Consider the following 66,489-nt stretch of genomic DNA (forward strand, 5'->3'; position numbering starts at 1 on the left):
CTTATAAGGTCTGCATTATTAAAGATGTGATTGCTTAAAATAATGACTGTGGGTCTCCAGCTTTCAATGTTGTCTGCCCATACTGAATTATCAGTTTTTAATATTCTTTTAATAGATGATTTTAATATGCATTATTCTGTACTTTTAATTGTTTTAATGCACTCTAACTTTATTTGAAGTTAATATGTTGAATAGCTTCATGTAAAAATAATAAACTAATTCCGTGATATGGACTGCTTGTGAGAAATGATTTTGTACATGTAACTCTATACATATCACAGACAGGAATGCTGATTGCTCTAGGGTTCCTATTCATATAGAGAAAGTTCTACACATTTAACAGTGAAGATGTGACTATCAGTGGTGAGACCCAGAAACCAAGTCAGTCTGAAATGTCTTGACTGGCGGGTAGGAGAATCTATGTTCAAGTGAATACTCATGTGCTTCCTTGAATCCAGAAAGAGTGAAGGGACACAGATTGAAGATAATAAAAATATGACATGTTTTAATGTACCTCAGTGCTTGTTGTTCTTAATGCAAAAGATTAAAAGGCAATTATTTTGGAAACTGTTGATAAAAATATGATACTGCAATTTATTTAATTATAAATTTATTTTATAATTTTTGTGACTGATGGTCTTAAATTTCTGACTCACTGAAGGGAAAATGTCTACTGGTAGGAAGAACAAAATGTTATTTGTTTCTTATTCCTGTTTATTAGTGCTTGGGCATTCTAGGATGAAGAAGGAAGAGCTTGGCTGAAAGCTCAGGAAGGTAGCCATACCCTTGGATTATCCCAGTAGGACACTGTTTCTCAATCATGGCAACTTTAAGATGTTTGGGCTTCAACTCCGATAGCTGGTTGGGGAATTGTGGGAATTGAAGCCCATGCATCTTAAAAATGCCAAGGTTGGGAAATACTGCACTAGGATGCACATCATTGAATGTGCATCCATACATTAGATTTTTTTTCTCTCTTTGCACTAATGGACCTTTCTTTAAAATACTCTTAATTATAGTACACTTTTCAGCAGGATGAAATAAGGTCATGGATGGACTCATTTCTGCTATCATGATTAAGCAATTTGAAGTAAGAAATCCTTGGGGATTTTTTGCAAATACCCCAGAAATATTTCACTGATTCAGCTCCATTTTCTGCAAAGTTTTCAGTAAAAACACTGTTGATGCTAATGTGGAAAATATTAGTTGCTTTTGTCATGAGAGAAATGTCCTTAAAGAAGCAGTGGCTTAGTTATGAGATGACTAGGAGAGTGTATGTCAACCCCTTGGAAGGGTTTTTTCAATAGCACTGCCAGAATCCTCAGTAAAGGGATTATTGCCTTCCAGAATTTTTTTTCTTTCCCTTGGCAGAATTTGAAGAAATTTGGTAGCCTTTTGGAAGGTATTGGTGCCAGAGTTTCTAACAGAACAGATTAATGGAGTTGGAAGGGACCTTGGATATCTTCTAGTCCAACTCCCTGTTTAAACATAAGGCCCCATACCATTTCAGACAAGTGCCTGTCTTCTTACACCCACAACTTCTAAAGACAAACTGTTCCACTGGTTAATTGTTTTAACTGCCAGGAAATTCTTTCTTATTTATAGGTTGGTCTTCTCCTTGATTAATTTCCATCCATTGCTTCTTGTTCTGCCTTCTGATGTTTCAGAAAATAAGTTGAACTGCTCTTTTTTGTTTTTCTTTCTTTGTATTCTAGCTATTGATGGATGACAGTCTCTAATATGTCTTACCACTGGCCATTTTCCCTACTGGTGTTAGGAGTTGGAATTTAGCAATATCTGAAGGACCACATGTTCCCAAATCAGCTTTAAAATAATCAGTGGATATAAAAGCAATGAATATGTATTTTGTTTATAACAACCTGGATATTTGGGTTGCTTGTTGTCACAACATATCCATGGAACAATATTTAAGAATATTGTTGAAGGTCAATGGAGAAGAGAATAAGAAATATGGGTTAAAAGAAGGATGTGTAGCAAGTTTATTTACCCATGGCAGAAAAATACATTGGATTGCTGCTTAGTGGAATTTGGAAATTTCATCTAGTGGTCCATACAGTGAGCTGAGTACTAGTGAGGAAAATAGGCAGGAAACACAAGTCACATGACATATATTAAATTCACGTCATGTCAATGTCTATTCATTCCCAGACTCAATCAAAGTGCTGTCTTTTGATTGCTGAAATCCATAATATGTGACTGACCAGGTTCTTTGAGAATAAATTGTCTTAATATGGAAATGTCTGAAAGTTAAGATATACAATGTTAGAAAGGTATCTGGATAGCAATAATTGTATTTTACTTTTATTATGTTTACTTCCCTACTCGAGTTGTAAAGACAGCTGATACATAATTAAATGTAATTTGGTTCTAAACATAGAACATAGAATCATAGGGCTGGAAAGAATCTTGGAGGTCTTCAAATTCAATGCCCTGCTCAAGGCAGGAGACCTTATACCAGGGGTGTCAAATTCATGTCCTCACAGCATCATCATGTGACATATTGGGACATTTTCCTCCTTTTCTAAACTGGGCGTGAGTGTGGCCAACATGTGACACATCCGACCCACGGGCTGGGAGTTTGACAGCCCTGCCTTATACCATCCGGATCAAATGGTTATCTAGTCCATGTTTGAAAACCTCCAGTGATGGAGGATACACAACTCCAGGAGGCGAGGTCTTCAATTGTTTAATTGTTCTCACTGTCAGAAAATTTGTCTTTACTTCTAGGTTGGGTCTCTTTTTAACAAGCTTCCACCCATTACTTCTTGTCCTGCCCTTTGGTGCTTTGGGGAATAAAGCAATCCCCTTTTCTTTGTGACAGCCCCTTAAGTACTGGAAGACAATTATCATGTCCTTCCTAATCCTTCTCGTGAAGGATTAGGTGAATATATGGTAAAAACATTACTATATCAGAGAACTATTTTTATTAACTGATGTAATTAATCAGATGTGCTTTGTAACAACCAAATGCCTTGTCTTTGAAAAATAGACAAGCTTTTTGTGTGTGTGTGAAGGCTATTGATTGAGCCATAGGCCACATTTGGCTGATCACAGACCCACAGATCTACTGCCTTTAAGAAATTAAGATACTGTATATGAACAATCCCAGTGTTCTTCTGTTTGTGCATCTTGTTGCTCATTCTTGAGTCAAAGAACCAGTGAGTAAGCAAATAACAAATATCTTTTCAATTGACTACATTATTGTATACACAAATTGTGTAGAGTACAGATATGTATGCATTTGAAAAAATTCTACCTAATATATATATATATTTGTGTGATGTGAAAATCACATACAGCCTTCTGTAGTGTTCAATAAATAATAAGAAAATAAGAAATAATAATACAGTTTTTAATTTGTAATGAATCTAAACTTAGCAAACTGAGTAAAGAAGTCAGGGTCTGGAAAGTATAGTGAAATTCAGTCCATTTTTTAAAGAAATATACTTATTTTAAGAAAGCAATATTAAAAGTAAACATTGTTTACTTTTTTTCTACCAACCTATTACTACTGGAAAGTCTAAAGTTCAAAATAGTGACATATTTTTAATAGGGAAAGGATAGATCCTGGTCCAAGCCTTTCTATCAGTTTCTGCTATATTTAGAAAGTATGAACCTCAAAAACGATAAAAGTTTTCTTTGAGCCGAGCTCAAATCCAAATGACTTCATAAACATATCAGTTGATTTTATTTGGCAGCCATACAAATACCATACAAGTGGTTTGCCACTGTTTTCTTCTGAGATATTTACCGAATACTCAAACCTCACCTAAAGCTCTGGGAATTATGGAGGTGCCTCATCCAAGTACTAATCATGTCCAGTCCTGCTTTCGATCAAAGGGAGATTGACCTTTCCACTTTAGGATGTTGCCAGATTTTCAGAATTGTCTAGACCACATGGAATCTAGGAGGCATTCACTCTGGATAGAAGAAAGAAGACTAGTTCAGGGGAAAAAATGTGTAGGGTAAATGTAGCCTAGGCCTTTCTCCTTCAGAAGAACATACACAGTTGGGCTACCATTTGCAAAAAAAGTAAAAGAAGAGAAGTCTGACAAAGCATTGAAATACATAAAGGAGAGCCATATTTATCATGTTTATTTGTTTAATTTACAGGTCCTCTCATATACATGACTCTGGCCAGCTAACAATTAAAAACAGAATGAAAACATAATGAAAAACAACCATGGATGCCTTACCTTCTCACATTATCTCTTTTGATATTAATGTAGTTCCACTTCATAGAGAAAATAATTATTTATTTATTTAAAATAAATTCTCAGCCAGTTTTCTAGACGCTCGCAGATTTGTAGATACAAGCCAACTAACTTTAAGGTTTGAAGTAGTTTAATTTACAAGCAGCGAACATCCCATTTGGCAAGAATGGCCAATATCCGATCTAGGTTAGCGCTGGGAGCGTCTGCCTTCCAGTGCTGTTTATAGTGCAACCATGCCCACCTAATCACGGCTAACTCCTGCGTTCCGCCCTGTTCTAATTATCCCCTTTGTTTATCTTCCCCAATTTATCATAGCCCTATCCTTCCTACTCCTCTCTCATCTGCTCTCTCCGCTCTCTTTTATCTAGCCCTGGCCCCTCTCTAATCCCCAAGTCCCCCCCCTCTGTTTGCAAGAGGGGAAAGCTCTCTGTCATGAGCTGAATCACCCCCAAAGGGCCTGGTGCTGCCGATCGCCAAACAGGGGACTCCCGTTGTTACAACAACAACATCTCCTTCTGGGGATTCCCCACGTGTTCACTGCCTGTCAGCTGATGGTGTGGCTCAGGGCAGCAGGGAGGATCGGATCCTGTCATCACCCTCAATGCTGGCGGGCTCCGAGGTTAATATCGTCACGTTCGGAGCCTGACATAAATAATCTATTTTAAAAACAAAAACAAAGAGAAAGGAAGCTTTGTGATATGGGTAGGGAATGGCAAAAGGGTGTCCCCTGGAAGAAGTGAGTCTTGAAAGGCCCCAGATTCTAGAGTTGAGGATAATTCATTGGCTTAAAGGGCTATTCTTGGATCAGTCACAAGATTCTTGAAACAACAACACAATCAGCAACTATTAACCAGTGGAGATCAAGACAACCTGGCAACTTAGTATGAAATTATTATCCAGGGCAGCAGCAAGTTTTAGAGGGAAGATGATTGCTAGGTTCTTCAGCATTTCTGAGCAAGGACTGTCATTAGATTGAAGAAAACTGGTGATCATCTGTTCTGAAGAACTTAAGACAGCTTAGGCTCTTGTAGGATTCATTGTTTTTTTTTAAAAAAAAAACTTGGGACATACATCGAGGTATACAGTATTGTAAATGCCTAAAGTAAAGGATTTATTGCATTGGCATTCCTTATTTTCTGTGATTTCACCTTTCAAAATTTTATAGTCATCATCATCACCATCCATTTCCATGCTTCTTTAACAGCTATCATTTAAGTTTTAAACTATTTCCAATATAATTTATTACCCAAAACTGATGGAACAGAGCCACTGATGATCATTTCACATGTATCACAGAAAGTAACAAAGAGCTTTTATTCCCACAAAATGAGACTAGGCAATTGCCTTGGAAATGACCAGACGAGACAATATTTCTCTTTCTAATATTTTTCTGCCTTGAGAAACATGGTGTGAAATTAATTTCCTTTTCTTATTCGTTCAAAAATAGCTCTTAATTGCCTTAAAAAAGCTGTACAATTTGGAATAAATCAAATTGAGCTTTGCTTTCATCATTCTTGGAGAGAATGTATACTTATAAGTTGTCCTTTGAGTTGCATAGATCTCAGTGTGGTTAACATGCAGGTGGAGTTGGACTACTCTGTCTGCTTTGAGTCTGGATCAGCTTCATGTGGCTTTATTCATAATTCTGCTCAGTATCATTTCCCCATAAATCTTAATTCATTTCTAAAAAAAGAAAAAAGTAAACATGTTTTAACATCTTTCTGAATTTATTTTCTGAGAAAATACAAAACAAATGAAAGAAGATATTTTGAAATATTTCTATTTAAATCAGATTTTGGTCACCATGATGTAAAAAAGATGTTAAGACTCTAGAAAGAGTGCAGAGAAGAGCAACACAGATGATTAGGGAACTGGGAGCTAAAACATATGAAGAACAGTTGCAGGAACTGGCTATGTCTAGTCTAATGCAAAGAAGGACTAGGGGAGACATGATAGCAGTCTTCCAATATCTCAGGGGCTGCCTCAAAGAAGAGGGAGTCAAGCTATTCTCCAAAGCACCTGAGGGCAGGACAAGAAGAAATGGGTGGAAACTAATCAAGGAGAGAAGCAACTTAGAACTAAAGAGAAATTTCCTGACAGAACAATTAATCAGTGGAACAACTTGCCTCGAGAAGTTGTGAATGCTCCAACACTGGAAGTTTTTTAAAAGATGTTGGATAACAATTTGTCTGAAGTGGTGTAGGGTTTCCTGCCTAGGCAGGGGGTTGGACTAGAAGACCTCCAAGGTCCCTTCCAACTCTAAAACTATGATTATTATAGATCACTATATTTCACAAATTTTCTGGTCATAGATTTAACAATACCAGACATCACAGCTAATTTGGATGTCCTAAATGAAACTCCTGATATAAAATACATTAAGATACTTGAAGATTTTTCTTACTTTTCCCCCCTCTTATGCCATTCTAGTTTTCTGCTTTCTTTTTTTTAGAAAAAAATTCCAATATTTCTTAATAAATAAGTTGTTCTTTTCATTCTCATCCAATTCTAGCATTTCCTTGACTAACAGAGAAAAAAGTTCTAAGATTAGGTCAGCCTGCCATAATAACTATTAAGCTCAGCCAGATTGTTGACATATTTCTTGGACTATGCAGTAGCAATGAGTTTTAAAAAGCAGAAGCAGAAAAACTTATTAGAATTTGTTTTTGTTTTTTATCCCTCTGATAGTTTGAATACGCTTTTCTGTTTCAGCCTGATGGTCATCATTTGTTATGGCCAAAATTCCAAACTAAGTTTTTTAGAACTCTTAGTTGTAATATACTTATTATTTCTTAGGCTGGATTTGCTCACACACTTATTCTAATGCAGTAAGAGCAACTGCTGAAAGATATTGGAAATGGCAAAATTTAGTAATAAATTACATGTAATCACACACCTGTCTGCAACCTGTCTTGTTGCTGTTTAATTGTACATGTCATGTATCCTTTCACATCCCTCTTTCTTCGTTCTCTCTCTTCTTCTGATTTTCTTTTTCACTGATGATAAAACAGAAGTTCAATAGGATTAAATTCAGGAAACAGATTCCAATTAAGAGGTTGGAAAAAATCTTGCCCAATAAGGTTTCAGAGGATGAAATAAATAGCTGAAGATGTTTTGTTTAAGCTGGAGTTGTTTAAGGAAAAGCTGAATGAATTTTAATGTGGCTTTAAGATGAATAAAGATATAGGAATTCTTCACAAACTATATTTCATCTCAGATTATCTGATGCTCCCACACACGCATTTAAAAAAATAAAGTATAAAAATGGTCTGGCATGTTAGAGGCACATGTTTTACTGTACTTTCTCTCCCACTCTCATTCCATCCCTCCATTTTTTAATCTGTTTGACCACCTTTTGCTAAGTATTCAAATAGATTAGTTCATGAAAAATTGGACAGCATAAGTAATTTATTATACAGAATAAATGAATGCTATAATAAATGAATATGTCTATTGAGATTCTCAGCCATCCAGGTCATGGTTGTTGCAAAGGTGCTTTTTTTCAAGAGGCAACTGGACTTTCTGGTTTTTCTTTGAAAACATTTTGCTTCTCATCCAAGAAGCTTCTTTAGCTCTGACTGGATAGTGGAGAATGGAAGGATTTATATACCTTGCAGACAGCTGGCCATTTGCATCCTTTCAGAGAGCTGGTGAGGCCATTTGGAGGTTTATCTGTGTTCTCAAGGTCATCTGAGTAGTGCAAATGAATGTGGAGCCTTCTTTGTCCAAAATGTGGGCATCCCTTCTTGGGGATGACCACTGCTTTGAAAGAGGGCCAAACAGACCATCTATATCAAAATTGAACAGCCCACTCTCAACAGAGGGGGAGGGATACAACACCAACTATCTCCAGTCTACAACACAGTCCTTTCAATAGTTCCAAGAAGGCTTCACACCCATTTGCACTACTCAGGTAACCCTGAGGATACAGATAAACCATCAAATGGTCTCAACAGCTCTCTCAAAGAATGTAAATGACCAGCTGTCTGCAAGGAATATAAATCCTTCTATTCCCCAGTCAGAGTTGAGGAAGCTTCTGGGATGAGAAGCGAAACGTCTTCAAAGAAAAACAAGGAAGCCCAGTCGCCTCCTGAATTAGCATCTTTGGGATGATAACTTTATAATTACATGTAATCATTTCCCATGGTAATCCATGGTTTATTTCTGAGGAAAGTAAGTGTTTGCCATTTCTGTCCAGAAATTAGTAATTCAACTGGCTCAATAATATAAGAGATGATATCAACAAACTTTCTTTGTTGATTTGTTAAACCATAAAGAATGCGTGAGAACCATCCAGACATCTATTGTTATAAACAACTGGTAATGCTACATTCAGTAAATGTTTTTAGCATATTTCCATGGATATACAAGGATAAAAATCTCAGTCTTTTATATTCTATATATTTGTAGTTTTATTTATTATTGTTTTTAGCAACTCTTGTAAATGCTAGTAACCTTACTAAAGAATTATGATACTGTACTAGACCACAGTTATAGAACTTCAAAGGAAGCTTCAAATAACTTCATTTCTCAGACTTAGAATTTCCTGGGTGTATATATATTCCACCTTCAGCCATTACAGAGATATGCAACCTGGTATTCTCCAGATGTTGTAGAATTTCATCCCTATAATCTCTGGCCACTGGCTATCCTAAACATATTTATGGAAACTGTAGTTCAGTACATTTAGAAGTTTGAGAAAATGCCTCTCCTTGCAGGCATTGGTAATGTGGATTAACTCTCAAAAGATTAAACACTTATGATTATCCAAATATTTTTTTAATTTAAATTTTTCAATTAAGAAAAAATTATTCAGAAGAACAGAAATTGACTTTGACTTTTCAGCCTGCAAGTAATTGTGGAAAGTTTATCAAACTTATCCTCTCTTATAGCTGCATTAAAAAAAACCAAAATGTTTAACAAGATTTCTTGCAGTTCTTTTGGATGACCTTTTAGGTAATTGTAACCACATTTAAGTCCCTCTGAATTCAATCATATTTAATATTTAATTTAATCATATTTAACTCTGGTTAAAATTAAAGGTTTAATTCTTTTTCTAAAAAACACCAAACACTTCAGTAGGCAAGTCAGTTACAAACATTACCTAATCTGAAAATTCCAACGACTAAAATAAGAAATAAAATAGTAGAACTGCTGGTTAGTTTATGAAATGAATTCTATTAGTGTTCCTTTGAAAACAAATTAAGATGAATGAAAATATTTTGATTTAGGCTCAATAAAATTTGCAGACAAAAGATTCACAATAATCTGAAAAATCAAAAGTTACTATTTTTCTTCCAAATTATTATTTCTTCTTAGTTGGAAAGTTTAAGGACAAATGCATCCATTCTTAGAAGAGCACGGTTTATATTAGGCAAGGGTTTGTTAGTACTGTACAAAGTAACAAAGATTGGTATTGATGTGGTTTCATCCAAAAAGGGTTTGCCTCATTTGGATGTCTCCTAAGGTTTTTCTGAATTGTTGGATATATAATGTAACAGTAACTGGTTATATAATGTAACTGGATATATAATGTAACAGTAACTGGTGAAATCAAAGTTATATGCAAAGCTTTAATGGGCACCAAATCGCCTAGTGGTCTTTTAGTGGGATTATGGACTTAGTTATTCTTGCGTATCCACCACAAACATCTCTTTCATGGCTTCTTACTTTTAAATGCTTATTGCTTGGCAGTGGCAGATGAGAAACGATGCCAATTCAATCCAACAATTATTCATTCCAAACTCTGGCCACATGGAATGAATGGAATGTTTCCTGGTAACTTGGCCTTAAAAACTTGTTGCCATCCCTGATTAAGCACTGGAGAAATAGCCTAAACCATTCCATCTAACTGAGTCACATTAAAAGAGGAAACTAGACATTTCTTTCTAATAATGTATTTTCTAATGGGAGAAACAACCCTATGCATGATCTTCATTTTAAATCTAATTCCCATCATGGGAATAGCTGTTTTTATGCTGCCCCATAGAGCAGCACACCTATTTTAAGATGCAGGCGAGGGATGGAGGTGAAAAGGGTGAGTAATGTGTAGGAGCCAATTATTCTGAAACCATTTGTCTGAAATGGAATAGGGTTTCTTCCTTGAAAGGGGGTTGGACTAGAAGACCTCCAAGGTCCCTTCCAACTCTGTTATTCTGTTAGAATGGCAATGTTACTTTCCATTTCTATACTTTCCTCATCCAGTTTGGTAAATACAACACAGCCAGATAATGACAACCATAAGAGACAACCAGATAATGACTGTTTCCTCGGGAAGGAAGTCTAGAAATGGAAAGTCATATTGCCATTCAAAACCACACAATTATGGGAAGTGGATGCATCTTTTATAACTAGGTATAAAAATTAAAAAGGGAAGGTAGTAGAGGAAGATTATTTATTGAAGAAAAGTTTGTAGAAGTTGTTTCAAGTGCTGGTGTTATGTAAGAAAGCTCAAGGAAGAATAAGATACACATAAACTTTTCTGTCGCTTGCAAAACAAATAAACAAAATAAATAAATAAATAGATAGATAAAAACCTGATAATGTAAAAAGAGAGATCAGAAATTGACTTAATAAGTGTATTCTATTGAATGAATCCATTCGTTACCGATTACTGAACTAATTGTTATTTTGTTTTGTTTTATCTTAACAGTATATTGGATGCTTTGGGAGTTAAGGTAAAAATTAGCATAAAACCACTTGATTATTGCAGGCCAAAGCGGGTCAAAGAGGGTGGGTGGCCTTTCAGGAAAATGTTTGCAGAACAGATCAACTGAAGAATATTCAAGCACATGAGCCAAGGCAGATATTCTATGAAAAGGAAAACAAAGAATCTCCTTGAGTGAAAGATTTTTTGCAATTGCTGGACAAAACAATGATCTGAGCATTATTTAATATGCATGTTAATATAAAGCAGAATGTGGACTTGACTAACTTCCATGTTCTTAAAGGAGGATTATATAATAAGATGTTTTGTAATAATTACTGGAGAGAAAAAAAAATCATCAGATCAAAATATTAAATCCTTAATTGGGCTTCAGTTGAATAACTTTATTGATCAAAGACAGCAGACGTGAAACTCTGATGCCAATCCTTCAGTGGCATTTTTCTTTGGCAAATTTTATGGCTGCCCATTTCACAAACAAGTGACTCTGGGTGGCAGACAGCATAGCTAGAAAACAATAAATATATCCAAACAGCAATTGTTATTAAAAAAAAAAACTTTTAAGACTATATTAAACAAAAAGCACAAAGCTAAAATAGAAGAAATATTGGGTGGACAGAAAATCTTTTGAGGGAACCACCTCACTATTCCACCAGTTCTTTGGATTCCTCCCCAGGCTTGATGGCAGTATTTGAAGGACTTCTGGAAAATCAAAAGGGATGAAGCCAGCTTTGCTTTGGGAAGAGGGAGGATATTTTCAGTGAAAGATGAATTTAGGAGAAACTGCATTATTGCCTAAAAGCTGTGATCTGTGGTCTAATTGCAAATTAGCATTTCCAAAAGATTTCCCACATGTACTTCTGTAGAAAAGGCCATACCCTATTTCAGGGGTGTCAAATTTGCGTTGTCATGGTAGTGTCACGTGACCTATTGGGACTTTCCCCCCTTTCAGTAAACTGGGCGGGGGCGTGGCCAGCACGTGATGCATCTGGACCACGGGCTGGGAGTTTAACAGCCCTGCCCTATTTGAAGTGCTATTTCAGGTTAGTGTTCACCTGAAGGCACTTTCCATGTAAAGGTCAGCCTAATGAAATTATGAGGATATTCCTCATTACAGGTGGTCTTCTTAATTGTGTGAAGCCTGCTTTACAGATAGTCCTCAACTTATGACCACAATGGAGCCCCATTGCTAAACAAAGCAGTTGTTCACTGAGTTGTGCTCCATTTATGAGCTTTTTTACCCATGTTGTTAAGCAAATCACTACAATCGTTATATGAATCATGTGGTTGTTAAGTGAAACAGGCTTCCCCTATTGACTTTGCTTGTCACAGGCCAGCTGGGAAGATTACAAATTGTGATCACTTCACACCAGAGTAGTGCCATTGTCATAAATACATGCCAGTTACCAATTTTGATCATGTAACCATGGGGATGTGGCAACGATCATAAGTATGAAAAATGATCATAAGCCACTTTCTTCAGTGCTGTTGTAAGTCGAAGACTACCTCTCATTATATCTAAATTAAATTAAGCCTTTCAAAAGATTATCAATCTGAAAAGAATTAATATATTAAAATCTATAATGTGTGCAATTTGATTATGCCACATAACTGGCTACAAAAATGAACTTGGGACTTGCATTAAAGGATGTAGGCAATTTCCAGAAAGATAATCTGGCCTTTTTGTCATTAGAAGATGGAGGGGCACATTCTGCAAAGTGATACACAGGTATAAATAGCACTTTTTCCTATCCTCTAAGAAGCCTCCTGACCAAAGACACTTTGTACTGCTGTTTAGATCTTTTCCAATATTTGTCAGGGAGTTTGAGGAACTAAGAAAATGTTGCTATTGTTCTTCTTCTCATCTTCAAGGACTTGTGCCATGTACCATCGTAAAGACCAGCATACTAGTCTCCTGCCTAAATATTATAGAGCTATAGTGCATCAGAATATAACTTCTGAAAAATGAGAAAGATGACAAAAAACAGAAAAACAAGAAAGTCCAGTTGTCTCCTGAAAAAGCACCTTTGGGACAACCATGACCTGGATGATTGAAAATGTCTACAGACTTTTAGCTATACAATTTGGAATGAATACACTTTGAATAAGGGACACGGTGGCTCAGTGGCTAAGATGCTGAGCTTGTCAATCAGAAAGGTTGGCAGTTCGGTGGTTGGGTGGTTCGAATCCCTAGCGCTGTGTAACGCAGTGAGCTCCCGTTACTTGTCCCAGCTTCTGCCAAGCTAGCAGTTTGGAAGCATGTAAAAATGCAAGTAGAAAAATAGGGACCACTTGTGGTGGGAAGGCAACAGTGTTCCATGCACCTTCGGCATTTAGTTGTGTTGGCCACATAACCCCAGAGACGTCTTCAGACAGCACTGGCTCTTTGGCTTTATAACGGAGATGAGCACCGCCCCCTAGAGCCGGAAATGACTAGCACGTATGTGTGAGGGGAACCTTTACCTTTTACCCTTTGAATGGTGTGGGAATAGGAATGGATTTCCAGAGAAAAATTGGAGACTACAGGAACCAGAGCACTACTCAGGTGACCCTGAGAACACAGATAAACCTTCAAATGCTTCAACAATCTTCTAAAAGGATGCAAATGACCAGCTGTCTGAAAAAAATATAAATCCTTCCATTCCCTACTATCCTGTCAGAGCTGAAGAAGTTTCAGTTTGGATGAGAAGTGAAATATCTTCAAAGAAAAAAAACAAGAAAGTCCAGTTCCCTCCTGAAAAAATACCTTTGGGACATGACATGAAGATCATTTTCTAATCTTTCTGAAGCATTACCTCTTCAGTGTTTCATGAGCACGTGTAACCTCATGATGCGCGTTGACTTCAGGAACCACAGTTTGAGTAACTCTTTATCCTTTCTTCTCTTTGTTTTCATAGTGTTTTCACAAGACACCCTAATTCTCAGATGCCTCAAATGGAGCAACTGCAGTCTACTTGAGCTCTTTACTCACTCCTATGAAGTCAACTAATATACCAATATACCCATATCAATTAAAAACTCACTGGTTTTGTCAGGTGGTTTGGTTTTATATCCCCTTTTTAATGTTTAACCTTGTATATTTCACTTATATTAGGGAATGCTCTAAATATGCAAAAACACAAATTGATTTTACAGTTGCCTCAGTCCACTGCCAAGTAGTTGCTTAGTCACTTGAGATAGTTATCAGAGGGGATAATGATTTATATATTTACTTATCTTATGCCATATACGTATGGCCAAATCTGAAGTTGGCTTTGTGTTTCATTGTCAGCTTTCTGTCCAGTTTAAATTTGAATGGTATTTTGTTGACAGTGAGTCAGAGTTTAAAAAATGGAGCATATATTCAAATCAGCTACTTGAATTGCCAACATTAATTAAAGAGAAAACTCTAAAGTAGGTTGGAGCCAAATACTTAATGATTAACCATTATAACAGCCCAAGATTCTCCTTTGGCAGAAAACATATCCATTAAATTTTCTGGTAAATACCAAACGGAGCAAAAATTACCACAACTAAATGCTGGCAAGCTGCTCTTTACCTCAAAACATGAAAGGAATGTCAGATGGAACTCTCTAAACCATCAGAATCATGAACTTTGTGCTACATAGATATGTAAATGAAATTCACTGGAACTTTGAACAAATGTTTATACTTGCAAAGTTAAGAAAGTGAGCAAGGTCCTTAACCTGCAGGTTAAGATGGTAAAGCGATCACTTGAAAATGATAACTGTTTAATGTACATTTATCTCTATTCCCAGACCTCTGCAAGCACAAATTACTTTAGCATTCTTTGGCATACATCATTTCACTTATTTTGAGGGATGATCTTATTGAAGTGTCAAAACAATTTGAAGTCAATGGAACAGAATGTCCCATGAAGAATACTCGGGTTCAGCAACCCTGATGGCAATTCCTTTGCATTGGCTTTACTTTGAAGGTAACAAAAGATGACTTGATCAGCTCACCCAAACAAAAAACTAGAGCACAAATAATTGCTTGATAGGCAGACTGTCCCTGACCATCTGCAATGGTGCTTTAGACACCTGGCAAGTAGCCCTGGTATGAACAACAAACCTTGGAATTTGAAGTTCATACTTGAAATATTTTTTCATAAAAGATTATGTTCATATTATCAGAATCTTGTATTCAGGTAAATAAGTCAATGTTTAAGCTTTTTCTCACCCTGCATCCTTAAGTTACTTCTCTTCTCTGCATTAACTAATTAGAAATGAGATGACTGATGAAACCCCTTTCTAGATTTCAGCTTATTACTCCAGTTTGGCACAGTGATGGCCTGATGCTCTCCTTTTATCACAGCTCTGACTGGTGGATTCTCCTGCTTCCATTTTCCTCACTGATATATTAAAATAACAGCAACAGAACAGGTTGTTTTACCATTTTCCTGTGTCTGGGCTATTAGAGTTTTAGTTAGTTTCACCAGGTTAAAAAAACCTCCATCAGTGAAAAGAAATTAAACTAAACCCAGGTTTTCTCTGTTTCTCCATGTTTAAAAAAAAAGGACCGAAGAGGGGGGGTAATTGTAGCATTTCTGCCATAGTGCGCAATAGTTGACAGGAGTGGAGGAAATTGCCCATAATGGAATGAAGTATATAGAAGGTGAAAACTACCTGAAATCTTTTGTCCCCGCTAGTGTCCAGTTTTTGGAATAATGAAATTATTTATTTATATTATGTTTTGTAAAAACCAATACAGGATCTGTTGCTCGCAAATTGTTATTTGTTCTTTATAATTAATTCCAAAATCAGATAATCAGAGTTGGAAGGGACCTTATAGGTCATCTAGTCCAACCCCCTGCCCATGCAGGAGACCCTACACCATTTCTGACAGATGGCAATCCAATCTCTTCTTGAAAGTCTCAAGTGATGAAGCTCCCATAACTTCCGAGGGCAAGCTGTTCCATTGGTTGATTGTTCTCACTGTCAGAAAGTTTCTCCTTATTTCTAGGTTAAATCTCTCCTTGTTCAGCTTCCATCCATTATTCATCTTTTTTCTAATCTTTTGTGTAAAAGTTTCAATATTACATTTTTATGTAGATCCTTTGTCCATTTATAACATTTTAAGATCAAAATCATATTTAAGTTTTTGCAGTTTATTTCAGCTTCTTTAAATTATCAAGTTGGTTAAAATTTTCTTTCATTCAGGATTGAAGGCAGACCCACCCAGTGTTTTCCAAAGTGTCATTCTAAAGGTTTCTAATAGTTTAGAAGAGTTAAGGAGCAACTTCCAAAAGTGGTTAGAAATTGAGGCTTGTGAATTTTGTGTCCTTTTAAAAGGCTCTGCCATGTTTGCAAAAAATGTCATCTTTCAATGCTCTAACCCAGGGCTGTAAAACTCCCAGCCCATGGGCCAGATGCATCACACGCTGACCACACCCACATCTGGTTTAGTGAAGGGAGAAAAGGTCCTGATACATCACGTGACACTGCGGTGATGATGTGAGTTTGATACCCCTGCTCTAACCTGTGGAAAACTACTATCTGGAGGTTTCCTTACAGGGAACATTCAGAGTAGATGTGGGTGATCTCCTGCCTTCTTCTTATTCACAGAGGTGCCAAGGAACCAGTCGTCTCACGGAATGACCTGGGGAAAGGATGGAAAAAGATGCTGCCTAAGAAACAATTAAACAAGAAAGGCACAGTGACTGAATGGTCAGAGACAGAAACTTTGAAAGGATCCTAATGGATCAAGCAATTAAAATTGGCAATGGAAATTTTGTACTTTCAGACTCGCAAAATTCTGTTAATGTAGCCTTACAATAAAATAGATCTGGCTCACCCAGTGTTTTCTATCTGGTTTATCCCACTGGTTCATTGGTCTTTGCCACAGTCAAATAGCCATCTTCCCTTTGCCAAAACAGGTTGCTTGAGTAAGCTGACTTTTGAGTAACGTGCATCCTTTTTTTCCCTCCAGAATTTCTCCAGAGCTCCAATGACTGTTCTTAATTTAGAGGTTATTTGGCAATGCCATTTTCACTGTTATCCAGATGCAGACAAATTTGCCTCTCCTAGAGATGAAGCAGACAGTCACATTGAGTGAGCAGCTCCCAGAGCGACTTGTTTAGAGCTTTCATTGCTTTCAAGTGACATTGTCCATGTCCATGTTTGTATATTTTTAGTTCTCTAGCAACAGCTTCTGTTCCCTTGCAGCAGACTTTCAAAAATACCACTTGATGTATTTGTGTTCTTTTGATAATTCCTGGAAAATATCAAGAATGTGAGATAATTTTTAAAACAAGAAATAACTGAACAGAATAATTCAGAGACAGGATCCCACTTCCACCAAGTGTTTGTAGAATAGAAACATGTCATTTCAAGGAAGTTTCACAAAGAATATTGGACCTTTTGTAAATCTTAATACAGTGGTACTTTGGCAAATCATTGTTAATTGGTTCTTGGAGGTGTGATTAGTACCAAACATTTTTTCCTATAAGGAATAATGTAGTGAGTCACAAAGTAGCTGGCCCCAACAAGTTCTTGTTCATTGAGTACCAAACAAATGATGAGTACCAGAACAATATTTTCATGTCAAAATGCGTTGAATACCAAATTCAATGAGATTCAAAGCAGTTGAGTACCAAGGTACCACTATAATTTGATACAAGCTTCATTCAGTACTGCATCATATCTTCAGCTGTGTTCTTTTACCTTAATCTGAATTCTTTTACCCCTAATCAGTTCACATTACAGCTAGTTCTCAATTTATGTCCACAATTGTGACTGGATGGAGGTTGTCAAGTTAATTGTGCCCATTTTTATGACCTTTTTGCTGTGGTATAAAGCTCCACAATTGATGTTAAGGGCCTTGAAGTGGCAGATTTTCACAGCACCCTCAGCTTTTCCAAGTAGATTACAGCTTGAAGATACTGCTTTTTGTAATATTTAAATTTCCAAAAAGGTATCAGTTTTATGTTTATAGTAGAAACAGAAAAGAAATTGAGAAGTGATTATGTAGAAAGCAGTGGAATAGTTATTTTGTAAGTTAGACCTCTAAAATGATATTACAGACAAATACCAATTTTAAAAATAATTTTGATGAAGCCATCCCATTCATTTTTAATCTTGGTTTATAAAAAGGTGACCAGTATTCTACAAATTAAATCACACTGATTTCTCTCAAAAGCATGTACATTATGTACATTAAGCTGAGAATTATGTTCAGTTTCCTCTCTGGACATATGGAGCACAAGTAGTATTTCTGAATAGTATTTACTATTCATAATTAATTCAATGCAAATCTTAAGCAAAAGGAATTAATTCCTACTCACTAGTCATAGTCCATGCATGGTTGCATTAAGCGCTGTTCATTCCTAGTACATTTCAATACTTATGATTCAGGTAGGTAAGGGGAGAAAATTGGGCTTTAGTCTTTCTCTCTGATAATTCATAATTGAAATAATATTTTTCATCATTGTCATAAGGAACAAATCAAGTTGGTTTATTTCAAGGTTAACCATTGGTCCACCTGGTTCAATGTTTGGTAGATTGACTGAAAGTTATTTTCCAGAGTTTATATGGAGGCTTCCCTAGTGCTTCCTAGTGATATTTGCAATTGAAGTGGAAACCTTTTCCATGCAAAGGTTGTGTATAAACTAGAACCCTCTTGCTGATTACTTGATGTTGATGGAGTAGGACCCACCTGAAATGCCAGAAAAGAGCCAATAAGGTTGAATATGAACTTAAGTTGAGGAAAAAAGAAAGGACTTCTAATAATGACATATTTACTTGAGAACTTTGGAAATAGATCATCATGTGGAATGGCTGTTTTACTTTTTTTAAGACTTGATTTTTTTCCTTGATAAATATTTCAAGGCCACCCACAAAGTTTCAAGCATGAGGAGAAATTTGAACTCAGGATTTTCTGGCTCAAGTCCAAAACTAACATGCAGCCTATCATAATGCAATAATCCTCTGATAAGTTCCTGGTTCTTCTTTTTAATAAGAAAGAAATAAGAAGCATCCACTTTCTGGCTAGAAGTTTTCTCACAGTAAGCGAGCTGCCTTTTGTAGCATCAGTTTATGCCAATATTTATGACGCAGGATTTATCTCATGGTGCTTGTTGGTCGAGAAGCTGAAAAATGGAAAACAAATGAGGGAAAGTTCAAAGTTCAGTTTCTTCTTCAAACATTTTGTGAAGAGAATGGATAAGATAACAGTGCTCAACAAGACAATCATTGGCAGGGAACAAAGCCAATACAATGTTTCTTTTAATGAGTAATCCTTGGAACTTTCCTAAACAGCAAACAATTAATTTTAATAAATTGCGGTCAAGCGTTTAAGCACATTTGAAAGGTAATTTTCCCAGAAAGCAGAATAAAGCAAAATTAATACAATTCAGAGTTTGATACTGCTGGGTACAATGATAAAATGTGTTTCTTTGTTTATTTATTATATTTATATTATAATATAATATCTTTGTGGATTTCTTACATGAGGTCCACTGTGAAACTACAGGTATAAGAAATCAAGAAACTACCAATTAAAAGAGGGTTGTCATTATATTGATCTGATGATACAAAACACATGATCTACCATTTAGCCATGGCTCCTCCACTTATTATTTTTAGGCATAAAGATGAATTATGAAATTATTTATCAGTAGTACTTCCGTTGATGTCAAATACATTTTTCACTTTTCATTCTTGTTGAATATTTGGAGTATGTGGTAGTATACCCATACGGCTCAAGGATTATTGAATAACTCTGGTTAACCAGATCTTTTTCAATTTGATTTCTCAGTATTAAGAAATTACCTTGGTTTTAAATTAAATTAGCTATTCAAAACTGAAGGAAATAATTAATCCTTCATCATATATCCTGCCAGTTGAATAAAATAGCCAAAAAAGCCATATCTCATCTAATATACATATTTTTTAGGATTAGGTCCTTACCTTCTGTGAAGATAATGCCACCAAGTTTTAAAAGGGTTGTTTTCTTTTAAATTAGATGAATGCTAAAAGAATATATGTTCAGCATATATGGGACGTTATGGGAAGAAGAAGAGAATGAGGGAGAGGAAGGAGAAGGGGGAGGAGGAGATGGAGGAGGAGGAGGAGGAGGAGGAGGAGGAGGAAGAGAAGGAGGAAGAGGAAATCTGAGTTGTTATAAAACTTATGCTATGATGATAAGAAGGTCCAAGATGCCTAAATAGGAGTCTATGCCTGTGCGGAAAAGAGTGCTGTTCTTCATAAAGAAATACAAATGCTAAATCTACATTATCATAATAAATCTCACATTTCCTGCTTAAATGTCTGGTATATTATGTCAAACAAATGGTTATCTCAAATAAGAATGCAATGGATTCTGGACTTTGGTATTTATATGTTCTGTTTTCATTTATCATGTTGCTTTTAGTTGTGGTTTAAGAAGAATGTCATGGTATTGTATACAAGAAACTAATCCATGTCATGTGTAATGTAATGATTTTATGGCTAACAATAGTTTGATCGATTGTTCTGCATAACAATAATCTTAACCTTTTCTTGGAATTTTGTAATTTACTGTTGTATAGATGATAAAGGAAAAGTACAAGTTAAGACAAAAAGTTATTTGCCAGTTTGAATGCCAGAAATAATGTTCCTTAAGAGAATTAGAATAAATTTTACACTTTGAATTCATGCTTGGAAATATGTCAAGTTTCAATGCTTCAGAGAAAATAAAATAATTGTGCTCCTGAAAACATTCAGGTCAGAGCAAGTTATCTAAATTTACCTTGGGGTATATAGGCACACCTTAGCAGACCACATAGTTATTTAGTGATTCACAGTGTTATAATACTGTACTGTTCAATATTTCCAAAATAATCCAAAATACACAAAAAACCCATCTCTTTGGTCATGATCATAGATCGATTTTTAAAAAGTACATTTTTTTGTAGGAAGTATAAATGGCTCATAAAATGGTAATTTGGAACAATCAAAAGCCAATTACTCTCCTGAACATATGGCAGGGCAGCTTTGGAGATTCAGAACTTTGGAGATTCACCACTATCACAAACTTACCTTTTAATATTTTTTTTTACTTATGTAGTCTTTTAAACACTCTTCCCTTGTTTGTGCTTTAAAAAGTCCAATTGGCTGTAACCTGGATGACCTCTAGGTGGCAGCTTTTAGGAGAACATTTTATAGGATTATAAAATTGTAAAATAGAGAAGCCAGAGCCAAAGTTCTGGATCTTCCATTTCTTTGTGTATCCTAAAGCCAATTTTCCATGTGAATTGTTTTTGCATAGACAAGACATTCAGTATTCCAAAGAAAATAAAAAAAGAACCAGTGTCCTGTCTCACATAGCCAAAGCCTGAGAAGTATTGGAGGTGCCAGCAGCGGGAGTTTTGGCGGCAGATTTACTAGGCCAGTTGGAGGTGAGCAACACGTTGCTACTGACTATGTTTTCCACAAGATACTTCACCTGCAAAGTTCTGTTTCAGGAAAAGAAGGAAAACATTCCTTCCAAACTGGAATAACTAAAGTAGGTTCTAGGCTTCCCGAAGCAGACGTCTGAGGATAAAATGAAGCTGATTAATTCAGAGATAGTGTGTAAAGCATCATTGTGCCACAGCAAGAAGGACGTGTGAAGCTTTGTTCTAGACATTTGTCAGATAATACAGAATGTGGTCCTAAGACTATGTGCCACTTAGAATAGAATAACAGAGTTGGAGGTCTTCTAGTCCCACCCCCTGCCTAGGCAGGAAACCCTACACCACTTCAGACAAATTGTTATCCAATGTTTTTAAAAAAACTTCCGGTATTGAAGCATTTACAACTTCTGGAGGAAAGTTGTTCCACTGATTAATTGTTCTAACTGTCAGGAAATTCCTCCTTAGTTCTGAGTTGCTTCTCTCCTTGATTAGTTTCCACCCATTGCTTCTTGTCCTGCCCTCAGGTGCTTTGGAGAATAGCTTGACTCCTTCTTTGCTACAGCCCCTGAGATAGAAGACTCTAGAAGTCTATGGAGATTCTTAGGCATCCTGATCATGGTTGTCCCAAAGGTGCTTTTTCAAAAGGACTTTGTTTTTTTATTGAATATGGTTTACTTCTCATTTAAGAAGCTTCTTCATTCTTTAGAGGCTATTGTGTCTTAGATGTAAGTTTGCGACTTCTATTTTCTTTTCTTCCTAGCATTTTTCAACAAGTGCTGGATCCACTTTTTTTTTTCAGATCAGTTTCAGATCAACCAAGTGTTGATTAATTGATTGTGACAGGAATTGACTTACTGGCTTGTGCCCGAACTTAATATTGTGGCCTGAGATAGAATGACTGTCGCAAAATTATCCAACTGTCTTACATGCCTAAGGCAGTCCCTGGTTTCTAGCCCAGTGTCTTAACCACTAGACCAAACCACTAGACCAATCTTCTAAAGTGGTGTTATATAATATTTAAATTCTTATATAATAATATTCTGTTGGGGTATTTTTAAAATATGGAATGCCCTGGATAGTATTCCTTAACTGAGTGTTAGCGATTTTTAACGGAGTAGAAAAGCCATGTATATTTATTATCCAGAAGTTAGATGACTAACTTATGTTCTATTAAAAAATTAGCTACTGGAACAGTACTAATTAACACCTGAACTTACAAATGTATCACTATTAGGAACAGAATAGGTCAACTTGCTGCAGCCAACTCTCCATGTGCATAGAATACACATTGTCTTTTATTTTGCTCCTGCAAAAAATTCCCTGTTTAGTCGAATCAAGTTCTGGTTGAGAAGAAAGCTATTTCTTCTCAGGGATGTCAAACTCTCAGCCCACAGCCAGATGCATCACGCATTGGCCATTCCTACTCCACTTTAGCGAAGGGGGAAAAAGTTGCGATACATTACATGACGAAAATGGGACACTGTGAATTTGACACCCCTGACCTAGCTTTCTTTTCTGACTAGCTGTTGCACATCCCTTACATATTATGGCCTTTAGAGGCTGAGCTAGAGTAAAGAGTCAGAACAATGTGGGGAACTATTTCTTATGCTAAGAGGCAAAGGTATCTTCTATTTAACCTGTAGTCTGTCAGAAACTGAAGCCAGTCATCTTGATTGCTACTGTAAAGGTGTGCAAAAAGCCCAAAGTGTGCTTCAAATCATGCCCTTCCATATTGAGAAGGCAGAAAGGGACCGGCAGTGGAAGTTGGCAGAAAGGCAGGAAAATGGTTCCAGTGTCAGATTCCCTCCTCTGTGATCAGAGCCCTGTAGCAGTCTTGGAGAATGGAATCTAAGGAATTCTATGGTTCCTGAGTTGTTGTCCAAGAGCCAGATAACAATCCTCAAAAGGAATCTCTGGTGAGACTCAGAGACAAATGTTTTCTCCTCCACCCCTTCTTCCAGGAGTCATCTTTTAAATTCCAGAGTTTGTACTTCAACCTCACAATATGATTTTTGAATTTTCAGAAATTCATTTCATTTTTCCCCCAGTACTAAATGGAAAACAATAAAGACGGATTGTTTATGACTGGTCGTGAGGTTTTTCTTTCAAAAGAAGCAGTATATTAATTATTGTGGGACAGTTATTCAAAGTTCAAAAGCTCTTATTCTTAGAACCTTAACTTGTCCTTGGCTCCATGAAATCATTGATGTCTGAACAATTTTATACTTGGTAAGTAGAAAAACATATTCTGAAAGAAGGGAAGAGTAAAGTTCTGTTGGTGAGATTGTTGCATGGACTTGTCCACATATTAAGGGCATCTTTATTTTTATAGCATAGGTTGGAACAGGAACTATTTTTAATTACTGGATTACATTGGTAATCCAAATAAGCAACTTTAAGTATAAAGTAGGAAAACAGTTCTAACAAAAAATTAAAAATAAATCCACTGCTTTTCATTTTTAGTGTATTTTATATGAAGAGTATTATTTCCAATTCTTGATTGATTATATTTGAACTATAGCCTTGCACATAGTTATCTGGGAGCACATCTCAATAATTCTGTGTTTCTTTCTCCTGGGTCTATAGGATTAGGATGCTAATTAAACAGTTTATATAGCATCTCATAAAGTTGTCTTGCTATTTTGTTCTTTTAGAGATAATCCCATCTGTTTATTATGTAAACAAATATGACTTTGAAGTTTCCATCTTCTACCTCATAAAAATTTGTCTAGTCAACTAATTAAACATAATCAGTTGTTTAGTCAAGTAATTGCTTTGTTTTCCATTTAGTACAAGAGAGAATATGAAATGAATTTCTGAAAAGTCAAAAATCATATTGTGAGGTTAAAGTAAAAACAGTGGAATTTAGATGATGACTCCTAGAAAAATAAAGGATATTTTCTCTCACCCAAGATTTTTTTATGGGTACAGTTCTTTCTTTCTTTGATTAGTCAAGGTCAGATTCCCTTACAGATGTTCCTATTATAAATGTTTCACAGTCTTGGAGAAGCATACTATGTTTACTACAGATGATCCCCACTATAGAAGAAAAGAAAAGCATGCTGAAATTTTACTCCTTTCCAATTTTTTTTCTATTTTTCCTTGAAGAACCAAATTCATGCTGGCCTCCATTCAACAGGATGGAGGGTGGGAGGAAGGCAAGGGAGGGCATTTTAAATGGGTTAATAATAGCTTATGAATTGGACTACTGATCTCAGATTTTTTTTCGGACTACCAATTTTAGGATGAATGAAGCAAAAATTGGTGCATATCAACCTAGCAGATCCAAATGAGCCAAGGAACTAAAATTAAACCCAGCCTTTCTTTAGAGTCAAGAGTTTAATAAGGTTCCCTAGCCTATAATTTGTTGTCAGCATAGGTAAAGACTTCTTTTTTTTCTTTACCAAAGCTTGAACAGTTGTGTTGTCTCCCAGCCACAAAACTCAACAGCCAGATTATGTTCAGTTGAACAATCCCTCTTCTTCTGAATCTTCAACATAAAGCAGCTGCATTAGAGTGTTAGCTTGCCAAGCCTGAATATTCTAAATATCAATTTAAACATCAGCAGGAATAAACTTGGATCTAGCAAAGCTGATGGAATCTTAAAAATGTGATACTGTCAGGATACTGTGTCTGGCAAGTAGAGAATTTGGCTCTCTTCTGCATGAAGATGGAAAATAAATAATGTAGCAGGATATACAATCATTAACAGAAAATAGTATGGTTTTGGAATAATACAAACTATTTGGATTATTCTACATTGCCCCACACATAGAAAGGAAACCCACTCTAGTCTCTTCCCAAGTTCTTTTCCCATTTTTTGTCTTTGTTTTGCTTCTTTCTCCCTTGACCCAAATCAACTGAATTTCACCATTGCTTTCATCATTTATTGCTGAAAATACATTTATTTTTTATAAAATTGTGTTGAAATATATATGGCAAGGTAAGAAAGTGAGAATAAAGTTAAAACTTTTGCAAGATGCTAGAATAAGAGGAGGATTTGGTTTGCCTAATTTGGAGTTGTATTACCAAGCTACAAATTTGATGTGGGTTAAGGAATGGATAACATTAAGAAATACTAGATTGTTGACATTAGAAGGACATGACCTGTTGTTGGGGTGGCATGCTTTTTTATGGTATAAAGGAACTAAAACACAGGGGTACTTTAGAAGACATTATATACGGGAGTCTCTGTGGTTAAACTGGGAGAAAATTAAGAGACAATGTTATTTGAAAATCCCAGTTTGGTTATCAACTATTGAAGCTTTTTCTTATCCTATAACATACAAGAAGGAACAAACAGTTAGATATGGGGAAATATTGGATGAAAAGGGTGAACTTAAAACGATGCAAAATCTAGAAGAACAAGGTATAAAGATGAATTGGTTTTCATATGCGCAAATACATTCAAGGTATGATAAAGATTCTAAAACAGAAGGTTTCTATGATAAACTGACTGACTTAGATAAGATTTTGACAGGTACTGATGAAAAGGTGATTAAAAAATTGTACAGATATTTATTAGAAATTAAACTAGAAGAAGAACAAGTTAAAGAAACTATGATTGCTTGGGAGAAGAATTTTGGATATGGGATTGATCTTGAGAAATGGCAAAAATTGTGGTCTCAAAATTATAAAATGACAATGTCAACAGCATATAAAGAAAATTTGTATAAGATGTTTTACAGGTGGCACTTTCCCCTGACAAGAATAGCAAGAATGTTCAAGAATAAATCCGAAAAATGTTGGAAATGTCATCAGATACCTGGCTCATATTACCATATGTGGTAGACTTGTGTGGATGCTAAAAAATACTGGACTAAAATCCACATGTGGTTGGAAAAAATGACAAAAAAGCATATAGATTTGAAACCAGAAATATTTTTATTGGGAATTTTACCTGAAATATATAATAAAGACTTGAAATACCTGATTGTAAATGTATTAACAGCGGCTAGGATTGTATTTGCTAAAAACTGGAAAAATGAGAAAATACCATCACAGGAGGAAATCATTAAGAAAATATTGGAATGTGCTGAAATGAGTAGATTGACATTTGAAATTAGAGAACAAGAGCATAAACAATTTTATAAAATTTGGGATCTATTCTATCAATGGTTAAATAATAAAATATAGTAATGAAATATGTAGACTTTTAGAAAATAATAAATATATAAAGATGTATTCTTTTCTAATTATATCTACAAAATGATTCTAGGATAGATCAGGGACGATGATACGAATTGTTATAAAACAAATTAAGTAAAATATGATCATTTTGGAAAACATGAATGAATAAAAGTATAGTCAAATGATTGATTAATAATGATACTAAGGTATTTAATATATTGATTGAAAATACGAGATTATATACAATGTAATTATAACTGAAGACTATGAAATGGAAGCACAAAACAATTTGTAAACCAACCGGCACGCTGTATGTACATATATGGAAGATGATTTGATGTTTTTATGTTTTGTTTGTTTATGTTTGTTTTAAAAACCAATTAAAAAAAAAGATATTTTTGAAGAGCTTGTTTGATGTAGTGGTTAAGGCACCAGGCTAATAACAGTGAGACTGTGAGCTCTTGTCCTGCCTTAGGCATGAAAGCCACCTGGGTGACCTTGGGCCAATCACTTCCCCTCAACCCTAAGAAGGAAGCAATGGCAAACCACTTCTTAAATTTTGCCAGGAAAGCTGCAGGGATTTGTCCAGGAAGGCATCAGCAGTTAACACTGACTTGAAAGGGACACACACAGAAAATGATACAAACATTTCATACAGACATGAATTTTTGGCAATTCCTTACATATCTGTCTTATGAAAGGGTGTAAGGCAATGTATGTTTTCACAGTGTTTCCTAAATCTATGGGGCATACAGTAGGAGAAACAGACCAAGCACATCAAGAAGGCACCAGACTGAAAAAGAAGGCTCTATTGTAGCTTCACAGCACTGGGAGTATTCCTGTGCAGTTTGTTTTTGCAGTTAAGGTTCTTCATGTAACAAAATCCAGTCAAGCAGCAAGCCAGGCTGTAAGATTATCTGTTTCTTTAATGCTTCTTTCCAGTTAAGGCTTCAAAGCAAATGCACAATAAATTTTTTAACATAAATTTATAATGAAATGAATAATGGTTCTAACAAAAGAGGAAAAGTAGCCAAATGACTTTGGCAGTGCAGAAGTTATTAATCACCATTTAAATATAAGAAGAATGAAAGAAAAGATTCATTCAGCTGATCTTTTGTTCCCAGTTTTTGTCCAATACAGATAAAATTCCTAATATATTTCATTTTTAAGCACTTCCCCATAAAACAAAACACAAAACAATTCCCACAAATATTAGACATCTTTTGAAACACCAAAAGTCACTTGCAGCTAAAACTGAATTGGATACCTACTTCTCACAGATATCCAATTCTGACTATATCAGATGTCCTTCTGGCTACTTGCATTCTCTATCTCTTTCTTTCTTTAAAAGTTTTCAGCAGAAATTTGGCAAAATATCTGAGACAGAAATAACATTTGGGTGATGGGGAGGAAGCAGGGGAGACCTAATACATCACATTGCTCTGGGAAAAAAATCTGAACTTTTTGAACAGTGTTTCATTTATTCTGTTAAAGGTTACGGCACAGTGGTGGGATTCAAGAAACTTTACTACCGGTTCTGTGGGAGTGGCAGGAGAAGAATACTGTAAAATCTCCATTCGGAGGTGATATTTGCCGGTTCTCCGAACTACTCGAAATTTCTGCTACCGATTCTCCAGAACTGGTCAGAACCTGATGAATACCACCTCTGTTACGGCAGTATCACTGAAAATGAATTTTAAAATGGAAGTAGGAAAGCTGCTTACCAAATTCTGTAATGCACAAAGATCCAAAGCGAAAAAGGGAAGATCCTCGTTAAAAACTCCTATGTCCTGCATTTTGCCCTCTCATTGTGACATTTACTAGTGCATGAAGAAAGACACAAGTTTACACTTTGAATGGAATACTGCAACAGATTAAAAGCCACAGGGATGTCAAAGGATGCCATTTAGTTTGAAATGGTCTAAGATGTTAAAAAACAGAAACAGTCAGGAATGCGTAATATAGCTTTATAACTTACTAGGCTTCTGCCTCAAAGGTCATGTTGTGTGATTCACAGCTGAACTGACTCTGACTGGTTTCAAAGCTGTAATTAAATTAAGGTGCAAAGTGTACAGCATGCATTCTACCAATCAGAGAATAAGACTTTCACCACCATTATCAGTATCATAGTCTAAGTAAAGGACTGTTACTACCATTGCTGAGAAGGAGGAGCTGTGAGGACACCCAAATTGTGCACGGAGTCTTTCTGAGGCAGGGACACTTCATCTAAAGCCAACAATGGAAGGCCCTTGGTATCAGAATATCCAAATGCTCACAGCCATTCAATGTTGCTTGGGTTGAATAAAAGTCTTTTCCAGCCCTCACAGCTAACAGGCATTGGAACAGGACAATCAGGTGGCCTAGGATGGAAATATAAAACTGGGTCTCATCAGCAAATTGGTGACACCTTTACCCCAAATGATCAAATGACCCTCACCCAGGGGTGGGATATGACAGGGTTAACAACTGGTTCAGCATTTACGAGCTTCCCTGCCCGCTGTGAGCCGCGTGCCTGTCAATCGTCATTAGCACGTCATTAGCACGCTGCTGCCACCTTGCTGCCGAGAAGCAGCCTTTGAAACAGCCCTCTTTTCTTGTTTTTTCAACTGCAGCTGTGCCTCGTTCGGCAGCTGAAGTTGAAAAATCAGGAAATAAAGATCAGGTAAGAGCCCGGGTGGGCAAAAACATCAGCAGATTTAGAACCGGTTCTATGTCTGCTGCTCTTCAGAGCTACCGGTTCTACAGAGGTGGACAGAACCGGTAGAAACCCACCCCTGCCCTCACCTACTAGTCTCATGTAGAAGTTAAAATGGGAGGGAAAAAAGGACCAAGTCCTGAGGCACCACACAAAGTAAGGACTGCAGAAGGGCTCTCCCCTCCTATCAACACCGACTGGAACCAGTCTTTGAAAAAGGAGAAAAACACAACAAGAGAGTGCTGGCCACCCCCAATTCCCAGAGCTGGTGCAGAAGGATGCCATGATTGATGGTATTGAAAGCTGCTGAGAAGACATGCCACAGTAATTGGACACACTGCATTTTATAAAGGAATAATGTAATTCATATTCCATCTTCTTGTGTTAAACGGTGGCCTTTTAAAAATAAAAATAAGTATCCATTTCCTTCATCCTTCAGTAAAAGCTAGAGACATTTAATCAACAAGAACAGGACATATTTTGTGTGTATCTTTCCAACAGTATTTGATTTAAAACTGCTAAAATCATTACTTTTTTGCTTCTAGGTGGATCCAGGCCCAAATCTTCTAAAAATATGACTGTACGTCTCTATTCGTCTGTTGATCATCTGTGGTTGGACTCTCAAATAGAAGGGCTATAAGCCAAATCTTCTGAAACGAAGAAGCCAATTTAGAATTCAGCACATGAACACAGGTCTTGGATGTAACGATTTTCAGAACTTGCTACAGCATCAATTTTATCATGTTTACTAATCCTACAGGAAGCAGAGCTGCTTATGAATTCACAACATGAAGGAAAATGCTGTATGCAAAATCAAAACCCAATCCCACAAAATATGCGAAGAATATGTTTTTGTCATTTCATTAAGAGAATCTCTGTGTCTAACTATTAGTCTTTTTTTAGTCTTCTGTTGCTCTTTAAAGCTCTTTCTCTATTTGCTGTTTTGTCTGTGACTGTTTTAAATTATTTGGTTTAATTCTAAGTTATAATTTACTAGTACTACTCTTCCTGACCGCAATGACAGAAATTTTTACCATATGTTGATAAAATGTGTGGAATCTGAAAACACACTTATTCATAGTCTGTATATTTAAAAAGGAACTACAATTTTTATTATTTCATTGGATAAGTGTTTTCACAGTTATTAACTTATATGAAGTTCATATATTTTTGGTAGAGTTCCAATCTCAGCAGAGAATAAATGACATTGGTTTAAAAAGAAAAGAGTTAGAGTGTGTTTACATAAAAATTAGAGCTGAGCACATTCTTTCCTTCCCCTCTTCAGAAGCAAAAGAGGAACAGTTTATGAAGCTGCAATGCAAGAGTGGGAATGATTTGGCTGCTTTAAAAATTCAAAGAGAGGTATGTCCTCTTATGAACTAAGAAGTATCTTTTTTTTTTTTGAAGGATTTGCGCAGCCTTTACAATGACTTATTTCAGAATAAGCTTCACTAAACTCAATGAATAAGTAAGCACCATCTAGGACTGTTATATGTGTGCATTGCTATGTTCCCTCCAATGGTGGGATTCAAATTTTTTTACTACCGGTTCTGTGGGTGTGGCTTGGTGGGGGTGGCAGGGGAAGGATAGTGTAAAATCTCCAGTGAGAGGTGGTATTTGCTGGTTTTCCAAACTACTCAAAATTTCTGCTACCGGTTCTCCAGAACTGGTCAGAACCTGCTGAATACCACCTCTGGTTCCCTCTATATAGAACTATATATAACTATATCTATATATCTAGATAGATAGATAGATAGATAGATAGATAGATAGATAGATAGATAGATAGATAGATAGAACTATATTTGTTTTCTGAGGTTCTCGCGGGTATTTGTATGTGGATCTTTGGTTATTTGGGTTTTCTCCCATGTAAAATTGGAAGTATCTAGGCAATGTTTTGATGAAGTCTCATTCATCATCTTCAGGCTTGTGTCTTTGGCTCTGTGAGAAGCACAGAGCCGAAGACACAAGCCTGAAGATGATGAATGAGACTTCATTGAAACGTTGCCTAGATACTTCCAATTTTACGTGGGAGAAAACCCAAATAACCAAAGATCCATAGAACTATATATCTATATATCTATATCTATATCTATATCTATATCTATATCTATATCTATATCTATATCTATATCTATATCTATATCTATATCTATATCTATATCTATATCTATATCTATATCTATATCTAATCTATCTATCTATCTATCTAGCTAGCTAGCTATCCATCTATAACTAGTACAATTATAAATATGTGTCTTGCTTTGCTGTTAGTTTTTCTATAATCAAACCCATAAAGCATAAACTCCATGCCCTTTTTTCTACTGTTTGTCCATCAGTTCCTGCAAAAAGCCTCCAATTTCAATTGTGTATTAATTTTTAAAAGTATTCTTAATTTTTAAAATCTATATATTTTAACCTAAAACTTCCTGGCTTTGTACATGTCTACCAAACAGAATAAAATGTCAACTTTTATTTACATTTCCATCATAAAATTGAAATACCTTTATACATTCCAGAACAGTCATTCTCAACCTTTTCTTCACCATTAAATACCTTTTGTGGCTACCGACCACCAAGATTTAATTCAAGATTTAAATGACAATATTTCATCAAACCTTCGCAGACCCCCTGTGGCAACATTGTGTGTCCCCCAAGGTCCATGGACTATAGGTTGAGAACTAGTGTTCTAGGCAATTTCTCTGGTGACATATACCTGGCAAATGTTCCCAGCTTTAATGGGTTCATGCTTAAAACTTGCAGACATAATCTTTTTTTTTTTTAAATACACTATATTATTAACAGTATAAAAATGTGTAGTAGTAATCTAGAGTGGTGGGGAAGTTGTTGAAAACTTAGAAGACCTGCCCTTTTTAATGTGCAATGGCTGCTACACCTTGATCACATGACTCCCCTCTGAGAAGAACAATTAGTTCTATGATTCCTCCTAGTCTTAACCTTAGTCTTTGTCTTAGTCTTAACTTAGTCTTTCTTAGTCTTAGTCTTTCTTAGTTTTAGTCTTTCTTAGTCTTAGTCTTTCTTAATCTTGGTCTTAGTCTATATTAGTCTTAGTCTTAATTTTTCCCAACCTTATATATAAAAAAAACTCAAGGAGGCAAACATACCTAGTATTGCAGGGACCACCTGTTTCTATCCAGTGTGTGTTTAGCCAGACTGGGCATACTCTGGTTCTGACTGATTGAGCATTGTCATCTCCTGGGACCCAGAAAGCCTGCCTTCTTTGTTGCAGTATTTGCCCTCTGGAATGAGGTCTGGATGAGCCTACCCTGATGGTGTTCAAGGAAGCTATTAAAGACCTGGCTATTCTCCCAGGCTCTGGGCAGAGAGAAGGCTGAGCTCCTAATGGGTGCTTTTTTTGATTTTATGTGATTTTCTTATTATCTTTTGTAACTTTTTTATGTTTTAAAATTATAAGCTATTCAGAGTCATTGGAAGTTGGGTGGGCTGTAAAAAGAATAATATTTTTGTCTCTTTGCTGTTTTAATTTAAAAGCTGCCTGCTTCTGACTCAAAGCGAGACGGGCTTTGGGGAGTCACATTTTGAATTTTTTCTGTTGTAAATTTTGTTAGGTTTCTGGGAAAGGTTTCTATTTATAAGTGCCAATATAGCTGTAATGACAGAAAATGTTCATGTAATAGTTGCAGCTATTAAGATTCCAGTTCCAAGAGTTCTACATATTATCCTATTATAAACCACAAGGAGATCATTTGATTTCTATACCAATCCAATTAACTCATCACACTGAAAATCAGGTTGGTCCAGGGGGCTTTAAGAAGGGTTACATGTTGCTCCCCAACAGTAATAAGGGCTGATTGGACCACAGTGTCATGAATTCTTTTTATTCACATACAATAGAGATAAAAAGTTGCCATTAACTGGAATAGCTACAGAGCTACAGATATTAAAACTCTGGAAATTTGTCAGGACAAAGAAAAGGGCTATCTATCACCTCCCCGCTTTTCAGGACTGTGGGGATTCCTAAGCTTCTCTCTGCAACTATGGAAGGTTAAGGTTGAAAAGAAGGAAGAAACAGAGGAAGGGATTTGCCTGCCTATCTGGAGGATATAGTTTTAGTATAATCAGGAATCAGAGAAAATAAATAAAGCTCACATAAAATAACATTTAAATATCAACAATGCAGGAAGTGCCTAAAAGGTTCCAAACTTGGGTAAACCCCAGATCATTTTTTAAATAAATGGCAACTGTTTCTAGGCAAAGATTTGCAGCACTGAATGTCATAAACATGTTCTTGAATAGAAGTCAAGTTAGAATTTGTCAGAACAAATTAGGATGTGATAACAAAAGAAAAAGTTTCTTCAGCTGTCGTTAGAAAAGAAACAATGGACCAGTACATAAAGAATGGATTCAATAGCACCAGTTCAAATCAGGCAAATTATAGTATAGGGATATATTAAATTTCAGAAGAGTTGAGGATAAGATGTCAAGCCTGCCTTTAAATCTTTATTGGAATTGGGAAATAAATGTTGGATTATAACCAGCATATTATCTATTTCTGCCTTGCTCTCTGATGAGCTCTGAGAGCAGGTTAAGCTCATTTTGATATTTGATATCCAAAAGATTATCGCTGACTATTTTTGAGCCTCAGTAAATTCTAAGAGATGTAGAAAGTATCTAGAGAGGCCACGTGGTAAGAGTTCTCCCAAAACTGCTGGAGACCATGACAACTGAACATGCTTGGTTAGGACAAGAATTACCAGCCTTTTTGGAAAAGAGGCAAAACATAGTCACCAAACGGTAGTAACACTGGTTGAATCCCACCCCTGATTAATGGTGGAATAAATCTAAAATCTGCCTGTTTAAAGCCCAGAATGGTTCTTCTCCATTCATTCTTGCAGCTGAGCAGAAAGCTTGCTTGCTATTCTCAGCTTTTTAAAAAAAGAAAGAAAGAATTATAGCCACACCCCAGTTTTGAGGTATGTTACCAATTTGGTCTTTATAAAGCAAAAGGGAGACCATTAGAGCCAATATTAGATTTCAATATTCCAGGCAGAATATAACTATTGCCAAGAGCCTTGCCTGACTTTAGTGTATTAATGTGCCTCCTCATTTTGGGCGCTCAAAGAACTCAGGAAAAATTCATTAAGTTGCACAACCACAAATGCTTCCATATGGGATTTTTTTTAATAATTCTAAAATAGATGAAATTAATTGCCATTTACTTGCCCAGATGCAATATGTCAAAATGAGTATTTTAAAGTTTTGGCTGCAGGAGACAGGTGTTACCACTATTTCATTAAGGCCTATCTTCTAAAAAATAACTTCCATAACATTTTAAAATTTGTATAACATAAAAGTAGATTCTATGCAGACATATTTATTATACTGCTCCGTCTCTCTTAACCTAGCTCTATAGTCATAATCAATAAATTCTTTAGCCTTCCTTCCTTCCTTCCTTCCTTCCTTCCTTCCTTCCTTCCTTCCTTCCTTCCTTCCTTCCTTCCTTCCTTCCTTCCTTCCTTCCTTCCTGTTCCTGAGAGCTTGAATGAGAAATACATAATATCAAAGTGCTTGAGACCTACAGTATCTCATTACTTGGTGCATCATTTCAGCAGACTTTAACACTTTAGAAATGATTCAAATGAGTCAAAGCAAAAGTAAGTGTTATTCTTTAATTGCAGTCTTTAATTCATTTGGGTTCCCTCTAGTGTCCAATCTTCAAATTCCCATCCTATAATGTTTTCTTTAAAGAATTCAAAGCAACAGCATGTTCCCATAGGAAGGTTTCTTATGATTAACTTTAAAATCTTATCTCAAATTCATCTGACCCCTTCAGCTGTTTATAGCTTTCCAAAAAACAATTTTGTGATCACCTTTTTACTGTTGATTAAAAAAACCCACATTTTTATGTCTTAAGCTTATGTTTAAATTTTATTTTACTAAATATTAAAGAAAACTGTCTCAGGATGTGTTATAGGGCCTATTGATCAAAAGGTTCTTAATAGTTGAAAAGCAGTTAAGAAGCAAGTTCCAAACCTGATTAAGAAATGAGACTTGTAGGAATTTATGTCTGTGAGTTTGGTGGAAATCCAAGCTCCAACTCCCAGCTGCTCAACTCATAAGCCAACTGCAAAACCCTCATTTGATGCAAGTTACTCACAAGAAGCAGCTGTTCTTGTCACCTTGGAATCTTCCTTTCCTCTTTGTTTATTTATTTTTTGGTTGAAAAATGTAAAAAGCTTCCGTACACATCCTTGACTCTTCCCCTCCCCACTTTACCCAGAAATATATAACACACATAAAGAGAAAATTGTAAGTCAAAGCAAGTTTGAGACACATCGTTATTAAAGTTGATCTTGGAGCAAATCATTGGGAGGGATTTTCGCTTCTTAACTATATGCCATACAATTAATGCTGACTCTTAGAAACAATACAGATAGGCTTTTTCCCTAACCTGTTTCTTCTGATCTTCCAATAATTGCCCATCACTGCTGCATTTAAGTCTATCCTCTCTTTTTTTGCCTTCTGCCTTTCCCATCATTATATTATCATTGTTATCATCAGATTTTATGCCACAAACACATGTATATGTACATAATTTGAGGCAGTGAATTTACCTAGTACTCCTACCTCCTTTTTCCCCCTGCAACAATAATCCTTTTACAGTACGTGGGTTTTGCTGAGAGAGTATGAATGGCCCAAAGTCAACTAGTTGGCTTATGAGCTCAAAGGAGACCTAGAATTCACAGTCTCCTGATTTTTAAGCAACAGCTTTAACCACTGCACTGAACTGGCTCTCTTAGCTCAAGAAAGTTACTACTAGAGATCCAATTAAAGACTTCTCAAGAGAGCTAGGTTTTCCCATAATGTGTTCAAAATATGTTAATTTGGGCTGGTCATTTGTATCTCAGGTAAAATCTCTGGATTGTTCTATGATCCATTTGTTTGCTTTTTTGGCTGCTCATGTTATTATTGGTAGTCTTCTCCAACATCATAGTTTAAATCCAATGTTTGCTTCCATTGGATGTCACAAGGAAAGCCATTATTTGCATGATTCTTATTTCTGTTAGCTATATTGCATCACAGCTAAATCTCTTTTCCAAAACTTTCATTGTTCCCTATCAACTGCTGTGGTGTTTTTTTCCTATGATGATGATGACAGCAATGCTAGAATCAGATGGTAATGGCAGAATTTCTGATAACTAAGCTGTTCACTTATATGTATCCTGATAGTACAGGCTTAATATTAGATTATATTTCTGAGTATATTTCTCTTTTTTCTAATAGAGAACAAAGGTCAACAAAGGAGGATGTTTTTATGAAGGTTCTGGGCACTAAAGAGATCTCCACTGTCAGAATTATTTCTGGGTCAAATGAACATTCATTCATACTCTAAGTTCATTCGTACTCTAAGAAGTCAATAAACCTTTTGTTTCTGAATTCAATGAGCATAAAAATCATACTGCTGACATGTAAGATGAGCATGAATATAATTGAAGTCCATGTAGAGAGAGGTACCTGGGGCCAAGTTACTTTCCTAAAAGATTTTTTATATGTTTGTGTGTTGTGTGTTTATGTTTCTGGGAGAATTAATAAAACCTTGCAGAAATATAGAATGAGAATAATGGTAATCAAGTCAGAAAGAAATAGATGAAATAATAATAGTGAAATTGAATAAGAGTAAAGAGAAGTAAAGAGAAATTGGATAAGAGGTATTTGTATGCTCATATGGAAATGGTTTAAAATAGAATTATATTGTATAAAATAAGGTTTTATTTGACTTGTAAAATTTACAATGGAAAAAGGTTTAAGTATGTAATGGTTAATGATGATTTGTTTGTCTTTAAAATTAATAAAATTTGTTTAAAAAAAATCATACTGCTAGCTTACTTGAAAGGGAATTTTATTTATTTATTGAACTTATTGCCTTCTCATCTTACCACTGGGTAATTTTATGCAAAATAAATTAACAAAACAACGAATATAGGAAGTATTTTGTATTCCATTACAAGAATATACTCTGTAGTTTGACAATGGCATGCCTAGTGTTATTGAGTGAGCAGTAGTCTAGAAGTTAGGATGCCCTTTTCTTTATCTAGCTTTCATTTTACATGCCTCATTGTCCTTTTCCAACATTCTGCTGCTCAAAATTATCCACTTGTAACATTCATTGCTGGAGCAAAATGTAAGGAAGCCTAAAGAAAGCATGATCTAGAATTCCCCTATAGATACTTTGGACATTTACTTTCAAATTTCTCCTTCCCCACTTCTCTTATTCTAGGATGAGAATATCAATTGTTTCCTTCTTCCGTCAGTTTTTCAATTTTGTTTTCCTTTATTTGTTTTCAACTCCCTGAGTAACATTCTATATTTCAGCTGCTCTTAGTCACTGATTTTTTTTTAATTAAGGAAGGTTATTTTCTTAATGAAATTAATTATGATGCCTCCTAGCATCACTCAGCTATCACTGAAGATGGGGATGGTGTCAGAGGGAGTTTCCTTCCATTTCACCAGCATTCCTCCCCAATCTGTAACCTGTCAGCTGAACTATATTTAAATGCAACTTTAATACTCTCAAAGGACACTAGACCTGTGTTCAGAAGTTGCCCTAACTCAAGTGACTGTTAGGTAGCTTGAACGGTGGTTAAATCTAGAATTTAAAGCAGGGGTGTCAAACTCGCAGCATCACGGTGGTGTCATGTGATATATCAGGACTTCCCCTTCTTTGCTAAACTGGGCAGGGGCAGGGGCAGCACATGATGCATCCGCTCTGCGGGCCACAAGTTTGACCCCTGTTTTAAAGCATCTGCCTAAACACCTTGCCCAATCCTGCATTAAGGAGAGTGATTTGATTTCCCTAATAGCAGGTGATGCTTAGTGTTTGGGGAAATGGACCCAAGAGAACCCATTGGTTACTCTGCTTAACTTGCCTGAATTAAATCTTTAAGTACAGCATCTCTTACTCAGTCTTGTTGAGACAGAATAGCTGAGGTTGATGGGGCAGCAAATCAATGCCAGTAAATGGTGGATTGCATATTATGGATGGCCATCTGGTTTAGTGAAGATCACTACTGGGGAATGGATGAAATTTTCTAATATCTGAATTCTTCAAAAACAAAACTTTTCTATATCATAGATTCAGCATTTTAGAAGCTTGCTGATTCTTATTAAACAATTTTTGAGTTTTTAATTATTTTTGTTACTGGTGCTTACAAATACATAGAATAACAGAGTTGGAAGGGACCTTGGAGGTCTTCAACCCCCTGCTTAGGCAGGAAACCCTACACCATATTCTACAACTACCTTAACAAGCTGTGTCTTATTTCAGTTTCAGATTATTTGGAACATAAGTTTCCTATGAAATGCTGAAATTTTTCTTTACTTCATGTGCTATCCAGCTTAAGAAAATCACATAATTAAGAAAGCTGTGTCACAAGATATATGAAACCATAAACACTTGTCTCTTTTGTATTTGGGTATTTGATATTTTCTATCCCAAATATAACAGCAAACATCTAGGTACATCTAAGTAAGGCTATCTTGCCCAAATCAAGTGTTAATTAAGCACAGATCCAGACAGCTATTATTTCTTTAACTATGCAATTCTAAGCAAGTCACATTGGCTTTTCAGATCCAACAGTATTGCAGGATCCATTTTGTCCCATCTATTGTACAATCTTTTTCCTGTGCTACAAAAATAGACTATTAGACAATATTAGTATAGAAGCAGATTATCATTTATGGATAAAAACCAATTATTTTGGCTTTTAAAGATTTCCCACATGCAGTTTAAAAAAAGTTATTTGTACAGTAAAATATTTCTATGTATATCTAAAACAACACCTGTACTTTTGGAAAATTAGGAATACTGTAGTCTTATAGCTGGTTAAACAGAGATTCTTTTTAAAAAATGCAACTGAATTGAGCACAAAGTCTTGTTTCACTCCAAAAATGAATAACGTTTAGATTTTTGTTGTTGTTGAGAAGAGTAATATAAACAGTGCATACCGCTGCTTTTCATGGAAAATGACGAAATTCAGTGTTCATTGCACTTTGCTAATATTGACATGTTTTACCAGAGAAAATATGCATGACTTTGCCAAGAATTTAAATAGAGTTCCAAGTTAAGCATCAGATCTGCAGAGATGCACATTTGACTAATAGCTTCAAGCTAGTGATTTCAATTTTTGGTGCAGTATTCTGACGTGTATGTATATGTGAATATGTGGGGGGGGGGGGTGAGAAAATTATATACCTGTATAACTATGTGTGCTTATTATTTAACTTTGTTGATCTTTGTTTGGAGACAGAGAAATCTAAAATTTAATGAATAATTCCTTTAAAATGTCCATTTGATTTGAACAAATACTTAGCCATTGAAGAAACCTCCTTTTATGTATAATTGTATTTTTCAGCCACATAAAGTTTTTCAGGACAGATGCAAATTTTTTATTGAATTTGAAGCAGATGTTGCTTCAATTATTCTGCATTGCATTTATTACTTATATTGATAGCTTTCTCTCAGGATGACTTTTATAAATTACAGCATTCTCTAGCTGGGGGGAGAGAACAGAAGAACAAAAAGGAGAAACCAAATAGGAAAATAAAACTAAAATTATAAATGCAAAATAACTGTGAGATAACAGACTGCCTAAAAAATAGCCAGTACCTGTGCTGCTCCCGTTAAGTCTTCTCTCTAGTCAGCATAGCAATTGTAGATTATAAAAGCTGAGGATGTTGGCCTTTGGGAACAAGGGAAGGCAGTGTATGCATTTGTGAAGCAGTCTAAAGCAGATAGAAAAAGATACTGTTCTCCAGCAGTAGGACTCTCGAAGAGAAGTAATTGTAGTATGCCATAATACTTACAATATAGGTGTAGTAGAAGAGGGAAAGAGTGAGTAGTGATCAGGGGGTACTAGGCTTTCAGTGTGGCTGTGTGTGTGTGTGTGTGTGTGTGTGTGTGTGTGTGTGTGTGTGTGTGTGTGATTATCTTGTCTCTCTTGGGTTTGAATTGGGTGCGTGTAAAAGAACCAGTGATAGAAGCACAAGCAAGTTTAACTGAGGCACATTGAAGTACATAGTCTGAATTTTATTTATATGCTGTTGTAATTTGGCCTGGTGGTCAATGACCAAGAAAGCTTGAGAAACAGGGGAAGAAATGTTGAGAAAAGGGCAAATTCCATACTGGTAATCATTAAGGAATTCAGAATTCAGAATAAAATTCTAATGCCATAATACTTACAATATATCATATCTACGAGACAGCCATCTCGAGTTTTGTATTATGCCCAATTTTAACTATCACATCACAGAAAGAAATGGGCTAAATATCTTATACATGGGGAGAAGTTACCAATGTTTTAAAAAACAATATGTGGGCATGATAGTTTCAAATTAGACAATACTTTTTCTTCCATAGAATAATAGTTTCAGAGTTACCTTGTGAATAGTTCAGGAATAGCAATGAAGTATCACTGGTATTTGATACAGAATAAATTGACAAAAATGTAATGGAATTTCAAATATTTGCTGGAAATGTAATCAAACTGGGGGTACATTTTTTCATCTTTGGGGATCATGTAGAAAAACTAGAAAATATTGGAATGGAATAGATATTTTGATTCAGAAGATTTTAAAAATAAATGTACATTTGGAACCAGAGGTTTTTTTTCCCTTTTGAGGTTAATGAACAAAATGGACAGATTGAAAGATCTTATGGAACTTTATTTTTATATATAACAGCAGCAAGACTTTTATATGGTCAAAAGTAGAAGAACTTACAAATACTTATAATGGAAGGATGGCTGATAAAGCTGATGGCATTGTCAGAGATAGTGAAATTTACAGCTTTGAATAAAGAAAAGACTTTGATCAACTTTATTTCTATCTAGGAACCACTTTGGGACTTTTGAAACTGAAAAAAAAAAACAGCCAGGGCAGGCAGAGTAGAAATATTAATTATAAGGAGTTTTTTCTTTAACGTAGTTAAAGGTTGCAGTTTAAACCTAAACACAAGAATGTTTTTTTCCCAAAAGCCATCACCCTACTAAACAAATAATTCCCTCAACATTGTTCAATGATTACAAAGTCTGCACTACTATTACTATTAATCTTCTCATCACTCCTTATCACCCATCCCCTCCCACTTGTGACTGTATGACTGTAACTTTGTTGCTTTTATCCTACGATTTATATTGACTGCTTCCAAGTATGATTTGATTGCTCATTGTACCCTATGACTATCACTAAGTGTTGTACCTTATGATTCTTGATGAATGTATCTTTTCTTTTATGTATACTGAGAGTATTTGCACCAAGACAAATTCCTTGTGAGTCCAACCACACTTGGCCAATAAAGAATTCTATTCTATTCTATTCTATTCTATTCTATTCTATTCTATTCTATTCTATTCTATTCTATTCTATTCTATTCTATTCTAAAAAGTACAGGCGATTCTCTACCTACAACCACAACTGAGCCCAAAATTTCTGTTGCTAAGTGAGACAGATGTTAAGTGACTTTTGGCCCATTTTATGACATTTCTTTCCCCAATTGCTAAGTGAATCATTGCAATTGTTAAATTAGTAACGTGGTTGTTAAGTGAATCTAGTTTCCCCATTGACTTTGCTTGTCAGAAGGTTGCAAAATGTGATCCTATGACTGTGGGACATTGCAACCAACATAAATATGAACCGGTTGCCAAGCATCCCAATTTTGATCACATGACCATGGGGATTCTGCAAAGGTCATAAGTGTAAAAACAGTCATGGGTCACTTTTTTTCAGTGTTGTTGTAACTTCAGACATTCTCTAAATGAATGGTTGTTAGTCAAGGACTATCTGTACAGCTAAGAACATTGGGATTAGCCAATACTACATGGTTGGTTTATGGGCTGATTTGCTAAAGGAGTCATGAACAAGGGATATATGGGTAATAAACAGGGGTGGGATGCTACTGGCTCTGCTCAGCTCTATAGAACCGATAGCTCTGAAGAGCAGCAGACACAGAACCACTTCTGTATCTGCTGCTGTTTGGCCCACCCGCCCACCTGGGCTCTCACCTGACCTTTATTTCCTGCTTTTTCAACCTCAGTTGCTTTGCGCGGCACAGCTAAGTTTGAAAAAGCAGGAAAAAAGATGTTTTTCAAATGCTGCGCACCCGCGCGCAGCGCTTATCAGCTGTCCAGGCAGCACAGCTTTAGGTTTATTACACACGCATGCAGCATGTCTGGTGCGCATGCGCTCAAAGCACGCATGCGCATGCAAAACATAATCACCGAACGGGTATTAACACCGGTTGAATCCCACCCCTAGTAATAAACATTTCTTTTCAGATAATTTTAGTGTGTTGATAATAACTATGTTATCATGTAGCATTATTGTACTCTTGGTTTTTTTAGCACTTATATATGAGCTCTTTTTTAAAAACCAAAATTTAAAAAGGTAATGCTGACTAACAATCTTGACAGCTTTAGCTAGAGTTCAGAGAAAACAGTGGAGGACAGGGTATCACTGGGTGTGAAACACAATGGCTACATAATAAAGCTGTGGAAGACACTTGAAAGGATTCCTTGTAAAGCACTAAAATACATGTAAAGGGTGGAGGATGTTTGGCATAATTCTTTCAATGTTTTCCCAAGTCGTCTGTCTATGCATTTGCACAATAAACAACATTGTTTCTCAAAGTGCTGATGAAGTAGAGTGGTGTTGCATGCGGGGGTGGGATTCTACCAGTTCCGACCGGTTCTATAGAACCGGTTGTTATGATTCTGCACAGTTCGGAGAACTGGAAAATCGTGCCCCTGGCTGGTCCCGCCCCTCTCCATCTGCCCCTCCCCTCCCCTCCCAGTCAGTCCTTATTGCACATGCGTGACATTGCACACATGTGCAACGTTGCTGACTGCGTTCTTCCTCACCCAGTCACTCTGTAAAGCAGGGGTGTCCAACCTTGGTAACTTTAAGACTTGTGGACTTCAACTCCCAGAGTTGAACTCTGGGAGTTGAAGTCCACAAGTCTTAAAGTTGCCAAGGTTGGACACCCCTGCTTTAAAGTATTTCTTTTTCCCCGCTTCCCAACGATCAGCTGTTCCAATGATCAGTTGTGCAGGTCTTACTGCTTTGCCCAGGAGGCTTCCCAGAGGCCCAGGAGGCAAAAAGGGAAATGCAGGGGGGGTGCTGCCCACCCATGCTCCATTTTTTGCCTCCCCGGGTCCCAGAGAAGCCTTCTGGGAGCAAAAATGCCCCACCCCCCGGAGGCTTACCTGAAGCCCAGGACAAAAAAACAGGGGCGGTGCTGCAAAAAAAACGAGGAGGAGCCACACCCACCTAGTCACATGGCCACGCCCACCTGGCCACGCCCACAGAACCAGTTGTTAAAAAATGTGAATCCTACCCTTGGTTGCATGTACATACCTGCAACTTGAGGATTGTTCCGGAAAAGAAGCATTATGAAGTGAGTCTCCTTCAGTGAGGTGAGGAAAAATGCTGCAATGGTTTACACAATACTGTCATGTAATAAAACGTCAGTGGATCTGTATTAACGCTGAGCAGACTGATTCTCCTGCAATGTTTTCCTACCCATTTTCATTCAAATATGATGAAGAAGAATAATCCTTTTTCAAAGGAGAAATCTGGAGACTGTTAGCTGCCACCTTACACTTGCTCGTGCTTTGCTACCATGCAGTGACAGTCTGCTGTGATCTCTGGGGAGGATGGATGGGAGGGAAAATGCTTGGGGGAAAACAAAAGTACCTTCTGTATAGCCCTGAGACGCTGCCTCAAGGGCACCCAGGCTGTAAGAAGAAGGCAGCTGCATACCAACTTACACCTGAATGGCCATTCTGAAAACATCTTGCTTGAACCTGATTGGTCATGGGGGGTCAGCAGGGATGGGATCCAACTGGTGTAACTACCATTTTGGTGATTTTATGTTTTGTGCGCGCAAGCGCGCTTCGCGGGCACGCTCGCCTGATGCGCACTGTGCGTGCATGTATATTGACATCAGCTAGCTGCTTGGACAGCTGAGCAACACTGCGCGCAGGTGCACACCGGTTGAAAAGGCACTTTTTTTTCTGCTTTTTCAACTACAGCTGTGTTGCGCAAAGCAGCTGTGGTTGAAAAAGCAGGAAATAAAGGTCAGGTAAGAGGCCGGGCGGGCGGATGGGCCAAAAGAGCAGCAGATATAGAACCGATTCTATGTATGCTCTCTGTTTGCTGCTCTTCAGAGCAATCGGTTCTACAGAGATGGATAGAACCAGTAGAATCCCACCCCTGGGGTTCAGTGATGGGAGGCAGTTAAGGCAGGGAAACATTGAACTTAGGGATTTTGGGAGATGTGATTCTCAGTTCTAGCTATGCATAACTGCAATAAACCTGACTTCTAATAAAACTATACCTTTCTCAACAAATGGAGCCACGGATCATTTCTAATTAGGGGTTTAAGTTGTGGCAGGTATGACATAGACATTTTCATAGTTGGAATGTAAGGCCCTTCGACTAGTGGTGCTCAATAAATGTCTTTCATCTCTTTATTTTATTTATTGATTTATTTATTTTGTCAAGCGATTATAAGATAACAGGTATAAGTATAAACATAGTTATGAATACATGAAATGGATACATATAAGAAAAATAAAAAGAAACAATAGGACAGGGATGGCAGGCACATTGGTGCGCTTATGCACGCCCCCTACAGACCTCTTAGGAAAGGGGTGAGGTCAATAGTAGACAGTCTAAGGTTAAAGTTTTTGGGGTTTGGGGAAAAAACTACAGAGTCGGGTAGAGTATTCCAGACATTGACCACTCTGTTGCTGAAGTCGTATTTCCTGCAATCAAGTTTGGTGCGGTTTACCTTGAGTTTGTATCTATTGTGTGTTCTTGTATTGTTATGGTTGAAGATGAAGTATTCATTGACAGGTAGGACATTGCAATATATAATTTTATGTACTATACTTAGATCAGATCGAAGGTGGCATAGTTCTAGGTTTTCTAGTCTAGAATTTCAAGTCTGGTGGCATAAGGTATTCTACAATGAGTAGAGGAGTGGAGAACTCTTCTTGTGAAATATTTCTGGACTTTCTCAACTGTACTAATATCAGATACGTAATGTGGGTTCCAGACTGATGAGCTGTATTCAAGTATTGGTCTAGCAAATGTTTTGTATGCTCTAGTTAGTAGTGTGAAATTACCAGAGAAAAAGCTATGTAGGATTAGGTTAACAACTCTTAATGCCTTTTTGGCTATGTAGTTACAGTGGGCTCTAGCACTTAGATCATTAGAGATGAGTACTCCAAGGTCCTTGACAGAGTTTGGATCATCAACAAGGTCTTGACTATTCAGCCTGTATTTTATTTTCTGATTTTTTTGTTTGCCAATATGTAAAACAGAGCATTTATTTGTTGAGATTTGAAGTTCTTCAGCAGCTCGCATCCTCCCTGCCTTCCCTTGCTTCAATTAAAATCAAAGATTGGCAGCATGAGTAAACTTCTTTCATTAGTGTTTTTCCCAATAGCAATGATATTCTTACAAAAGAAGAATCCTACTCCTGAGAGATTATTGGAGAATTGTTCCTTCCCTTGAGAAATTAAGCAAAATTGTCCTCCCAATTACTCTGTACACAGGTTTGGTGGATAACTTTGAAAAGCTATTTGTACCCAGCTTGATTGCATAGATGACATGAATGGTAGCCATTGTGTTCCCTCTCAGTATCAATTGCTAGGGAACATAAATAGGATGATACTGTTGCATTTGTGTCCTGCTTGTTGGCCACTGAAAAACAGGGTCCTGGATTGTATAAAACTTTCATTTTGATTCAGTCCATAAAACATATTCTATGTTTTTGATTTCTATCTGCAATTTCCTCAATTTTCCAGTTTCTATAAAGCTTCAAGGCTTGATGCTGAGTTGCTTTCCACAAGAACCAACATCTAATGGGTTTTTTTATGCACAGGATGCTCATGAGAAGGCCTGCAAATATATAAATAACTACTTTGCTGCAATCTAGTGTTTATCCAAATTTTTGCAATCAGATCTGAGAGCCCTAGGCAAGAAACAGTTCTGCTACTTCAAGTCAACCTACCTCCTCCTATTTACATATTGTGTATGCAAATATCTTAAGTATTTTGACATGAAGGACTCTATAGCTAGAAAAGTTATCCAAAATGTTGTACAATATATTAACAAAATGCTCCAATTTTGAAATTTCATTTTAAAGAATTTGCATTTGAAATCGTATACATGTCATTGATAATGAAATAAAGCATGCTTTATTTTAAGGCACCAAAAAGTGTTGATTCCAAATAATTCAAAAGATTATTTTATTATGACTTGCTTCATTATGCTGCTATTTGATCAGCTGGTATATAAAAAATTGAAATACTGCTTTGATTACTGTGTATGATAATAGTGATTATTCCTGTTATGTATCCAGTTCAGGGGTGAATGATGATGTCCTTTTTCTCCAAATAAGTAACACACCTCCCAAAATGCACAAACAGATAAAATGTGGGTGTATCAGCAGATCTGGAAGAAGTCAAAGGTTTATATAATTGATTTGGGAAAAGATAATGGAATGAAAATTGAAGTATTTAATTGGAACTCAATGAAAAAGGAACATTCCGCAATGCAACATTTCATGGTAAATATTATTTGCATGTTATCTTCAATAATCATCAACATTTGGTATTGTTTGAAAGGTCCCTCCTCACCAACTATTTTGTTTTGGAGCATGTTGCATGAATGCATGCGTTTTTATATGACTTTCAGTTGAACACTTTATAACAGTGTTTTTCAACCTTGGCAGCCTGAAGTCCAGACGTTGAGAAACTACGGCTTATAATATTTATAAAGTTTAATTAATTCTTCCCCTGAAAAGACCCCAAATTTCTCTTATGTCATATGTCCTGACCCACTGCTTCTCAAGGCATTGTTCCATCCCTGACGTATTTCCCTATTAGGAAAGGATGCAGCAATATGTGTTACAATGGCAGAGTTTCTGTGTTATATTACAGTTATATCTTGTATTCTTCATACTACAGTAGTGAATTAAATCATGTTTATTTTCCTCTCTCTGCCTCTCTTAGTTTGCATTTTTAGCTTGCATTTTTTTTTAAGATTAAAAATATTTTTGCTGAAAAATAATAGAAAAGGGAGGAAGAGAGAAACAGGAAGAGGAGGAAAGAGAAGGAAGGAAGGAAGGAAGGAAGGAAGGAAGGAAGGAAGGAAGGAAGGAAGGAAGGAAGGAAGGAAGGAAGGAAGGAGGGAAGGAAGGAAGGAAGAAGAAAAATATGTCCAGCCACATAAATGTTATATATTTTTGGCTATCATAAATAGTAATGATTTTGATGGCAATATTTCCCCTCATATATCCTGGCATAATACACCTGTAAGATTTCTTGGCTTACTCATTCAAGCAAATGCTTCTGTTTTTCTAGCAGGAACAGACCTTAGCCCTCTGAAGAAATATAACATTTGGTATTGTTTATTAGTAGTAAATTCTAAATCGGTAACAGTCAAAATTTCCCAGAACACACTTTACAATTTAACTAGTTTTCTTAAAGAGAAAGAAGTGATAGCACATACTTCCATATAAAAATCCAAACATAGCCTCTAAGAAACCCAGAAGAATATATTATTCCCAGTTAGCATATCTAACCAGAACTAATGGTAGAATATCTTCATATAACTTGCAGCAATACATGGTTTATTCTAGATCAAGGGTCTTCAAATTGACAAGTTTAAGATTTGTGGACTACAACTTTATTTATTTATTTATTTGATTTGCCAATTGTTTACAAGATAATAAGTATAAGTGTATACATGGTTGTGAATACATGAAATGGGTACATATAAGAAAAAATAAAAGAATAAGAGAAACAATAGGACAGGGACGGTAGGCACGTTGGTGCGCTTATGCACGCCCACTACAGACCTCTTAGGAAAGGGGTGAGGTCAATAGTAGACAGTCTAAGGTTAAAGTTTTTGGGGTTTGGGGAAGAGACTACAGAGTCGGGTAGAGTATTCCAGACATTGACCACTCTATTGCTGAAGTCGTATTTCCTGCAATCAAGTTTGGTGCGGTTTACTTTGAGTTTGTATCTATTGTGTGCTCTTGTGTTGTTATGGTTGAAGCTGAAGTATTCATTGACAGGTAGGGCATTGCAATGTATGATTTTATATACCATGCTTAAGTCAGACCGAAGACGGCGTAATTCAAGGTTTTCTAGTTCTAGAATTTCAAGTCTGGTGGCATAAGCTATTCTACAACGAGTAGAAGAGCGGAGAACTCTTCTTGTGAAATATTTCTGGACTTTCTCAATTGTGCTAATATCAGATACGTAATGAGGGTTCCAGACTGATGAATTCCTGAGCTAATTGGAGGATGAATTCTGGGACTTGAAGTCCACAAGTCTTAAAGTTGTCAAGTTTGAAGACCCCTCTTCTAGATATTTATCTCCTCATTAAAAGGTCACTGTATTGTGCTTTTAAATATGCAAAGGAAATAAGGAAAACGTGTATGTGTATCTCTACTTAGTAATAGGTCACGTGTGTGTCTATTGTAATGTAACTGTTTAAAACACACAAAGAGATCTGGCTAAGTATTTCAGCAGTTCTGAAAAGTATGCTTCTTATCTAAAATGCTTTTCCACTGAATTAAGGAAAAGATGAAGTACACAGATTTGTTGAGCAGCAATGGCTGGAAGTGAGATGACCTCTCCCATTTTTTTTTTCATCCTGTCATTCCAGAGATGTCTACCTTGATGAAAAGAAGCAGAGCCTGTGAGGAGGGAGTAGGAACAACAATCTGCATTCTGTCACTTCAATAGATGACTCACCGTTGGCCTCTGTGACTAATTCTTTTTTCACAGAACAGTCTGTTAGGCAAGAAACTGAAGGAAGAAACAGCTGGGCCAGAACTATTTTTATAACTAATACCATATGGAGAGCCTCACTAGTTTTCCTATTGGGCTAAGGAATGACTTGTTTTGTTTTCTTAGCATTGTTGCTATTGCTTGGGTCAGGAGGGCTATGACTTCTTCCATTATTAGACCTCTTTTTATTTTTATGTCTATGAATAACTAATATTTCTAAGTCCAAGAGGGCAGCATATGACAGTTTTATAGGGTTGATGTCCAGCAATCCTATTTCTTCTACTACATTTAACCTTGCCTCTTATTTGTTGCCAGCTCTTTGGTCATTGTTATATTTTCCTCCTGTTGTTTTCCATGTCTTCTACACTGCACAAAGTTACTTTGGCTTCAGAATGATTGATGTAGCTAATTGATGCATTGGACTCCAAATTCCATCAGCTTCACTCAGCATGCTATGGTGGCTGTGACAAAAAGGCAAATTCAATTATTGGAAGCATTAAGGAAAAGATTTTAAAACAAGTTTGTTAGATTTTTGTTTCTTATAAGGTACATTATATACCCAAAACATGGAGCATTATTTGAAGAAATATGCCAATCAGAACTCGAAAAAGGGAGGTTTTTTTAATGTTAGAAAGATTACATCTGTTTACAATCTGGTGTCTATTGGTTTATAAGCTGGTTCTTTATCAGTGTAATGGAAAAAGTGATAATATTACATGATGTGATCATGTTTTAAACATTGGGTTACAAACTAGACTGAATTATTTCAATGTTTTGATTGTTTAATTTTCATTAATTTAACTGCGGGAACCTCCAAGGGTCACATATGAGACATGAGTGGCTATACACATTTAATAAATAACAAATATAACATAGATGTTTTTTGTTTTTTTAGTTCTTCTTTCTGCTTTCCCACCCCTCTCCTGCCCTTATGTATATTAAAGTGAAAACATTAAATGCAAGAAGCAGTTCTCTTAAAATATTTTTAACTCTTTGCTTTTCAAAACTCTAATGACAGTAAAGGTGGAGACATGCAACACTAAAACATCTTAATCATCATTTATGCTAGTTTTCCCATGTAGAAAACATGACCAGATGAACTGATTCTATTTATTTATTTTTTGTTAAGGCTTTGTTAACAGAATCTTGCAGAATCTCCTATTGCCTGACTAATTGGATTCATTTCTGAGTTTCTTTCTCCGGTTGTAAGATATTTGGAGGGAAGGCAATGCTCTCCCGTAAATTATTGTTCCTCCCATACATCTCTTCTTCCCATTATCTCCAACAGATAATTCCCACAAACCATTACAATCTACAGGTTGGAAATTGCAGGAAAGTGTGATGTATTTTTCTCTACAAGATTCTGTTTGATTGCTCTTCCTTTTAATGTTATTGTGCTACTTAATAATCACCATGCATTAATGGGTGGAGATTTGGTTTAATAGCATTTTACAGAGATTTTTTATGACAGGAGTGCTACCATGAAAGAAAGTTTTTTAAAAATGCTCAAATTCAGTATTTTGGCATAAAGATATGAGAAATACAGATGACCGCAATGAAATCTAGATTACATTTTTGGTAACAAAATGGATGCTTTTTTATTTTTATTCTAAAACTTGTCCTATTTATTTTTTATCTATTTTTATTTTACACTTTTTCAAACTTAACATGACAACACTTATAGCAAACTCTGTCCATTTGTTTCTCTCTTTCTCTCTAATCTCTATCTAAGTGATACATTCTCAAAAGTAATAATTTTAAACAGGGCAAATAAAAAAATGAAAGGCATGGGAAATAATCATAAGCAGAACAAAACATTAAATATTGGCAGTTCTTTTTTTAAAAAAAGTCTTATAGTATTACCATGTGTTACAGTTTAATAAAAAAAAGCTATCAGATAATTGGAGAAGCAGATGAGTGTGCTTAGCTCATATGAAAATGATAAAAATTTGGAGACATTATAATCTTCCTTAGATTTAGCCCTCTGTAGAAGTCCACAATGCCAGAAAAGATTAAAGGAAAAGAAAGAAGAAAACAAGGTAAATGATCTCAAATTACAGCGGCAATGGGTGCCTTGTTGGAAGATCTGAAGAGCTAAGTTGTGGCCAATTCATTCTGGAGAAAATCTATCTCTGTGGTTACTAAGGGTCAACACTATATTGAGAACACAAAATCAATTAATCAAAGTTCATAAGAATGAAGATTGATCAACTCAAAAACTGAAGGCACTGTTACAAGAAATGAGAAGCAACTCCCTGCAAGGAAAACAATTAAATTGAGTAAGACCAGTGGAAGAGAGTCCTAAAACCAGAATTGTAAAACATATTTTACTTTATTGGAACTAAAAAAAAAAAAAGCTTATTGACCCTCACAGAGCAAAACAGCAAACAATCTGGGACTTGCTTGTTTTGCTGCAGCAAAATACGGCAGAACAAAGAATAGGATAGGACAGAGGGCATGCAGCTGTGCCCTGAATGGAGAAAAGAACATTTAAAAAAATAGGGATTGTTGACTCAAAACTACAAGGAACGAAACATGTGTATGCCAGGAACATAGACCAAGCATGTGGAACAAATTCCAAGACTTATCAAGTTTACTGACAGTAGTTATCCCTTCTTGCTAATCAATGCACGGACAAATTGTATTGCAAAAAAACAGCTACAATCATATCAAAGATGGATTTCGATTATCTTGGAAAAAACTTATATCACCTTGGGGTTCAGATTGTATTCTCATCCATTGCTAAGGTCCATGGAAAAGAAAGGGAAAAACAAAATAAAAAATAGACATGTAAATAGTTACTCAAATAGTGTCAGTGGGAGAAATTTGATTTTTTGAATCATGGTCAAAATTATCTGATGATACTAGTGTGATCTGGCTTACAGTTCAGCCGGACCAGTAGCAATGTGTTTGGATAAAGTATGGCAGTTTGAAGCTTAGACTTAAATTCAGTCATGTAAAGATTTCATATAAAGACTTATGCAATATAAAATGAAGTGAGATTGCTGTTTAATGGGATCTATATTGCACGACTTAATGAAAAATGAGAAAGAACATTGGCTTCATGACTCTTGTTGTCCATACATTACCTTTCAAATAAGATTAACCCTTAATAAAGAAAGGGAAGACAAAAATACTACATCTAAAACAGAGGTCTGATGCAATGACTCCCAGAGTTGGAATATATTGGAAGGATACTATTTGTTCAGAATAAACAGAAACACTAGAATGGTTATATGTTATACTGTGCATACATTTAATCAAAAAGTTAAGCGAATGAACTTGGCAATACTATGCAGAGACTGAATTAAACTAAGTAGTATTATTGGTGTTTACTATTGCCTACCCAACCAAAGGGAAAAGTTGCATAATACTTTCCAAAAACAGGCTGCATATCTTTCCAGGAGGCATGAAATAGTGAAAGAGGACTTTGAATACTCTAATATCTGGTGGGAGACGAACTCTGCCAAAAATGGTCCTTCTAGGATATTGCTGACATGTCAAGCTAACAGCTTTGACTTTCAGAAGTTAAAGGAAATTTCACAAGTATTAGTTATGGTTCATTAATCTCTGAGATTTGGTATGCATGTTCACACTTAGAAGACACTGCCCTAAAAATCTAGAAGCTTTCACCAACTATTACTGAAAGATAAATGCCATCTTTGGGACAAAGTGCTTGAGAGAGTGATATTTGTGCTTTGGCAGGTATTCTTGGAAGAAGCCATTTATTTCTCCTGTTTTTTTACAGTGAGTTTGAATCTGGTTAACCATGATTACTCTAATTCAGGGGTCTCCAACCTTAGCAACTTTAAGACTTGTGGACTTCAATTCCCAGAATTCTTTGCTGGCTGAGCTTTGCTAGCTGAGGAATTATGGGAATTGAAGTCCACAAGTCTTAAAGTTGCCAAGGCTGGAGACCCTGCTCTAATTGATGATCTATTTCAGGAGAAAGAGAGGGAACATGACTCTGTTAATCCTGTTTAAGCTCTCAGAGTCCTTTGATACTGCCGATTATTGCATTCTCCAGAACCATCTTTGTGAGCCTGAGCTGTTATGGCGGTTCTACTCCAATTTTCAAGTAATGGCCTCAAAAAGTACTATTCAGTATGCCTTTGAGCCTTAGTACCTCTGTACTTGACTCCAGTACTTTTTAACATTTAATGAGATTGTGGTGGGAAACTACACCTGCAAAGTATCAACTGGTGGTGATTCATGGGTGGACATTCCTCATGGTAGTACCTACCCTCAGTAATGTTCCCTACTTGACTTTGTAAACTGCTTATATTTACCTATACCCACAGTTACCTAAGCACTATGGAAGACCTTTTTTTTCACGCAGTGCTTCTTTGAATGTTAGATTAATGGATTCTGTTTCTTCTTTGATTTTCTTCATCCTCTTTTTATTAGTACATATTGCATTCATATTGTTTTTAATCTAAATTTCCTGCGGATATTTTTTATTTTGTAAACTGCCTCCTGCACATGCTTTTGTACAGGAAATAGTATAGAGCAATGTTCTTAATAAAAAACATGCCAAAGAGTCAGAAGCAGAGATGGGACAAAGGGTGAACAGGAAACAGGTATTGTATTAACCCACAACTAAGCTACACGCGATGAAATACATTTTCTGAATTACAAATGCAGGTTATGGAAAAATTGATTGAGCTACTGATAAATACTGCACTTCGACTTCTATTCTGCCTTTTTACATATCTTAAAATCTATGAGTATTTCAGACTGAGTACCGTCCAAGTATGATCTGTGCTTGTTCTTAATCATGAACAAGGAAGCCAAATAATACTTCATGGCGAATGTTTCTAAAACATAATGAAACCATAATGAAACTACAGCCAAGTTCAAAGAGGAGTTATATCTACTTACTCATCTTTGTCTTTTAACCACTGGGTTTTCTCAGCTTTTTTCTTGGATTTATTCCTCAGTGCCATCAATAGGAAAGACATTTTTTCTTGGAATGCGAATGGAATTCTGCTTGTTGCTAAAAGATAAGACAGAAACTTGTAATGGGGTTGTCAGGTGTAAAATGATCAACAACGGATATGATTCGTAGCCAGAAGAGCATTTTGGATTGCTGTGATGTAATAGGAAACTCAGCTGACATTATTACTTCTCTGCTCCATTGTTTAATAGCTGGAAGTGTAGTCTCAGTACCTCACAAGGGCTGTTTCCCCCACTCCATATATTTCAATAAAAAAAACTTTTTTTCTCTGTTAAAATTACATACAACTACTACTGTAGTTCTTACTCAGTAGTTTCCTGCTTTCTGATAACATATTCAAATAATTTCATCCAACATTAATAAGGTGAAAAATACTTTACAGCTTTTCCTTTTACGGAACTGATGGCTTAATTATTTTTTTCTGGAATTCATCACATGAAGTTTCTACACTGTCAGGGACTATTACTTTTTTAAAAAAAAAATGATCAAAACAGGTTCAGCATCTCCCATCCTTTTAAAACTCTACATAAAACTGTTGGGAGAAGTCATCTGCTGGTTTGTATTTTGCTAATAACAGTACCTTGATACTGAATTATATCTCTTGACCCCAAGCGAGCCAAATGAGGCTGTGAAGATTCTGTCCTGTGCTTGGAGTCTGTGTAGATTTGAATGAGGAGAACCATTTCCAACTCAATCTTAGTAAGACTGAATGACTATGGGTGTTTACACCACTTAGATCGGGGAATAATATATTTCTGAACTTAAATCGGTTGCACTTCTCCATTCCTCATTGCAAAAGTGTGCAAGTTGAAGCACCCTCTGCTCACTGAGCAGATAGTAGTAGCTGGGGCCAGGAACACCTCTGTACTGTTTCATCTGGTGTACCTTGGCACCCGTTCCTCAATTAGGAAGCCCTTTAGATAATCACTCATGCCCCGACCACCTTACATCTTGACTACTGCAATGCATTCTATAAGGCTGCTCTTGAAGACTACCCAGAAGCTTCAATTTCCAGAATGCCATAGTGCAGATGGTGATAAGTAGGCCTCAGTATGCCTGTACTGGCTGCCTGTTTGCTTTAAAGGTACTTTACAGCATGGCACCTGGTTACTTGAGGGAATGTCTATCTTCCATAGTATCTGGAAAGATTGGTGTGCCCTGGGTGTCTTTGATTAAACAATGCCATCTGTTGGGACCTCGGAAATGTGCCTCCTCAGTAGCTTGAGGTTTCCTCTGGGATCCAGATTGCCCCTCCCCTCAAACTGGTGTTTTGAAAGGCCTTGAAGACCTGTCTCTTTGCTAAGACCTTTGATGAGGGTGAGCCTTTCAATTTAAGTGGGTCTGCTTTTCTATCACATGCTTTGTCGTCCATGTTAGGGATAACATTGTTTACCCTAACTGGTTTGGGTAAAAAATAATAAATAAGTTATCATGGTTTGTTGGTTAAAGTGTGTGTAACTTTAACAGCAAGAATGTAATTAAGGGTGTGGTTGTAAAAGCACTATATAAGAAGTGAGGCAAATGCAGCTCGCTCTCTCTGGCTTGAAGATCCCTAATTACTGGATGGATTGATGACTGCGTTTTTCCTTACTGGAACGGAGGAGAGAAAGGAGTGTTGATTTCTCAACGGAGAGAAGAGATAATACGGACTGATTTATTGTAAGTGAACTGACATTGGCTATTCAACACGGACTTTGCAAATTGAGTATCCTCGGCTGGACTGACTGAAATGATACATGACTAATGGACCGTTTATTTTGACTATGCTATAATTCCTAATGGAATAAACTATATTTTTGATAGCACAAGCGTATCTGTTTTTTACTGCGTGTTAACTAAAATACAAACTTATCTCACACATTTACCTGTCTGCCTATCTGACTACGCTACACATTCTGTTTAGTTTGTTTTCCTTAACACTCGTTGGGGAATTCAGGCTCAACAATCCTTGTCAACTTCTTTTAGCTTTGTTTCTTATTCTTTTCTCACTTTTCTTGATGTTAATATTTTTACATGTAAGTGGCTCAGAGTTGTTAGGAATGGGGTTGCATACCAATTCATTAATTCGTATTTAATGATCAAGTGAATTGAATCAGGAGGACACATTAAGGAAGAATTAATAGAACAGAAGAACATAGTTGAGGTGGACTTAGATCATGTAGAGTAATAGAGATTTGGTACATAAATTTAGTGTGGATAAGAGAAAAACTGAAGAGCTAAATGTGACATTCCTTCAAGACCAACCTTGATCAGATTTTTGTACAACTTAATTTTTTTAAAAGCATCTGGAGAATCCGTGCCAATTTGTTCCTTACACCAGACATTAAATAGCAAATGCAAAGAAGTATTTTCCCCTCTCTTTTTCTTATGTGAAAGTTGGAGAATTAAGTTAAAAATGGATAAGATAGGAAGTTGAATGTAGAAAATGAATAGATAATTATTGTCATATTTGCATGTAAAAGTGGTGACCCGAAATTATGTTGTACACTGAAAAGAGCTTTTTCCCCCCTTTGTTTTGGAAAAATTGAATAAAGCTTGATTTAAAAAAAAGTATTTTCCCATCTAGTCTCACATCTGGATACTACAGTTCTCTAATAATATTTGAACTGTAATAGGATCCAATCTTATTTATTTATCTTTTTCAAGGTAAGGAATGCAGACCATTTTTAAAATGTTTGTTTGCTATTAATAGAGAAGAATCACGACCAAGCTATTTGCCCCTTATTAAACTGTCCAGTTACATCTGAGCAAATACAAACCACTTCAATCATTTGATTTTCTTGCCAGCACTACTGTGTGTTGTTATGTGTGTTGCATTATTGTAATATGCATAGGGAGGCTGTTAGACAAGTTAATGTTAGTTGATGGTATTACAAACTTATCTTGGGCTGAGTCTCTTCTGTCTTACTTATTAAGCTGTAATCTTTAAACTTGTATCTAATGTGTACCTCAATTTCATTTAATAACCAGCAAACATGAGTTTGTGTGCTTGGTCTTAGGCAGAACTCTCAATATTAATTTTTCTGTACCTCTTGTCAGTTGGTTGGAAGATTGCACTGTGTGTTACTGATGCAAGAACAGTGAAAAAACAAAGATACATCACTGGACTATATAGCCTGTTATTGTTGATTCATATATTTAACACATAAGACCATATGATTTGAAGAAAAGATCCTTCAAATGCAATGGTGGTGATTGTTTTCTGATTCCCAAATATAACTCATTGAGAAGTCAACAATACACCTAAGAAATTTGAAAATTTTTATTCTGACCCAAAGATTGATTTGTAATATTAGCATAAGTGCCATGGTAGCATGGTGGTTAGAATACAATATTGCAGGCTACTTCTGCTGACTGCTGGCTGCCTAAAATTTGGCAGTTCGAATCTTCACCAGGCTCAAGTTGACTCAGCCTTCCATCCTTCTGAGATCAGTAAAATAAGGACCCAGATTGTTGGGGCAATATGCTGACTCTTTAAATTACTTAGAGAGGGCCGTAAAGTACCATGAAGTGGTATGTAAGACTAAATGCTAAATGCTATGCTATCGATAAACAGGTCACTATTTAAATTTGATATGCCAACAAATCTAAATTATTGATTTATTCAGTTATCTAGAAGGAAGGATTATAATTTCTGGAACTGAAAAACACCAATCTTCACACTAATTCTAACTTTTAGGATATATCCATTTTCTAGGAATAACATGCCTGTCATGAAAATTAAGCATTTCGGGATTGCATGAAGTGTAAGAATTCTGAATATTTTTTACCTCTGGGATGTAATACTGTTGTCTTACTATAAAGCATGCAAATTCCAATAGATTTTATAGCTACCATATTGGTGGAAAGGTGACAGAATTCCGTGCATTTTTGGCTGGCTGCACGACTATGAAAATTGTCCATGGACAATGCTGGATCCCTTGGCCAAAAAAATAGAGATGAGCACCGTGCCTTAGAATCAGACATGACTGACAGAAACATTTACATTTACTATAACCCTACAATATGTTGTGGTTTAATTTAAGATGCTCTTATTTTGCCTTTCCCAAAGATGCTTTTTCAGGAGGCAACTGGACTTGTTTTTCTTTGAAGATGTTTCACTTCTCATCCAAGAAGCTTCTTCAGATCTGACTGGATGATGAGGAATGGAAGGATTTATACTCCTGTGGCTAATCTCTACATGGAAGAGATAGAAACCAAAGCTCTAAACTCCTTCATAGAAATTCCACCCACTCATTGGTATAGGTATGTGGACGATACTTGGGTCAAGATCAAAACACAGGAATTGGAAGCATTACCAAACTATAGGAATATAAATCCTTCCATTCCGCACCATCCGGTCAGAGCTGAAAATGCTTCTCGGATGAAAAGTGAAATGTCTTCAAAGAAAAACAAGAAAGTTCAGTTGCCTACTGAAAAAGCACCTCTGGGACACCCATGACTTGGATTACTGAGAATCTCCATACAATAATCTTCTCCTGTATATCTATTGCTGCCTACTCGTGGATTGTGGACCGTTATATGGGTTTTATCTATAATTAATTCCAGAATCTATGTGTTTGTTTTGTTTTTCTAAAATCCTTTTCTTACAGATTACTCAAATTGCAAATATTCATTAGATCATCGGAAAATGCAAAGAATATAAACTTTGTTTACAATATACTTCACAGAGCCATTAGTGCCATTGGTCATGGATATTGAGTGACAGTATGATAATTTCAAACTAGCTTACTCTTTTATCAGCCACACCAATGAAACAATATTATATGACATAATATAAATGTCATAAATGCTTATGCTTTTTAGCCTGTATGGAGAATTTCAGAAAGAGTTGAATGGAAGTTTTATAAACAAAAAGGTAGAATTTGAGAAACTCATTATAGCTATAAAACTTGACAAACTTAAAGGAAAACTTAAGGAAAACTTAAACATTTTCCTATAACTTTTAGAATGCTAATTAATGAACACACATAACTCATGTACAACTTTTTAAAATTTATCATAGACTTTATCATTATTCTGTATGATGATGAGCCATATTTCATACTAAAACACATTTAATCATTAACATAGCCACTTTAGGTAATATCTGCATTTAAAAAAAAACCATTAATGTATTTCCTTTTATGTTTCAAAACAACTGTTATGCTGATAACTGATTCTTTTCCAATTCATGTGGCTTCAGCTTACTGGCATTCCATTCTAAGGGTTGGAATTGCAAAACAGGAAAAGTAAAACAAATGAAATGGGAAAGCCATTGTTATAAGTATTATTGCAGTTAGATTAAGTAGTGGCCCAGAATGCAAATTCCTTTAATAACTGAACAGATATTATGTTATATTATAATGATATATATTAATTAATGTTTAAATAAGTGCTGAGCACATTAGGAAAAATACTGTTTCCCTTCATTAATTCTTCACTACTATATTATCCTGTTTTCTGAAGAATTTGTTTAAAATTTAAAATATAATAATTATAATCATTTTAGGGTTATTTCAGAAATAAAAGTTTATGTTTCTCTCTCTCTCTCTCTCTCTCTCTCTCTCTCTCTCTCTCTCTCTCTCTCTCACACACACACACACACACACACACACACACACAAACAATGCAATATTTTTCTTAGCTGCCTCTACTGGACTAAAGGCTTCTGGATAAATAAGTACAGATTTCAAAATATCTATGCACGTAACTGCATGATCCTGGACAACATACATGAAGTACTTTTTTAAAAAACAGAAATTTAGTGATACTGCAAGAATTAATCTCAAAATCCTAATCAGCAGACTATTAAATTTTTGCCATTTAACATTCTGTCTGAATATAAATCTTTTAAATGTTCAAAGTTCAAGTAAATACTGCATATCTGGCATAATTCAGTATAGCAAGAAAAAGAGTATTAATTCAAGAATTTTCTTTGCTGAAATCAGATTATACTGGAGCCTTTTGATTATGTCCCAAATTCAGTTTATTTGTTATTTTTAGTTTCATATAACATTTATTTTAGTTTTTTAAAATTTTCATAGAAGTAATCTCAAAGTGGAGAATATATAATACAATCCAACCCAAAAGAATGCCTGCTGTCAATTTTGTGATTTTTTTGTTTGTTCCTAATAACACCCTTAAAATGTTTGGATGCATTTATATTTACTTTTATTCATTTAATTAGTATTAATATTCTAAAATAATAACATGACTGCAAACATTTTATGAATGGACTAATTTATTTTAGTGTTTTGTTTTTGAAAATAAGATGATTTAATTATTATTTTTATCTCATCCAAGAAATGAAGATTATTTGGATATTTGTTATGTATAAATTAAGCTTTTTAAATGGATGCATTGTTAGTACCAGTAGTTGAAGCTCCACAACTGCATGTCATTTTTCAACTGGTAGATAATCAAGTTTTGCATCGTGTTATGTACTATAGATAATATCATGGTGTTTGCAGAAGCTTTCTATTTTTGTCAAAATGATAATAGTGTCACACCAAGTCACAAGCTTCAGTCCTTATATACCCACATATATACATACATATGTGAGATATGATAGTCAAAAAAGGGGTGTGGCTAGTATCATCATAGTGCAACATTGTTTTCATCATTTTGCCTTCCAGAGACTCTCTTTCTTGGCATGCCCACATGCAATTTGTGCCCACATAAAGTATTGTAATTTGAAAAAATAAACCTCATGTATGAAGTTTCTTCACAAAATCTGCTATTGAAATTTAATGGATCCGAAACAATCCAAAAAGACTGCAAATAACTAGAGAGTTGATTGTAAAAGAACATGACATTCCAGTTCATCTGTTGGCCATTTTGGAGTCAAAATATGTGCAAACACAGCACCCTCCACCATAGGTGTCCACGGCTAATTTTCATTAAATTTCATCACATTGAATGAAAACCAGAGCATGTATTTTCCTGCACAAAGACAGTATTCTTTCATTATATGGTAGCCTAGCCTGATTTTAATCATACATAAATAGAGCAAGCTGAACAGTTGATTGATCTCAAGCTACTTAATTAAAATCCACAGAAAATACATTTAAATTCGAATGCTCCATCCATTCTTTCTGACTTGTTATTATTTTATAGAACAAATTCATGAAATACCACTACAGCCAGCCTACTGGTTCATTGGCACCTATTCAACTTGGTCTCTGAAAAGCTGCGGAGTTAGCAACCCTTCAAGATAGATAGATCGATAAATAAATAAAAGGATGGTAAGGAACCCCCATTAGCCACTCATTTGTCAAAGAAACATGCTAATGGAATTGCAATCAAATTTGTTGCTCAGCCAGGCATTCACTGAACAGAATATAAAGAGCACTGGGAACAACTTCTTTTACAAAGTTTAGTTTGGCAGGGCAAAGCAGAGTCAAACTTGAGATCTCTCTTGAGGGATGCCTGGCCTACTCCATTAGCTTACAATGACAGCTAGCCGGAGGGGAGGGCAAGGGGGGATTAGGTTACCTTGAGCCAGGAGGAAATCTGTTAGGGACAACAGTTAGTCCCTGTTGGGGAGCTGTGAGGCAGGAAACAGGAAAGACTGGGACTCTGTTGATTCTTCCTTTTCAAGTCTCAGTTTTATGAGCTCATAGATTGATAGTCTCATAGTTCTTCTAAGAGTCAGCCAAAGAAAGAAGTGTTTGTTTTCGAGCTGCAACTATTTCTTTTTATGTCACCCTGTTTTCTCTTTAACACAACAGAAAGTTTCTTTACTAAGGATGAGTTTTCACTTTTTTTTTTTTTTTTTGTAACAGTGTACATAGATGGAGATTTGCTGCTGCATTAGGTGATTTTTCCATCAATCAGAATAGAGCTGGAAGGGATCTTGGAGGTATTTTAGTCCAAGTCCCTGCTCAATCAGGAGACCCTATACCAGTGATCCCCAACCTTTTTGACGCCGCGGCCCGGTACCGGCATCAACTGGGCGCCGCCATCTTTTTTTGATGAAAAAGTGCTTCCGGTGAGCTTTCTACCCGGAAAAGCTCACCAGAAACACTTTTTTACCAAAAAAAGATGGCGGTGCCCAGCAACCAGCGGCCCGGTAAGACTTATTCCGCGGACCGGGACCGGTCCGCGGACCGGCGGTTGGGGACCCCTGCCCTATACCATTTCAGACAGGTGGCTGGTGCTTTGGAAAAGAAGTTGACCCCTTCTTTATTTATAGTAGTCCCTCAAATACTGGGATACTGCTTTTATGTCACCCCTAGTCCTCCTTTTCTCTAAACTAGCCATACCCAATTCCTGCAACCATTCTTCATATCTTTTTGTCTCCAGGCGTTTAGCCATCTTAGTTGCTCTTCTTTGCATTTTTCCAAAGTCTCAACATCTTTTTTGTAAGGTGGTGACCAAAACTGGATGCAGTATTCCAGGTGTGGCCTTACTAAGGATTTATAAAACAGCACTAATATTTCACATCATTTTGATTCTATGCCTCTGTTTATACAGTAGACATATATAAGAGATATATACTATGTAGTATATACAATATATTTCAGATTTGCTGACAAGGAATTGAAACTTCTTTCAACATTTAGTTGCAAGAAAAAGTCCTCCATGGCATACAGAATAACCATATAACTTAGGGGATGGAATGCAGGTCATGTGACATCATTAGGTATCTAGTCTACATTTGCTACCTCACACTATCAAATGGAAAAGCTTTCCTTACATATTGGTTATGCAGCATCAAATGGATACAATATGTAGAAGGAATCAAGGCCAAATGGAGAAAAATATAGTACAGGGCTGTCAGACTCCTGGCCCGTGGGCCAGATGTGTCACATGCTGGCCACGCACACGTCCGGTTTAGCGAATGGGGAAAAAGTCCTGATACGTCATGTGACACCGCCGTGACAATGTGGGTTTGACACCCCTGGTATAGTTTGGTCAGCAGCATTGCACTCAGACCTCTGCTGGCTGTAACAAGACTTGTTTGCAGGTAGAAGGGATGAGCAGGAATGAAATACCTTGGAAGTTGCCAAAATTCTTATGGAAAATTGCACAATGTATCTTCTGTCTCTTAAAGATTTTTGTTCTCCCACCAAAAGTCTTAAACAAATGTACAAATTAAAATAATGAAGAAGATTTGTTGATAGTGATTTAGGAACTAAAGCCCAGTGCCAGTGTAGTTTATTATTTTTATTTCCTTACCAAGAACTGCATGTTTAGAATTAAAAAAACACTACTGTATATAGTCTGAGTAATAAGCAATAGCAAGGATAAGTAGTCCTTTCACTCACGCTTTGCATTTTGTATTAGTGGTCTAGATGGCCATACACTCTAGTCAGGATAGCAGTGCCCAATAATTACGTGTTATTATGTTATTTATTATATTATTTAAAATTACATAGTAAAATATGACATACTTTTACTCCAGATGTAGGTTTCTAGAGTAAAGCAAACAGTTTAGAAAAGTAATGTCTTATTACTTTTCTATTTTTAAGGTGAGAAAGGAGATCTAATAACAATAACAAAGAATCTGGCACAACTTCATTCTAAGGGCTTGGCTCAGTCCCAGTTGTTACCCCATTAACATTTGCAAGGCTAATGTCATTTCTATGGGGGATGCAGGCTCAGCACTAGAAGCTAAAATTTGATACGTTTGAGTGTAACCTTCCTCCTCTTCCTCCTCCCCTTCTCCCTAACATCAGAGATGTCAAACTTGTGACAACACATTGTTGTCACGTAACGTATCCCAACTTTTTCCCCTTCGCTAAACTGGCGGTGGGCATGTCACAACCAGTCCAGGGGCTGCGAGTTTGACACCCCTGCCCTAGATATACTGAATTCCAACTTCCATCAACACTAATCAATATTGAAAATAGATTGTTAAGGATTACCACTAGGAAACTCATGTGAAAGCCTATAGAATTGCTCAAGATTCTATCAGCAAATAATAAAAGATTATACAACATAAAAACATTACGTGTGTGTGTGTGTGTGTGTGTGTGTGTGTGTTTGCACCAAAGACATATTAATTACATATTAATTTGCAGGCAGGAAAGGAAGGAAGGAAGGAAGGAAGGAAGGAAGGAAGGAAGGAAGGAAGGAAGGAAGGAAGGAAGGAAGGAAGGAAGGAAGGAAGGAAGGAAGGAAGGAAGGAAAAAGATTTCATATCTACTTGAACGGTAGATATGGTGCCATTTTTTTCTTTTCTACTTTGTAGCTAATTGCTATAACTAGCAAGTATTAGAAAAGCTTCCTATTCTTCAATATTCAGGTGGGGGCATCAGTATTCAAATGATTTTAGATAATTTTCAACTTTCAAGTGCATCTTCTATTTAAGTGTGTACAGCAGAGGTGGTATTCAGCAGGTTCTGACCAGTTCTGGAGAACCGGTAGCGGACATTTTGAGTAGTTCGGAGAACTAGCAAATTACACCTCTGACTGGAGTTATAGTAACCTTCCCCTGCCATGGCCACCAAGCCACGCCCACAGAACCGGTAGTAACAAAATTGAATCCCACCACTGGTGTAGAGTGCTCTCTGCTGGGGAGGAATCAAACATTATCACTAATAGTTTAAAGTTGTGGGTAACTTACAATTGCCTGTGGTTATTTTTTTTTCTGAAACTAATAATGTTAATTTTGTTTAGTATTCTATATGTAATGTCATGAATTGGGAACAAGGAGTTAGAATTTATTGGAAACTGAAATTGTTCTCAGGAAGGGTTTATTTATTTATTTATTTATTTGCTCTCTATTTGTGTTTGTTACATCTGAGACCAATAAAAGCAAACTTTGTTTTCAGTAGATATGTAAAAGAGGGATATGTACATAGTGTAGTTTTTCTCGTTGTGGGTTATGAATACTAAGAGCTCCCAGTTCCTTCCTCTGATATCCACTCAGACCTCTGCCTAATTCACAAAGGTCTATGTGAAAAATTATCCCCCAATCAAACTAACATTTTTCTCTTGCCAAAACTAGATTTTATATTTAGACCAGGTTTTTTTGAGGTAGCAATAGGTAGACAGTGTTTTCCATGTCAAGTGTTGCAATTCAGCCTTCCAATTATCACAGGGATTTATCAGGGAAAGAGCAGCAGAAAATTCAAATGGATGCTTTGGGTGTGGAAAGATTTTAAGGATAAGACCAGAGCATTTTGCATACAAAATCTTAGTGCACCCACCCATTCATTTGGAAGTGAGGGGAAGCAAAAAAGCTGGAGGAGGGGCAGGTTTGCAGATAGAAAAATCACAATGAATAAATAAAATTACTCCTGCCATTTTGCACAATACTGGGAGTGTGATCTTAGAATCCATCTTGGGAAGTGCATTTAGCCTGCAGCCTTCAAGCTATCCACTCCTGCTCTAGAAGGCTAGTGAATAAAGCATGTTTCCAGACCAGAACAGCTAACTGAATGTCAGGACTCCACGGCTGAACAGCAGCAGGACACTGATGGAGGAGAAGAGGAACCAGCTGTCTCAACAAAGAGCAGTAATGAATCCAGGTCCCAATATTAAATCAAAACCTCTGAGTTAGAATCCCGTGTTAAAATTTCCCGACAGAGAGGGAGATAATATAACCATGGTATTAACTTATTCATAGGATTTAGCCCCCAAGTCCAGACCCTTTAGCAATAGCGATAGCACTTAGACTTATACACCGCTTCACAGTCCTTTTACAGCCCTCTCTAAGCGGTTTACAGAGTCAGCATATTGCCCCCAACAATCTGGCTCCTCATTTTACCCACTTCGGAAGGATGGAAGGCTGAGTCAACCTTGAACCCGGTGAGATCTGAACTGCCAAATTGCAGACAGCAGAAGTAGCCTACGCTACAGGGGTGGGATTCAAATTTTTTAACAACTGGTTCTGTGGGCATGGCTTAGTTGGTGGGCGTGGCTTGGTGGTCATGTGACTGGGTGGACGTGGCTTGGTGGTCATGTTATTGGCTGGGCGTAGCCAACTCAATATCACTCACATCGAGGCACGCATCTCCTCGCCTGGCCTTTCATGACTGTGGGGATGCTGCAACAGTCGTAAGTGTGAAAAATGGTCATAAGTCACTTTTTTCAGTGCCATTGTAACTTTGAATGGTCACTCCACACAAGCAAAGTACCAGCAAAGGAGAGGAAAAACTCCAGAGACGTTCCTGAGACAGGAAGTCTAGTCCTGCCTAGAATGTAATAAGGGTTAATGGAGAGGCAGTTTCTGTAAAGAACACCAGAATATTTCCTTCCTGGCTTCCTTACAGGATTAGGCGAACTGGTAGAATCCCACCCCTGCTGCACTACTGCATTCTAACCACTGCACCACTATGGCTCTTCTCATCTTTGCTGTTCTTCTTGTAGGGCTTCAGCATCTTTTTCATGTTGTATGACTAGAACTGGACACAGTATTCCCAATGAGGCCATTCTAGTGCAGTAGAGCATGATGCTATCACTTCTCATAATCTTGATGCTATCCCTCTGTTGAAGCAGCCTCGGATTGCATTGGCTTCTTCAGCACATGCAGCACACTGCGGGCTCATACTTAAGTGGTGGTCCACTGGGACATTTGCCATAGATTCATCTCACAATTACTACTGTTAAGGCAGGTACTGCCTATTCTATACCTATGCATTTGATTTTTCCTGCC

At 36.4% G+C, this 66,489-nt stretch overlaps 2 long non-coding RNA genes across 3 annotated transcripts; one reads left to right on the forward strand and one right to left on the reverse strand.

Moving 5' to 3' along the window:
- Positions 1–5,523: 5,523 nt before the first annotated feature.
- LOC148133399 (uncharacterized) lies at positions 5,524–40,009 on the reverse strand. Of its 2 annotated transcripts, none has more exons than XR_015746746.1 (4): positions 39,748–40,009; positions 16,414–16,500; positions 7,132–7,231; positions 5,524–5,918 (listed from the first exon to the last, which is right to left on the reverse strand). It is a non-coding gene; the product is annotated as an uncharacterized LOC148133399 (long non-coding RNA). The 2 variants fall into 2 exon arrangements; XR_015746747.1 differs by lacking the exon at positions 39,748–40,009 and adding an exon at positions 18,800–18,894.
- On the forward strand, positions 39,212–49,821 carry LOC113409952 (uncharacterized). Its single transcript, XR_003370605.2, has 3 exons — positions 39,212–39,285; positions 46,507–46,713; positions 48,822–49,821. It is a non-coding gene; the product is annotated as an uncharacterized LOC113409952 (long non-coding RNA).
- Positions 49,822–66,489: the final 16,668 nt, after the last annotated feature.

The sequence above is a fragment of the Notechis scutatus genome, chromosome 1 (genome assembly GCF_049901735.1).
Source record: "Notechis scutatus isolate UNSWTSFEM ecotype Mainland chromosome 1, rNotScu1.2, whole genome shotgun sequence".
Taxonomy (NCBI): Eukaryota; Metazoa; Chordata; class Lepidosauria; order Squamata; family Elapidae; genus Notechis; species Notechis scutatus.